The 60,948-nt window shown below is 49.4% G+C and overlaps 2 protein-coding genes across 2 annotated transcripts; both read left to right on the top strand.

The window, feature by feature from the left end:
• The first annotated feature begins 24,232 nt into the window (after positions 1-24,232).
• Positions 24,233-40,133, top strand: BCL6 (BCL6 transcription repressor). The gene is made up of 10 exons (XM_065748013.1): positions 24,233-24,301; positions 31,992-32,030; positions 32,944-33,111; positions 33,690-33,911; positions 34,056-35,039; positions 35,608-35,789; positions 36,599-36,766; positions 37,866-37,996; positions 38,179-38,316; positions 38,771-40,133. Exons 3-10 carry the CDS (start codon positions 32,951-32,953, stop codon positions 38,912-38,914), a joined length of 2,130 nt encoding a protein of 709 aa, XP_065604085.1. The 5' UTR covers positions 24,233-24,301; positions 31,992-32,030; positions 32,944-32,950; the 3' UTR covers positions 38,915-40,133.
• Positions 40,134-45,608: 5,475 nt separating this feature from the next.
• Positions 45,609-47,145, top strand: SST (somatostatin). The gene is made up of 2 exons (XM_065748123.1): positions 45,609-45,807; positions 46,624-47,145. Exons 1-2 carry the CDS (start codon positions 45,670-45,672, stop codon positions 46,834-46,836), a joined length of 351 nt encoding a protein of 116 aa, XP_065604195.1. The 5' UTR covers positions 45,609-45,669; the 3' UTR covers positions 46,837-47,145.
• Positions 47,146-60,948: the final 13,803 nt, after the last annotated feature.

Genomic DNA, 60,948 nt, shown 5'->3' on the forward strand with positions numbered 1-60,948 from the left:
TTAGTCTAGCAAAACTAAGGAGGAGAGGGCATAGCTTTGTTGTCTGTAAATACACCAGAGGCATGAACACCAGGGTGGGAGAAACAGTATCTGAGCTTAAAGATCCTGTTGGCATGAGAACAAGTGGGGGATCAGTTGGTGTATGAGAACAGTTGGGATACAAATTATGAGGAAGCTTCTAACCATGGAGTTTGACAACAGCTGCCTGCAAGGCACAGGGCAGCAAGGGGCTGGTTTGAGGATGAAACTTGTCTTGTTTCTGGAGATGTCTATTAAATGTTGCATGAGGAGGGGACCAGGAAGTTCTTTATAGCTAGAACAGTGGCAGAGGAAATAGCAGGGACATTGGAAAGCAAAAACTGGAACTGAGCTCTGTTAAGGAGAGGGCAGAAGAGGAAGCATTTCCAGATTGGGAAAGTATTAACCCCACTGGAGGGGGGAAAAAAAGGCCAGAACTTTTGGAAGTATAGGTGAAGCATCTCTCACCTCAGCTATGTCTGACGAACCACCTGTCTTGTGAACTGACCTATCTTTGTCAATCAGCACTCACCCAGAAGGCAGTGTGGTATTGTGGGCAGAAAAAATAAATTAATCACAGCATCCAAAGAACTTCAATCTTCCCATCATGTATGTTTGAAACATCTTAAAGTGTCCCAAAAGCTGTTCCTCCTCAAGAAGTCCCAAGGTTTTCCATCACCTCTAAGTTATAAGAAAAACTCATGCAATGGAGAGATATTTGAGGGGAAATGGCAATGTTTAGAAACTGGCCCACTTAGGAAGGAAAACAATTTTCAAGTGCTGTCCAGACCAGTCCCCACCTGGTGGGTGTGAGGCATATCGATGTATTTTCCATACTTGCATCCTTTAGAAGACAGATGTGCTGAGGATCAGAGGCTGTGCAGCCAAACAGCCTTGCTCATTTTGCCAGGGAGAGAGCGATGTGTTCAGAGTGTTGATCTGTGAGTGGGAGGGAAGGCAAGAGCTGGGAAATCCATGCACGTATCTGTGTCTGTGCTTCCACATATGCATATATAAAAGCATGTATACACACCGAAAACAAAATAAAACAGTCCATTGCACACAGTCCTCCCTGGGGAGAGGGTGAGAGAGCAAACGAGCAGCAGATGCCAACCACATCACCTCATCTTCTGCTGGAAGAGCATCGGATAGCAACGTGGCATGAGCCCCACCATGGTCAGATCCCAAGGAACTGTGAACCCCACCAGGATCTGATCCCAAGGAGATGTGAACCCCACCAGGATCAGAAGCTGAGGTGGTACAAGAAGCCTAACCACAACAGTGAACTCTGAGCAATGGCCCCAAGAGAGCTGTAGCACAGACCCAAGAACAGACCTCTTTCTCAGTTAGACAGTTGTTTTGTCTGTTATACAGAAAAGCATAAAGGGACATGGAGCAAATGAGAGTGAGAGCCCCCTCTGCCCCAGTGCCCTTTCAGAAAGTGTTTTGTTCTCCTTTGGTGTCACCTTCAATAGGCATATGGATGGACTAGATGATCTTTCAGGTCTTTCCAACTTCAGTGATTCTATGACTCCACAATTCCTCGTCCATCCTGAGCAGTGGTGCTGAATGCTGATAAGGCCAAACTTGGACAAATTTGTCAGACATTTGAGGAAATTGGGCTTTAAATGACACTTCATGATTTGTTGTGAGTGCTGGGTTGAGAAGAGTTGAGGTATTTGTTGTCACTGCTGCTGTTTTTGCTGTTGCTTCTCACCTTCCTCCTTTTCCAACCAATTAGCTTCAATTTGTTTTGGCAGAGGACATGATCATTGGGGCTGGGTTCCAGATGGTTGGGCACTCAGTCGCTCACCATAAATAACGCTGGATGAGAATGCTCCTGGCACTATGTACTCAAAGCCGGGCTGCAAAGAGCTGGGGCTGCTGGACCAGAGAATACCAGGGAGGGGAGGGAGGGCTCTGCAGGGCACAGACCTACCCTGAGTGGAGAGGGCATCACCTCACCTCTCATTGGAAATCTCCCAACATGGGTTTGTTGCCATCACCAGACAATCAGTTGCAGAGCACCTCTAGCCTAGCTACTCCTTTGTCTCTGAATTAACATTCCTTTGCTATTGCCTTTGGAGCCTTGGAGGTGTGGAGAACAAGCCTCCTCCATTTCCCCTTGCATAGAATCACAGAATCATTAAGATTGGAAATGACCACTAAGATCCTCTAGTCCAAAGGTCAGCCCACCCCCACCATGCCCAAACCATGTCCCTCAGAGCCACATCTCCACGGTTCTTGGACACCTCCAAGAACTGTGACTCTCCCACCTCCCTGGGCAGCTGTGCCAGTGCCTCACCAACACCATTCTGCAGCATTCTTCTGTCAGCTTGAGGATCATCTCATCTTGCTGCTGGGATAGACAGCACAGAATCTGTTCTGCAAGGCTAGCAGCCTGTTAGACCTGGCCAAACATCGCGAGGAAGCAAGTCCTGCAAAGAAATGCAGGAAGTTTTCAAAGTTTTTCTGAGATATTTTCGGTGTACTCCTAACAAATAATGCTGATAACAAAATAATGCCTGACTCCCTCTTGTTGTGAAACCTTTATTGATTGACTTCTGTAACACTTAAAGATCTTCATGAGAGAGCTGAAAGTACAAAGTTTATTACCATTGCTGTCTCAGTATTTACAAAACAGCAATTGCAAACTGAATAGTTATCCAAAATTTTATATTAGCTTAGGTAAGCAGGCATTTGCTGGCAGTGTCTAATGCTTCAGGACAAATCTGATTATCAATACATTTATTAAGTAACAGATAGAAAGCAATATTCTGACAGAGGAGATCCATTGTGGGAATGCTGAACAAAGCTGAGGTGCACCATGATCCATGTCATGTTCTGGCCAAGTTCAAGGCACCTGTGCAAAAGTGTTGCACATGTGTGTGTGTTCATTGAGACGAATGGAGCTGGCCTTACCACCACATGCAGGTGTCAGGAGCCCAAGCAAAATGCTGTTGCAAATGCTGCGAGAGCTAATGCAATCAGTGGAATATGTCCCGTCTTGTCTTGAGCTCAGTCATCACTGTGTCACTCCAGTGCACAAAAGCAAGGTTTTTTTCCACTCACTGTGCTGTTTCCAGTTGGGGATTTTCTGGAGAGATGTTTTTTAGAAACAGACTTCAGGTTGATCACAAGCACTGAGGAGATGGGCTCTCTGGCAGGACACACTCGAACCCTGCACCTTGAAAAACTGCAGATCCATAGCCCGTGGGTATTCACATGCAAAAAGACAGCAAACTTTCAAAACTGGCAACACTTAAGGATGTGCAAATTGAAGGCAGTGATGTAACGTTGACCAGAACCCACAGCTCACACAGCTGCTCTCAAACAGGTGCAGGTGTAGCTCAGTTCACCTCTAAGCCCATTGCAAATGCAAGTGTACTGACACGCCTATTTTGCAAAATGACAGAATCATGGCAGTATCTAAAGAAGTTAGAGCTGGAAGTGATCTACGAGATCCATTTGCAATCTCTCATAAGCCAGGCAGAATTTTGCCTGGGCTGTACTTGTTCCTTCGCGTGGTCTTGTTTTTAATCACTCAAGCAAAGGGACTCAAGCAGCCAGGCAAAGTTATGTCATCGTGCTGCAGCAGAAACGCTGTAGAGCCTTATATCTCTGATCAGAACTGAGCCCCACAGTTGTACAGTGTGTACTTAGTCACGTTTGATGTGGTTGAACAAATCCTATGCAGAAATGCATTTAATTTCTATAAGTACTCATCTTCCAAGAATTTTTTAAGACCTTGCAATAAACACAGCCAAAGCCATCATTCAACAAATTGAAATCACAGCTATATGAATGGGGTTGCTATATTCGGATTAATTTTAACCCCAGTGACTTTTTCTTGTAATCCAGTGAAGTGAGTGGGTCACCAGAAGTCACGATCAGAGCGCTGAGTGGGCATTTCTTCTCTGGCATCTCCACCACTACCATCGTGACTTAAAACCCTTCCCCAGGGACCCCCACCTGGGCAGCATGTACTTGACAATGCGTGTCTGTGTATGTTTAGCCTCTGCTGAGTGCTGCTCCTGGATTTGATATGCCAGGTGAATTCAGTATTGTTTTCTAAGATCTACATATGGGTCTGTCCCTTTGCAGCAGTGGCTTCTTTCAGGTGCTCACCGCATGCAAACCATCAGCAGTCTACAACTCAGATAAAACGTGGTTGTAGAAGTCACTTTTTCATCATTCAGGGGCATGGTTTTCTTCTTTTGGAAGTGTACAAGAAGGTGCCCTCCCAGCAGCTCAAAGAGATTGCAGTTCAGATAAGTCACAATGCACATGCCACGCTCTGCTAGCTGTGCTCACACAAGGTAGAACAAGTCCCTTTTGCTGGAAACGTGGGGCTCTAAGAATAAGTGCACAGAGGATTTCCTAGTTCAGTTGCATCCAGCCAGCAGATAGTGATCCTGGAGGTTTCTGGGGTCAGCAGTGCTAAATAAAACAATCAGCAACAACACTGTGGTCTAGGAAAGAGCAAGCTGCTTCAAAGCCTGAGCTCCTCTACGAAGTTAAGAAAGTGTTTAAATCATCAGAAAATGCAAGCAGTGATCTGTGGTGAAATGCAGGGCCTGCTGAGATACTCAGGGCCTTGCTAACAATCTCCGTGGGTGGGTCAGGAAGTGCCAGCACAGGGGACAATCTCACCAGATATCCAGTGTCTCCAGTAAGCTGTGTATCCTGATGGTTGGGCTTGATGATCTCAGTGGTCTTTTCCAACCTCAGTGATTCTGTGATTCTATGATTCTAAGCTAAAAGCTTCTCTGACATGAACCCTTTTGGTCACCAGAATTAAACTACGCCATTGATGAAAACAGTGAAATTACATGGACTTCTCCAATTTTCTGAAAAGCCTGGAATTTTGCTTGGCCAAATATTTGAATTAGGAATTTGAGGACATTTGTAGATTGTAACCCAACAAGCTTATCCTTTTTTTTTTTCTCCTTTTCCAGGCAAAGCTGGCAGTTTTCTGCCCTTAGCACATGGTGCTGCCTAATGAGAATACAGAGCAGGCCAGCCTGGAGCCAGCTTTCTGCCTGGTCCAGGAACTGTCTTCTGGCACTGAGAAAAATGGCTGAGGATTGATGGGCTGGAAGTGTGCTGCCAGACACATCCTGCTGCTCCAGCTCCTCTCAGATCTGTCTGGATCCCCTTCTTCCCTGCCCAGCTGGCAGAGCACATGGGCTGCAACAAGGTAAGTTGGAGTTAGGGGCAACGCAAGCCTCAGTTGTGCTGTATGGGAGCTGATCTGGCTGCTGCAAGAGGGAAAGGTATCCTGAGAGGCTTTGGGGTTTGATTCCACGACTGCAATTCCAAATGAAGAGGATATTTTAAAGAGGTCCCAGGCCTTGGCCAGGTCTTACAACGCTAGAAAGCCATGCAACCTAGTCAAAGAATCGCAGAATCATTAAGGTTGGAAAAGACCACTAAGATCGTCTACTCCAACCATTGGTACATCCCCACCATGCCCACTAACCACGTCCCTCAGTGCCACATCTCCATGGTTCCTGAGCTTCCAGGGACAGTGTCTCCACCACCTCCCTGGGCAGCTGTGCCAGCACACCACCACACTTTCTGGGAAGAAACTTTTCCTAATATTTAACCTGAACCTCCTCTGGTGAAATTTAAGGCCATCATCTCTTGTCCAATCACTGTTACCTGGGAGCAGAGGCTGGCCAAAACCTCACCACAGCCTCCTGTCAGGGAGCTGTAAGGAGCAGTAAGGTCTCCCCTGAGCCTCCTCTTCTCCAGACTGGACCATCCCAGTTCCCTCAGCCATTCCTCATAAGACTTGTGCTCCAGACCCTTCACAGCTTTGCTGCCTTTCTCTGGACAATCTCCAAAGTCTTTCCAGGTCCTTGTGAGTGCCGTGAAGAGAAGTACTGTAGGTATTTCTTCTCCATTAGCATATCCCTGCTGCAAAAGCCTCAGTTTGGCACCGCATGTGTTGCTAAACCTCCGTGCCTCGCAATCCTAACCCTCTGCAGAGAGACACAGAGCCCAGTGCAGAACAGAGGGGTGCCATGCACAGCTCCCCCCCTACCAGCAGCTGCCATCCCACTGGGCATAGGCAGGGTGCACCACACCTCCTAGCAGCACCCACTCCAAAAAAAAATAATGAAATGTTAAACTTTGGGCTTAGGAGACGGGGCTGGGGGAGGGCTGGAGGTGGCCCCGTTGCTTCATGCTGTGCATTAGCAGCCGAGTTCGCAAACACAAGGTGCGCTGTCAGAATGGCCCGGGGCAAAGTTTGTACTTTGCTTGAATTCTAACTTTTGTTTACCAAGGTAATAAACCGGTCTTCTCTTCCAGGTGTAAATGCTATTATGAAAAGGCATATTTGTGTTTCATCTCACCTCAGATGTACAGTATGTGCTCACATCCTACACCGTGTGTACAGCCCACACTGCTCCGAGAGCAAGAAGAAACGAAAAGGGATAAAAATAAACATCCCTGCTCTGTCCTCAGCAACACAGTATTTGGGACCTCAATGGGATCTCTCACTTCAAACCCTGTGAGTAACTTTAAAGATGGGCTCAGACCTTTTCCACATACCTCTCAGTGTAGATCCAGAATGGGGAGCTGGGGGAGATGACCCAGTCTGGAGCTGAGTTTAGCTTCCACCAAAATAGTCAGCTTGGGTCGCTTACCCTGCAGCTGCCCACATCCCCATTGTGCCACGTGCATTCAGATATGTGTTTGGTGTAATCTCACTGAAACCAATGGCAGAGAGAGGAGAAGTAGGTGAAAAAAAATAGGAAAAAAACCCTGGCATTGTTGTTTCTTTCACTTCACCTCCTGTTCCTGGTGGCGTGCCCACTTGGCAAGATCTAGAGATAGCAGACGCGCTCTGGATAAAAATGACCTAAATGTTTCCTCATCCCTACAAACCTGTTTGGTGGCCTTCTGTCTGCAACCCACAAGTAATTTGGCCTGGCCGCTGAGGCCGGCACCTGAGCGCTCGTGAAAACCAACGCCACGAGATCTGCAGTGAATGAAATGGTCAGGGACCTGCTCCAAAGAGCAGCTTCCCTGGCACAGCATGGCATGGCATGGCAAGGAATGGCACGCTGCGCAAGAGTGCTGCTTGCAGAATCAGCATGCCCACTCCTGGCCTCACCTTGCTCCTCTCCCACTACAGTACTGACACTGCTCCCACCAAGCCGACAAAATTTCATGAGATGATGCCTTGAAAAGCTAAGTGTGAAGTGCCAAGCTTGGATGGAGTCCTCACAGAAGCTGACCAGCTGTGGGTCAGCAGTAATTTTCTCCCTTGCCTGTTGTAGCCCTTTATGAGCACATTTAAGAGGGCAATAACTGCACAGTAATTTTTTTTTTACACAAACTATTCTATTTAAAGCCCATGGCTGTAACTCCATCTGCACAGCAGAACAGCACTGAGAGAGATGACTGAAAGAGGGCTGAGGAAGACAGTGGTCCACGCAGCATGTGGTGATGGTGATGGTGCCCAGCATTGATGCTTTCTCAGAATGTTTTGCTCTTGAAATCAGAAACCCCGTGGATGGATCCAGGCTGCCAGCATCACACAGGTCTGAGCATGCCAGCGCCCAGCCCCATGTCTCCCTGCTCACCCCAGTGCTGGAGCTGGGGCAGATTAGGGGGATGTGGGTCCCCTGCTGGGCCTCTGCTGTCCCACAGAACCTCACCTGAAGTGATGTGATGGGTTTTTCTTTCCTGAGTGGCTCAAACCTTTGGATGTCCTCTGTTATTTCTGAGGGACATGGCACTGAGGGACACGGTTAGTGAGCATAGCAGGGATGTGATGATAGTTGGACCTTATGATCTTAGTGCTCTTTTCCAAATGGAATGATTCTATGATTCTCGGCTTGCATGAGTCCTTTACAAACTGGGAGCATAGCCCACAGGAAAGCAGTTCCCCTCAGCTGCCAAACCACACCTGGGTCCACCCCTGAGGACGGAGCAACGTGTCACCCCAGTTTGGGAACAGGTGTGTTCAGTGGCCAGATCAAGGCGCATTAAGAGGCCTAGAACTTGTTTGACATGGACTATTATTTCATGGCTTCTTGAGTCTATTCCACATGTCCTTTAAGTGCTCCAGCAAAGTAATGGCCCAGGCCAGGCTTTCCAATCGCGTTCCTCTAACGTGTCAGATTGGTTCTTCCAGAACAGGGAGGGGGTGGCATTTTGCCAGTATTATGTAAGAAGCAGAGTGATTGCATAAGTTCAGTTGGTCGCAAAGGTATAAAATAGGCTTTATTGGTTGTTATTACCGCTGGAAATATTTCCAGAGGCCTCTGGGCGTTTGTACAAGGAGCTTGTCCTTTTCTAGATCTGGACTTCCTGGGGATCCTCTTTCTTCTAGCTGGTTTTGCTGTCCTGTGCAAAGCGTTTGGTTTTGTGCAGGAAACAGTAGAAGGACATTGTATGTCATTTCAATGAAAAGCTTGAGTTGCCTTACTGATGTGCAAGCTGTGCCCAGGCAGAGGCAGATGCTAGTTTTAAACCAGTCCCCAGATGCAAGTTTCCAGGTGGGATCCAGGTGGAGTCCAGGTGGAGTCCAGGTGTAGTATGCTCTTGTGCCTTGCAGAGAAGAGGAAGAATGATACAGCATCTGCAAGTGATCAGAATGTGACCCACTGTAGCACACAAAGAGAAATGGCAAACTTAGCTTTGTTTCTCTGAATAACTCACGACGATGCACAACATTAAGCATATGGAAAATGCTTTGCAAGACCAAGGGCTGATCAGAAGCTAACACATTCCCAGGTTCAATAACAAGTACACTCTGTACATCGCAGGAATGGCAGGCTGCCCAGAGCTTTTGGGCAGATGCTGTTACTAAAGAAATTAAATGCATGAATAGATAATAACCAAAGAAATCCCTGCTGGAATAAAGAATGGACCACCTCCATCTGATAAAATCAAGTTCTTGCTCAATCGTTCCACACTCGAACATGAAGACCAACCTGAGTCAGTCCTGAAGGTCCTGGAGTCTCCAGACCAGTGGTTGGGTGTCTCTGGGTTCCTTTCCTGTATGTCACGCAGTGCCTTGTCCTTGGAACTGGCAAAACACAATGGAGATGGCTCCTCTGTCACAGGAGGGACATAGCAGGAGGTCAGCTAGCTCTGCAGAGCTGAAGGAGTTGCCTAGTTCCTTCTCAGCTGGTTCCCTCCAACCTGCTCAGGGCAGGAGCAAGGTGGGGAGGAACGTGTGGCTACCCCCCTGCCCTCACCATGCAGATCCATGCAAAGCAAGGGGAACCAATGTGACCCAGCAGGGAAGACCTGCAGAACAGCAAGGGGCCCAGCGGTGGAAAGATGAACAGGAGATTAGCAAGGACTGTCTGAGCTCTGACGTGGGAAGCAGTGAGGTGAGGATCAGGGTCAGAGGATGGGGAAAGGTCACATCAAACCACCTCAGTGTTTTGAGCAGCTTCCAGTTGTGAGGCAAGATGTTCTCAGCTGCTTCCCCCATCTTCTCCACAGGCTGTGGCCTGCATGTGGCTGGGATGTGGCTCCTGACCACTGAGACCACCACTGGGATGATTCTGAAATGTCTCATGGTGAGAGGGAGGTTCAGTGCAGCAGTCATCCAGGACAACTGCAACGTGTGAAGCTCCCGGATCTCGTGCAACCTCTGAGATCCATTTCTGGTCTATGTGACAAGCAGTTTATTTTCAACACCTAGCACACAGAAGGCAAGTGAGATGATGGGCTGTCATCTAGGGCACTTTATATTCATTTAGTGCCAACTATGTTACAATATCATTTTGATGTCACTATTTCCTCCTGCTGAAATAATAATAATAAAAAAAATTCCATTGCCAGACAACATTTCTCAGCAGGGAGATCTCTGGGTTTGTTTTTCATTACACCTGTTTTCTATGACTTCATTGACTTGAGCAGCAGAGGAAGAGAAAGAAACTGGAGGGAACAAAATTCATGCATTTCTGTATCTTTAAATCCTTTTAATTATAGAAGTCTGAAGCTTTTAAAAACGACCTGACTTTGGAGCACCAACATGAAGTCGATACAGGGAAGTATTCATGGGGGTTGGGATTAAAGCTGACATTTTTTAGTGATTAAATTTGAGAACCTGTTGAGTAGAGCCGGGTTTTCATTATTCCCTTGACATGAGTGGAAAGTTTCAGAATTCAACAGTTTCTAAGCAGCCAGCATGTCTCCATGGAGCCTGCACACCTCAGGGAGATGCTGAGCCCTCTTACAGAGACCTTTTCCATGCAGAATGTTGTCCCTGCTTGAGTATGGCAGTGTGGTTTCCACTCAAGGGCCCTCTCAGGACATCAGTCCTCAGAAGGAGCCTTGTTCCCTGAGGAAAGTGTTCTACAGAGGATTATCCTGCAAAGTAACCTGCAAATGAACTCTGCAAGGACCAAGCTCTCCTGGGCAACACCTGGGAGAGCACAGGCTGAAAAAGGCCTAGGCTCCCTGTAGGGCAGCCCAGGGGACAGGTCAGGGGCAAAGTACTGAGCTGCCAAGATTTGGCAGCAGGGTTTGGTGACATTTGGACTGGGCTTTGCTCAATCTAGCACTCTTGCTCAGGAGTTTCCTTGTTCAATTGAGATTCTACATCCCACCTGAGAAAGACAAGACTCAAACTCCTGCTTGGCTCTGAAGGTAAAAATAGGCAGTAAAGGTACCTGGGCAAAATGGGAGAATTCCAGCTCTCAAAAGGACAGGAACTCTGCAGGGCCATCACATCTCCCAGGGCAGGAGGAGCTGAGCTGGGATGCCAATGCCCATGGTATCAAGAGAACATCTCTAAACCTTCTTCCTCCTCATCAAAGGTTCATTCTCTCGTGGTTCATGTGTCAGGAAAAGCAAAGTCTTGAATTTCCATGGGTCTAACACACAGAATCGTTAAGGTTGGAAAAGACCACAGATATCACCTAGTCCAACCCCAACCCATCCCCACCATGCCCACTAACCATTTCCCTCTGTTCCATACCTCCACAGTTCTTGAACACCTCCAGGGATGGCGACTCCCCCTCCCCCCTGGGCAGCTGTGCCAGTTCACCACCACTCTTTCAGAGAGGTTTTTCCTTATATCCAGCCTGAAGTCACCGCTCTCCCACGCCTCCTGAGCAAGTAGAGCTCACCAAAAAACTGTGCTTTCTGCAGGAAAAGCAATTCTGAGTTTCATTTTTTTTCCCAGTTGTTTATTTCTTTTTTGGTAGAGGGGAGAGGAATTTAGCTGGGGGAGTACACCAGAAGTATATGTTATAGGGAAAAAATATCCATTGCTCTCTAATCAGGAGAATTTCCTTGATGCAGACAAATCTCTTTGGCCAGAGGACTGAATTGCTTCAGCTTCCAGATGCTGAGAACTACGCTTTATTTGATGGGAATCTGATGAAAACCTTAGGTGGTGGCAAAATTGGAAATTTTGCAGAGGCAGCTGCTGGATCCCTCCAAAAGGTGTTTTAAGCCCTTCTTTGGACCAGATCTATTAGCAGGTTGACTTTGCCTGAGATGAAATAAATGGTTTAGGAAAAGTGGATGGCAGATGGGGAGAAGGAGTGAGGAATGAACGTCCTTCAATGCCAGCACATAACCAGGAGTGGTGACCTGTGACTGCTGGATAAGAGGATTTACTTGGGGACTTTCAGTCTCTCAATTCCAGATCTAGTACCAGTAATGCAATTTATCCCCCCCAAAATATTGGTAGACTAATTCAGAGTGCTACAAAGGTGGTGCTATGCAAATGTCTGGTGGGAAATACAGCTGTCTGAAAGCATTGATAGCCTGTGGTTTCATTTATGTGGTGGCTGTTAATGTGTCTAATGGTTCTGAGAAGAGTGGCATGAAAAATGAATTTGGGGTTCTGTTGTTTTATGAATAGTTCTCAAAAGTCAGGAAGGAGGGAATTAGTTCAGATTGCAGCTAGAACTATTTATTTAAATTACAGTATACGTGAAAGGTGAGGAGAAAATGCTGCACTTTGATTTGGAGCAATTTACAAGTAAAATGGAGGGGAATTTCAAACTGAAATAAACATTGCAAATGTACTTTCTTGGAATGTTTTTCTCAGGACAAACCATTTAGCACAACCAGCACTAATGCTCTCAAATATTTGTCACCAAATTTGCATTTTTCACACAAGGGGAGTTTCAGGTGAAGTAATTTCACCCAGCCCTGAGCCTGGGAATATCTCAGCTGGACACTCACACCCAACAGCTCCCTGCTGAAGACCCATCCCAGCACCTGGATGAGGGTGTGTGGGTCATGGAATCAGAATGGCTGGGTTGGAAGTTGGAAGGGACCTCAGAGCCCACCCAGCTCCAACCCCCTGCCATGGACTGGCTGCCACCCACCTGATCAGGCTGCCCAGCGTCCTACCCAACACGAACACCTCTAGGGATGGAACATCCACAGCTTCTCTGAGCATCCTTCTTCCCGAGCCACCTTCTTTCTACCATCTCTAGTCTTACAGTCCCCAGTCTGCAGGCAGGGGAACCTATCCCCTAGCTCTGCCCCAACTCCATCATCCAGGTCATGGATCCAGGGACAAAAACATCACCCCCGACACAAAGTCAGCTCTTTGTGTGGCTGCAGAGGGATCAGCCCATAAGGACTTTGTTCTCTGATGAGGGATACAGAATCTTCACCCCTACACTCTCCAAAGGGTGCAGGGAGGTGGTGGCACAGCACAGCAAAGGTGGACCTCAGCCAGCCCGAAATCCCATAGAATACAGCAGTGGTTAATAACATCAGGAAGCCAAGGCGAGGAGCAACATTTTTCTCAGCAGTAAGTTAAGTGAGAGGAAATAGTTTTTCTTCTGAAATGGCTTGAAAGTCTCTTTTATAGCCATGTGCATTAACTCTTTAGTAGCAGCAAGCTTTGGAATTACCACTAATGGCTGCCATGAATCTTTTGGAGCAGCATGGGACAGAGCAGCTTTGGAAATAGTTCTTATTTTCTGAAATAACTCAAAAAAGCACCACAAAGAGAGCTTTAATTTCCCATCCTCCAGAAGCTGGGCAAAAAAAAAAAAAAATTAAATCCACCCCTCTCCCTTCCCATAACTTTAATCATTCCCTGTGACCTGCAAGTGAGACAATAAAGTAGTGTGCTAGGGCCTGAGAACCATTCATTAATGTTTACAAGACACCAAGATAATAGGGAAAGAGAGCATACAGGGAAGAGTGCATACTACCAAAGGATAGAAGCAAAGTGTTCAGTCTCTGTAATTACTTATGCTCTCAGGACTGAGCAGGTGTATGGGTTTTTACAGGTTTGGCCCAAAGACCAACCTGCTTGCTGCAGGATCACTGCTCTGGGCGGGAAAGGGGAGTGGGGCTGGGGAGGTCCAACAGGACAAATGCCGTTTGGGTTTTACAGTGTCAGTCACACTTGGAACGGAAAAATGTATTTCCATTTTCCCCCATCCCAGACATTCCTGGGAGCATAGGCCGTGGCTGCACTATTTTTAAAACGAACAAGTACTTCAGATGAAAAAGCAAAGTTCCCGATCCTGTGAATGCTGCAGTGGAAGGATCTGTCCCCCAGCAGCCAGGCTCCCTGCCAGCTGGCCCCACGGCCCGCCAAGCCCCGGCCCAGCAATGCACAAGCTCTCTCCTATCTGGCAGGTCGGGCTGGAACAATGGGATTGAGACATTGCGAGATAGCATCTGGGAGAGCAAGAGAAATCAAGGTGAGTTGGTTTGTCAATCCTGGCTACACGCTGTAAAGCAAACAGCCAGCATGTTGCCATCACAGCTCCAAGTGCACTGTGCCTTCATGGCACATCTGTGTGTCTGTTCGGCCTGCGCGTGTCAATCTGTCCGATGCACAGTGCAACAGCTCTTCTGACCTGCAGTGCCATCCCACCCCCTGGGCACCCCGAGGGCACGGTACCGCCTGGAACATCCCTGTCAATTCTGAAAGGTTTGGGAAGAAAAGCAGTTTATTTCCTCTCCTCATAAAGTACTGTGGAAACACTTGCACAGTATGTCTTAAATGGAAAAGAGTTTTGCTCCAGAAAAACACAAAACCGATCCTGCTTCCATTTGCTGTGTTTGCTCTCCCTTATCTGCACTGCGTGCTGGCACGCTGTGCCTGCAGGTTGCTGCCCCAGCTCTGTGTTCCTAGCCCACTTCTATAGCGGCTACTTTGTTCCCATTGAAACACCTCACTTCCTTTGTTAGATCAAGGTCTTCTCACCCCGTTACTACTTTGCACTGAGGCATTTGGAAATGGCAAGTTTCAGCTGTTCTGGGCCCCTGCGAGATACTGCATTTGTCCAGCACCTGGCTCTAGGGGAGCAGGACAGGCTGCAACCAGCAGCAAACTCGGGGCTGCAGGAGAGCCTAGCCAGACACAGCCTGCCTTACTCCCAGGAAAGAAGCATGTGGGGAGGTGGGATCAAAGGAGCCTTCCCCTCTGCTGCCAGTGTTTCCTACAGCAACACTTCGAATAAAGTAGCAATGCCGTGCAAGGATAATAAAGCCAGTCTCGCTATAAAAGCACCATGTGCTTGCAGTGAATATCACAAAGGACTCTGTGACAGCAATTAACCCATCCATCCTAACTAGATCATAAAAAACAGTTATCCACCTTCTGCTGCAGGGTCAGCAAAAAGAAGACTCACATTTCCTGAAGGTTCCTTTGACTTTCCATGCTCCTTGTTAGCCCCATGCACGTGGGATTAGAGAGAAGGAAATTCTCAGTGTTGTTATGTCACAGCGTCTGTAGGAGCCCAACCAAGGCCAAGGGAGTTGCCTTGCTAGATCCCACGTGCTGAGTACTTCGAGACAGTTTCTCTGCCTGTGGACATGCTCACTAAGATCCTGGTCCCATAAACTCTTAAGGTATTGCCATAAAGCCTCTGGAAAGGAATGTAAGTCTGAACACCTCTATAAAGACACCCACCTGCCGAGGATCAGCAAACCCTTGAGATACCAGGAATGCTGCTACTAACAAGGTTGGCCAATGCCTGTGTTGTCCAGGGGCTGCAGGCATCTTAGCTGAGCTCTTCCTGCTCAAGAGAAGGCTAATTAATCAGCTCTGCTATTCTGGCATCACCCAAAAGTGAAAATACTTTCTGGCAGAGCAGCAGGCACAAAATTAGCCGCTGCATTAAACTGCCAAATCTCCTTTACTCCTTTATTAGTTGCATTTGGTGATGATGAGGAGCGAGGCATTAACCGGTCCCCGATGGATAGAGAAACTATTACTCTGCTTTCTCTTTGCAGCAGGGAGGAGGAAATAGGTTTTATTACTGAGATTTCCTTGAAGACATTCACTTGACTTTGTGGCATCAGAGACGGAAGAGAAATGAAGAACACAGAACTCTTGGCACAGCGGGAGAGATTGTGCACAGATAATAAAAGAGCCAAGCACTGGGTCAGCTGGGATCTGAGACACACAGAGGTGACTGAATCCTTGTACTGGGTCAAAGCTCTGATGATCCGCTGGGCTCAGGGTTTCCATGGTTGGCACTCGGGGCCTAAACCTTGAAATCCGCTGGTAACAAAAGGTTATGATTCACCGGAGTGGCACAGAACAGAGATGACACATTATTAAATCTTCTTTTATTATTATTTTCAAAATTAGATCTTGGGCTTTTACTCCACTTAGTTTCAGATACTGGATAATACAGCATGAGCCTCATAAAGGGAGAAGCAGCCTGGGAGAGCCCTTATGAACTGCAGCATCCAAAGCTGTAGGAAAAATTTCTTCTCAGAAAGAGCAGCAGGATATTGGCACAGGCTGCCCAGGGTTGTGGTGGAGTCACTGTCACTGGAGGTGTTCAAGAACCGTGGAGATGTGGCACTGAGGGACGTGGACTAGAGAGGTCACAGAGATGAGCTGATGGTTGGACTAGATGATCTCATCGATCTTTCCAACCTTAATGATTCTATGGTTCTATGTTCTGGCACAGAGTTTGCCTAAGCATGGTGGGGGTCTGATGCACTTACATACGATGGAAGCTGGAAGAAGCACACTAACCATGTGTGCAAAGAGGTCCTCCAACGGGTAGTCAGAAACCAGAAGCCGTGCTGGTAAGCTGCCAAAAGGATGTGGTGGCCCATAGCTGTGTTGATCATGCCCTCCCAGCTCGAATTCTTAGTGTCCAGGCACCAGGAGGGCTTGGAAGGTGAATGGTATGAAACCACCTCACCCCATTGGTTCTGACACCAAGGACAGACCCAGAGCAAGGAGCTGTAGCATGGGCAGCTTCATCCATGCTTCATGCCCTTGGATGGGAGCACCTCCCCAGCTTCCCACATCACAGGGACACGTACTTGTCTCATAGGACATGTCCCCCAAGTGCCTGACTACGGCTGGTCATCCTCCAGCTTTGCTTTCCGTGCACACAATGTCGGTAATTGCAGCCCCAAGAGCAGAGCTGCATGATTTGGCTTCACTCACAAACACTCAGAGACGAAAAGTGCCTGAGAGAGCAGGGTATTGTTATTGCTAATAATTATAAAAATTAACCAAATATTTGTCTTGCAGCATCCAACTCTGCTGCTGTTTCTTGCATAAATCACACACACTCCCCAGCTGCCAAAACCAAACCCCAGCCTCACTCCCCGAGCCCTCTGGTATCAAAAAGGGGGCAAAAAGTGCCTCGGGTCTGAAAGCATTGTCTGCTCCAGCAATTAATTTAATTGGCTTAAAAATAACGCAGGTAGGCTGCAGATTGACAACAAGCCCAACGAGGCCCAGGGGCTGACCCTATACCTGGGGGTTTTCCTCCCAGAGCGATGCACCGTGCGCTGCAGCCGAGCCGGGCTCTCGTAAAATGTTTATCAATGCCTGGGCATCTTCCAAGCCCAGAAAGGGTGCGCGTGGAGAGAGGTCTCCCCTTGCCGTCAGCAGGGACTGGATTTCATCACTTGCTTTAATTCACATCTTTATAATTTTATTGCATTTTTTTCCCCCTGTTTTCTAATAAGCTCCTCTAACACCTAATAAAATCGGTCTTTTTCCCTTCTACTTACCTCCCCCTGCTGCCATCGTGATTACCTAGGCAAGAAAAACAGCGCACGGGGTTCTGCCGGCTGAGGGTTAGTGACTGATTTCAACCGACGTGAGCAGAATCAGCAATAAACCTCAATGTCACGGCACTCTGCTTCCTCCTTCCTCCGTGTTGCATGAAATATCTGAAGGGGACAAATGCTGAGGAGGGAGAGGAATCCTATCGGGTCGCATGGCCAAAAATGAAACTAAGAATGGAGCCATTTCCAGAGAGGGAGATGCAGTCAGCTGTGCGATGGTTGTCTGTAATAGAAGGCATCTCGCTGCTGCGATCACTACAGTTCTCCTATCTCAGCATCTCACAGCCTTTAATGGGTTATTCCTTCCAGCATCTTTTTGGTGCTGTGCTATTGTCCCACCCATATTTTGCCAATGGGGATCAGAGGAGGCCAAGCCTGTCTCCCCTCACCTCCTTCGGTACCCATTTGTCTCTGGTTGCACTGTACAAATCCATCTGTATTCTGGTCACTGGGCTATTTACCCCTGAATTTATTTGTAAAAGGTACATAAAAGTGATTCGTGACCACAGAGAGGCAAACAAAGCTCATAAAACCCAAATTGGTTATTTCCTGCTCTTCTTTCAAAACAAAACGCCATAATTTTAGCAGACAATTAAACTCCCCGATTTCCAAGAGAGGAAGGCACACAAATACTTTTGAGGATCTGAGCCCACAGGGTTATGTAAGGAATTAGCAGGAGGGCATTAACCCCGCTGCTGAGCATCCTCGTGGCGAGGGGGACGCACCAGAGGGAAACAGAAATCACAGAAAGGCTTAAAATTGAAGTCAGGAATATGCAAAAAAAAAAAAATGCCACGATGTCTCTCCAGGCTGAGGTATCTCCTGCTTTGCCACTGTGCAGCTCTGCCCAAAGCCAGGACAAACAAACCCAGCTTGCTGCGAGCTCCTCTGTGGGGTCAGGTGGGAGCTAGGGGCTCACGGTGCACGTGTGCCCCCCTCCCTTGGCACCACTGAGTGCTTTGCATGGGGCACAAAAGGACTGCTGCAAGCACGGGGCAAGGCAGCACGAGTGCAGGGTTTTCACATCTCGGCAAAGAGCTCACATTCCTCCCTCCAGCCCGGGGCTGCTTATTAAACATGTTGTCATAATAAAACAAAACGATTACAAAAATAATTATTTTTAAAAATAATAAAAAAAATATTAAAAAGTGAGCAGGATTCAGGGAAGCCATAGGGCTATCGTGGGCCCTGCTCAGCCTTTAGGCATTTGAGTGACCCTCAGGGACGCAGAGGTGCGAGGTTGGGCAGCAGCAAGTCCCCCATCCCAGCCAGGGTGACCTAGAAAGGAAACCTGGTTGCTTGCCCACATGTAACACCACCACGGTGCCATTTATCACCCCGTGAACATGGGATTGAGCACAGCCGTACCCGGGGAACCTCCCGCGGTGACTTGTTGAGACGGCAGTTCGTCCTAAGGGAGAGAGGAGGGCAAATCTCAGGGAAAAGTACGGCGTTTTGAGATGAGAAGTGGGTGAAGGGGAAGAATGAGAGAGGAGCTGTAAAACTCCGAGGGGCCGATGAGACTTCAGAAAGAATAGAAGAATGGGGTAAGAAAGGGGGAAATATCTATCAAAAAGAAATAGAGAGGGGGAGAAAAAGCAGTTGGTTTTGGCTTCCAGTTCCTCTTTCTGCTTTGTAGGAATTACAGTGTATTTGTCATTGACTAGAGTGAATAAAAATAATCCCGAAGTTAAATTATTTTTAGGACTTGAAGAGTCACGTTCCGATGGGCAATAATCTGCCTGTAACGCTCTAACAAAGTAATGGCAATCTCTTAGGGCTTGGAGATGGATCCTGCCCCATGTGCCACGTATCTATGCAAATAAATACCCAATTCAGTTCGTGTCCGTATCGTGCAATCTGCCTGCTTCCCACTCCTTTAATATTTAATTATTGAAAACAAGGAGAAATCCCATAGGAATGTTGGTCTCAGAAAATAGTTGGATTATTCTCGTCATCTGAGAGCAACAGAAAAGGAATGAGAAAATCTGATTCTCCTTAAGCCCTAAAATGAAACTCAAATAAAAAAAAAAAAAAAAAGAAAGAAGGATGAGGAGAAAAAAAATCAAATCCGTTCCCCCCCCCCCCCATATGAATATTCTGCTTCTTTTTATTGTAGCTATTCATAGTCACACCTAAATGCAGCCTATAAATCCAGCGATCTATTATTTAATGCTCTCACTACTGGTATGGGAAAAAAAAAAAGATATAATATTTTGTTGGCAATGCTTTTAATTGAACCCTTCTCAGAGCTGGCGTGCTGTTGCCAGCCGGGCTTTTAGGGATGGTGCAGGGGAATAAAAGAATTTCGGGAGGCAGGAGAGCAAATAAGGGCCACTTCCACGACGACTTCTGGAGACTCTCGCACCTGGTCCCCAAATCCTTGATGTCTGAATCAAAGTACTTCAGCACAGGAGAATGTGCAGATGATAAAAATTATGCTCGTGCTTTATTTGAAAAGAGAAATTGAAATTCCCACAGCACCTGATGGGCTGAGAGGTGTGAGGAGCTGCCGAGAGCCCTCTGCCCGGCCCGCACCCGGCAGCCTGCGTGCACAGTCACTGCAATTTCCCCTTTTGTCTCCCACAGGCACTCAGGCTCCCTGCAAAACTTCAGTGAGCCCTTATCCTGAGTCTTCTGCTTTTTGGTATCGGGAATACGAGAGTCTCAGACAAGAAATAAGTAACACTATTTAACCATAACAGCCTTTATTCTCTCTCTTTTTTTTTTTTTTTTTTTTATTAAATCAACCCTTTCTGTATTAGGTTTGAGCTAATCCTGAGCAAGTGAGGAGGTTTCTGTGGGGTTAGTGAAGGGTTTGAACCTCAACAGCTGATAGCTGATGGATCTGCAGCACTGGGACCAGTTGGCACCACAGCACTGAAGATTTCCAAAGGTTCCATGACGGCAAAAGCTGGGGAGTATTGGGTGAATGAGTGTGTTGAGGGCATAGGGATGGGAACATCGGGGGTGCCACCACTGGGCACACAAAGGCCCCGCACAGCCCCATTGAGGTGATGTCAGACTGTGGTCTGCAGCTGGTTAAAAATGGATGGGGATCCCCTGGTTGGGCGCCTGGTGAGGTCGGGGCTGCTTCCATCCAACCGCGCTGAAATCACAGCAGGGCACTGCCGTGGGCACTGTGCTGTGCTGCACATCTCTGTGGGAGTGATGCTTGCTCGGCCTTGTCCCCAGTGCCAGCAAGATAGGGCAGGCAGTGAGTGCCATAAGTCATTTCTGACAGCAAGTTTGCACTGTCTCAGGGCACCGAGAGACAGACCAATAACTCAGGCAGTTGCACAGGGATATATCCTGGGTCTTTATCAGTGTACAGTGGGACCACCAAGATCAGAAAGTGCTTTTTGCAGGAAATCCATCCAAGTAATGTTTATTGCCCCAAACGGGGCACACGGCACATCAGCAGCAGCTCTCAGGCAGAGTGGTGCCATCACATGCAGCCGGGGGGCACCGCAGGACACCCCCGCTGCTGCCCATCCCTCCATCCCACTGCTTCTCCACGGTGCCATGCTCCCTGCTGCAGGCCCAGCACTGGCACCGAGCATTCTGCATGAGGTGTGATGGGGTCAGTGAAATGGGGCTGGGGGCTCAGGGGCGGTGGCAAGAGCATGGGACTCAGGGGGGGGGGATACAGCTCAGGTGTTCCTGGGGTGTGCTGGAACAGCCACATTCCAGCTTTTCCACTTCCAGCCCTTTGCTTGCAGCAGAACCAAGCCAGATCGCAAACACTCCAATTAAATCAAAACATGACAAAAACAGAAACAAAAAAAAAAAAAAAAAAAAAAGGAAGAAAAAAAAGAGCCACGAGGCACCCACGATACCCCACTCCTGCCTTTCACACGCTCCCACACTGGAGCTGATGCCTCTCCTGACACCAAGGGAAACATTTGGTTGTGTGCGAGGGCTGCAGCCAGCAGAGCCGAGCAGGGTTTGTGTTAATTGTGGCCCTATGGTGTCCTGAGTTCAGGCAGGGGGCTGCAGGGAGCTGGGGCTGTGCTGCAGGAGTCTCCTTAGCAATAGAAGTAAGTCTAATCTGTGGCAGTTTATGAGAAGTGGAACGGTGCTGTGCTTTGCTTGGAAGTGAAACTCAGCACAGTGCCCCAGCTGTCAGTGGGATGGGAACGCTGTCCCTGCACAGCACTGACCCCCCTGGACCCCATCAGAGGGGAAAGGAAGCGCTGAGCGGTGTCTGTGCTGATGCTGTCAGAGGAGTAAGCAGTTTGTTATGATGATACACGGAAAAAAAAAAAAAAGGGGGGGGGGGGGGAAGCAGCCCATGTGATTTTTATGCAAATTCGGCGAATGGACGGTTAAAAAAGCCTGAAATGTCAGGTAGATAAGATCGCGTGCACCTCGAGCAGTGTCATGGTATTCTTCGTGCGTGACATTCATACTGGAAACCAAAGCACGTTACAGAAATCAGACACCCACAAAAAGCTCTGAGATTGCACTGAGAACAGGTTCCTGCACAACACCGACCTCTGACTAAAAAAAAAAAATAATTTAAAAAAATGTAGGTTAGATTAGCAAACAAGATAGCTCCATGGAGGCTGGGAATGCACACACAGGGCCCTGCGCGTGCAGCCATCCCAGGCTGGGACTGGTGGTGGCTCTGAGGCTCAGCGTCCCTCTCCTGGACTTGCTTTAGCACTTTTGTATGGGGCTCGAGGCCTCAAGGAGTTAATTTCTGAAGAAAAAATCCTAAAGAGGCTCTGTTTATTTAGTGAAGGATGAGGCACTTCTTCCAGGAGCACAGCTCATCGGGGAAGAGGCCTCCAGGATGCTCCAAACTGATCACCATAGGGCAAAGGCCCCGCAGCCCATTGCCCACCTCCAGCTCAAGTCCCCATCGCAGTGCTGGGCCAGGAGATGTCCCACAGCCCATCCCCAGCAGCAGAGGCACCTGCAACACCACGGGTACCAAGCACAGCCCTGACAATGTCCCCATCTCTGCGTTATTGGGGCTCCAACCTCTGGTGCAGGATTACTGCACCGATTACTGCCCCTCAGTGCCACCTCCCATTCGGGCAGCTCCCTCCAAGTGCAAAGCGATCACTCCTTTAAGCACAGAGGACACAGCAGAGGGACGGGGTGGTGAGGCTTCACCAGCTCAGCACTGATGGGAAAAGGGAAGGGGGTCCTAAGGAGAAGCACCTCTCCCCGCACCCCAAAGCCACCACTGTTGCTTTCGGTGCCCTGGAGTGGCACTGGGACACAGCACGGGGATGGGGAACGAAAAGGCATTAAATTGGAGGAGAAATGACAAAAAAACAAAGGAAGCAAACCACGAAGGAAGCCAGGCCGAGCTCTGGACCCAGCAGGGCCACTACTGGCTGACCCCGGGCAGGGGATGCACCGGGACCGGGCACGCTGAGCCCATCCCGGGAGAGGCAAAGCAAAAACGACGAGCTGCAGGAGAACGACAAACAGCAAATGGCTTGTTTTATTCTGTTCCGTTTCTCACCCCCCTTTGCTTTTAATTTCCTTGCTGTAAAACAAAACAGAATATAAATTAAAAACAAAGAAAGAAAAATAAAAAATAAAAATAAAAAAAGGAAAAAAATAGAACGAAGGAAGGAAAACCCCGAGGGCAGCCGCAGGGCCGGGTCCGGGGCACCAGGGAAGCTCCGGCTCCGGGAAAGCCGTCCTCCGAGCGATGGGCAGCGCGGTGCCGTGTCCCCGCCGGGCAGAGGCACAGCTCTCCGCACCCCCCCCCCCTTCGCAGCCCTGAGCATTTCGGCTCCGGGACCCAAACGGAGCCCAGCGCTGACGGCTCTGATCGCTCGCGGAGAGGAGCCCGCTTGGGCTCACGGACACATTTCTGTTACCGGGTCCCCGGCAGGAAAACTGTCGGGGAAAAGCGGCCTCGCAGCGCAGCCCCGCCGCAGGCCCGGTGCGAATAAATAAACGCACACGGCTCACGGATGGGGCATCAATCAGCGCGCGGTATTTTCATAGAGGGACATACATTTCCATACCCGAGCAACGCCTGGCCGCCGGCCCCCTCCGTCCCCAGAAGGACCCAAAGAGCGGTGCAAACTGCACGGCCTCCCCCCCAACCCCACCGCATCCCCCCACCCCCCCCAGCACCGCTCCGTGTCCCCGTGCCGGCGGAGCCCCGCCGGCTGCACACTTACGGGGCCGCTTTTTGCAATAAATAACCGCAACGGATACAAAGAACGAACGCAGCGCTATAGAGAGAGTCCTGGAAAGAGAGGAAAAAAAGCAACAAAAAAAAGAAAAAAAAAACACTGTCACCGTCCTTTTTTTTTTTTTCTTTTTTTTCTCTTTTTTTTTTTCTCCTCTTTCTTTCTCCTCGAGGATTCCGCTATTGAGAGTGAAGCCAAAAAAATAAAATGAAGAATCAAGGAAGAAAAAAAAAAAGTAATATAGAGATGTATATGAAAAAAAGATAATTTTGAAAAGGGAAGGAAAAAAGGGATATAGGGAGCGCACGGGGAGTCTGTATGGAAAAAGCTCCGTTCCCCCAAAGCGAATCCCACGAGCCCGCGGACGGGTGTGCGAAAATCAGAGCAAAAAAATCAAAAAGAATAAAAAAGAAGTGGTGGAGGGAAAAATAATGAAAAAAGAATGAAAAATGGCAAGTCCAGTGCCATGCGGCGGGATGCTGGCTCAAGTCTTAGGGGGGAGGACGGCTCGTTCAAGGCGAAAGCGGCCCCCCGAAAAGCAAGAAAACGACCATCACATTAAAAAACATACACATCTGTTTATGCAAAGAAAAAAAAAACAGCAGCACCGCTTTTCGCAGCTCTCCCCCCGTGTCCCCGCTTTGGGGGCTCCGCTCCGCTCTGCGCCCCGGGACCCCCCGATCCCCTCCGCTCCGCGCACTGCTCCGCGCCCGCGCGCCGCCACCCCGCCGCGCCCCACGTCACACCGCCACCCGCCGCCACGTGACCCGCGGGCCGGGAGCGACCACTCGGGGCGCGGAAAAAGGGGGGGGCCGAGAGGGGCTCGCGGAGCAGCGAGGGTCTCTCCGCCCCCGCCGCCCCCACGGCCCCACGGTGTCCCCCGCGCTGTCCGAGATCGGGGCTTTCCGGAGGGGTGTCGGGGTCCGGGAGCGCGGCGGTGGCGGCAGAGGCGCGGCAGGGGAGGTCCTCGTCCCTCCCCGCGCCGGTGGCGGTGGTAGAGTCTGCAGCTCAAATTCCGAGAATTGGGCTCTGTTGATTCTTAGAACTGGGGTTCTTAGAAGTGGTGATGCAAGGAGTTTCTAGGAAAGCCCGGAGACCAGGTGATTGCTGCTTCTATTGCCGCGGCCGATTTTACCCTTTAATTCTCTCTCTCTCTCTCTCTCTCTCTCTCTCTTTTTTTTTTTTCTCTCTTTTTTTTTTCCCTCCTCTCTCTCCCTCCTCTTTCCCTCCGCGCCTGGCGCTGAGCCGCCCCTATATATTTCTTCCCATTCCCCCCCGTTCCCGCGGCAGGTGCCCCGACGGCGCTCGGATATATTAAAAAAAAAAAAAAAAGAAAAAAAAAGAAAAAAAAAAGAAAAAAAATCCCTAAACAATTTACATCCTTCTATCCTTCCCCCCCTTCCCTCTTTTTACCACCCGCTCCGTTCTGTCGGAGCGGCCCTAATGAACGAGCCGACCCCCCCGCCGCTTCGCTCTGCCCCCAACGCGAGAGACAAACCGCGAGCGCTGCCCCGTGCCCGCGGGGGCTGTGCCCGACCCGCGCTGTCCCGCACCGCCGCTCCGTCCCCGCACCGCACCGCACCTGCAGCCTTCGGGCGGGCGCAGCGCGGAGCCGCTCCCGCAGCTCGGGGCCGCTTTCCTCGCTCGGGCCGCGCTTTATGTTTTTATTCTCTTGGTTTTTATTTCCCTTTCTCCTCTCTGTCTCTCTCCCTCTGTCTCCCTCCCCCCCACCCCTCCGCTCTGTCGGTCTTCTACCGCACGAAGCCGCCCCGCCACCTCCTCTCGGGGCCTTTTCCGCGTGATTTCCATTCCCTTTTGCTTTTATGCTTTTATTACTACGGTGATTGCATTCTCCCCGCGTTCTGATTGTTGTTATTCCGTCGCCGATGCGGCTGCGTTTTTGCAACCTGTGGCGGGGCCGCGCCGCGATCTGTCAAGCCCCGGGCGAGGAGCGGGCGCTGATGGAGGAGAGTTGCGGCATTTCCCGGCCCGGGGAAGGGGGGAGCCCGCGGGGAGGCCCGGCCCGGCCGCCGGCCTCGGGGCGGAGGAACCGCGTTGGCTTCGACGGGGAACCGGGGCGGCTGCGAAATAAAGCGCGGTGCGACGTTTGGGAACGGGGTTTGGGGGTGGGGAAGTGCGTGAAGCGACTCTGAAAATAGCGCGCACCGCTCAAAATAAGAACGACGTTTGGGAACGGGCGCGGGGAGAAAAAGTGCGTGAAGCGACTCGGAGCGAAACGCGCAGGGCTCGGGATAACGATCGTCATGAGAAAACCGCGGGGAGGTCCGCGCGGGGCGCAGCCGCGTTGGAGCGGGGATCCCGGCAGCGCTGCGTTGGGGGGGGCTGCCCCCAGCGCGGCCCTTCCCCTATGTTTACTACCGCGGCGCGTTTGGCGCGGGGACAGCGCTCGTAAATCTGCCGCCGAGAGCCGCGCGGTTGGCCCTCGGCCACGCGCTATTCCTGGAGCGGCCGCGCAACCTCCGCGCTCGTGTCCGCTGCGCTCCCCTTCCCACCCCCCCAACACCCCCCCCAAAAAAAAAAAAAAAATACAAGGAGCGTGCGAAGGGAAAATGCCATATTATTGTTGTTATTATTATTATTAAGCGCATTTTTTTTTTTACCCCCGCCCGCCAAAATTACAAAAAAAAAAAAAAAAAAAGACAAAACAAAACCGAAAAAAAACCCAACTTTGTTGTGAAAACTTTCGTGGTCGGGCGGCAGCGACCTCTCTCGGCCGTGCCCCCCCCACCCTCCCCAGCCATCCTACCCATCCTCCCCCCCACCCCCTTCCCCTCCTGTAGTTTGCAAAGTCACAGTATGAAATGTTATGAAATCGCCTCTTGGGAAGGAGGGAAACAGAAAGCAGGGCGTTTGTTTGGAAAAAACCGGCAGCGGCCTCTCAGATGTGCCTAAAAAGCTGCCTTTGACCCCCTGTTGCATTTCCAGGGAAGAGGCAAATCTGGGCTTAAGACCGTGAGTCAAAACCAAGACAAACAGAGCCGGCCTCGCTTCGCTTTTTGCCACTGATTCCAGGAGTGCGGGGTCGGTGCAGAGCGGGGCTGGGAGCGGGCAGATGTGGGACCAGGGCAGCTCCGTGCTGAGCCACATCTGTCTGAGCCCCAGCTCTCGCCCCGTGAAAGTGTCAGTGATTGGGGTCAGCCTTCCTTCCATCCGGGGCTGCACGCAGAGCCCCGGCCGGAGGTTTTAAACGCTTACAAAAATTAGGATTTGCTGCATTGTTTTGACGGCTGGAGGGATGAGTGCTTTAAGAATGAATGCAGCCTTCCTCCAGCCGTCCTTGGGGGGGTTACGGCTCAAAAATCCCTTAGAGAATATTTTAGGGCAGCCTTCTGTCTATCTATAGAAACAGAGAGTGAGGCAGAACCTGAGCTCGTGTTATTTTCCCTCCAACGGTGGGGTTGCTGCTTTAAAACCGTGCGACACAGACAGCGCTTTTTTGCCCCGTGAAACAAACCATCAAGCCATTCAAATGTTCAGAAGGTGTCGAGCAGTTTTCCAGGGGAAATGGATTATTGTGTCCCACTAAGGGGAAAAAAAAAGCTCCGTCTGCAAGCAAAACAGATCAGAGAGCTGGGGATGCATTTCAATCCCAATTTCCAATCCCCCTCCGCTGTGACTGAGTCAATATTCGGAGAGGAAGTGGGGGTGAACCGGCTGGTTATTATTGCAAAGGAAGAAGTGGGAATGAGAAGTGATTCTTCCCGATCCCGCTTAAAAGAAATAGAGAAAAAAATAAATTAGAATCTGTCAGAAGTCCTCACGATACTTTGTAGACATCGCAAGGAGGACCTGAGTCTGTCTGATGAGACAGAAATAAACCCCGCAGAAACATTAAGATTCGAAAAAAAAAACCCAACAACCAAGGCTGGAAAAGCTCATAAACAATAAATAAATAAAATAACGTCGCTCAGGCGCGTTTTAAGAGAAGCAGAATTACATCGACAAAATTATATGTTTTCCAGGTTTGGTCGGGGTGTTGTGTTTTCCAGGGGGGAGAGCCGGGTCCCGCAGCGCGGCTGACTGCTGCCATCCAGCGGTGCGTGCGCCGGGGAGCGACAATTTTTTTTTCCTTTTTTTTTTTTTTTTTTTTTTCCTTTTTAATCTGAATTTCTGCCTAATTTACAACGGATTGTAAAGCCCGGGCTGCTTTTATTTATTTATTTATTTATTACTTCCAACAGCCTGATGTTGATTTGTAGGAAGGTCGGGTTTGGGGTTTTTTTTTTTGTTTTGTTTTTTTAAGTCAAAGCACTGTCTGCCCTCCGAGACCCATTGCAGAGCTGGCTGGTAAAACCCGGTGTGTGCTTTAGCAGCGGAGGTGGATATCTTCTTAATGTGTTTGAATACCCCATTAAAAAGAACCTGTTGTTACAAAGTCCAGAGGTGAGCAGAGTGAAGCCCTCACCTATGGGTGCATTTCTCGGTGCGGTCTGTCCACATATTCCTTGTAGTGGTTATTTCGTGCCCATTTTAGTGCTGCAAACTCCCTGTGAAGGGCTTTTACGGGTTCAACCAGAGCCTAAAATGTTGTTTTCAGGTTTCTGAGAAGTTTGTAAAATCTAAATTTGGTGGAAAGTTGCCTGCGTGCTCGTAACCTCTCATTCCGTTTTATAGCAGCATGGGAGTCTATAAACAGGAGCCCTGTGTGTTGAGTGCCTGTATTCTTTCCTAGATCTATTTTTAAACCATTCTTCTGTCTGGCAAAAAGTGACACTCGGTTTCCATGTTTACAGCAGGCATTGGCAAACCTCAGGAGTTCACAGTTTGCACTTGGGTTAGATGGATGTCCGAAAGTTAGCATCGCCTTCAGACTACAAATTTAGACTGCACATGGAGTCCTCCCCGCATTTATTCTTATTTCTCTTTAGACCTTGTGTTCCCATTGCAGCAGGGCATGTCAGCCAGAAGGCACACGTACCCCTGCAGCATTTAGTTCTCGAGGCTGCTTTAAAACCCTGGTGGTGCCTGTAGAGCTTCATTCCTGAAACAGGGAGCTGGGAGAGGAGTAGGAATTTGGGGTCTGTGTTCTCTCCCCCCATTTCTCCTTGCTGATGTGCTCCCTTTGTTCTACCCACTGGGATCCTATGAGGATCTGTGGGTTCTGTGAGGAAGATGGGATTGCTGCCGGCAGCGGGCAGAGCACAGGACAAGCACACTGCAGGATGCTGAGTCCCAGGGAAGATGACCCTTCCTTAAATCCATTTCGCTCTATAAATACTCTCTATAAATGCTCTCCCTTTGGTAGTGCACCCCGCGCTGTACTTGTCCCATCATACCCAGGTGGGATGCTGGGATCCTTGCTGCCAACAGAGCTGAGTTCTGGCAGCACAGAGATAGGGAGGGTCAGTTGGTGACGTACGGAGTGAGGACAGCAGGACATCTCCCCCAGCCCCACGGGGATGGGGACTCCTCCAGCTGAGCAGTGCCCAGCATCACTCTTTTGCTTCAGCTGGGACGTGGCTGCTGCCTTCCCCTAAAACATTCATGTTTCCGATTGCTTGGGGTCGTAGTGAGGGCTGCAGCAGGCTCAGCTCCTCGCTTCCCAAGGGCTCCGCTCAGCTCCCAGTTTCAGTGGGAATTGTCGGGGGCGGTTCTGCTGCTCTCCCCCCGCGCTGCGTTGTGTCGGTTCTTCTCTGCAAAGACCAAAACAATGTGGAGACTTAAGCCGGGCCGGCTTTCAAGGGCAATCCTTTTAAAACCCTCTTTTGAAGTACAAACTATAAAGTTCCCCGCAGCGCTCAAGAAAATATGCAGTTTTCCCGGTTCCAAACGCTGATAATAAACCCGTTCAGATAATGTATTGCATTTCCTAGAAACATTTGTTTGCTGGCAGGAAATTGGATCAGATTGAAAGTTAGCAGAGACCGCTCGATAGAGCGAGTGCAATCCGCACGCGGAAGGGTACGATGGAAAAAACGCCGGGGCTCGCGCTGGCGATGCTGCGTTTGATCTGTGCTGACAGTGCGCTAGGACTCTCCTCCGTCTCTCCTTTGCTTATTATCAACCAAGCCACGTTTTGGCCTAGACACCAACCAGAAGCTGCTAAATTAATAAAAACTGCGCTGTGACAGCTAAAGGACGCTTGGTGCCCCCTGATTGCACGGCATGGGGGAAGCTGAGCTGGGTGCTGGTGTACCCCCCAGCTTAAGAGCATCCCGTGGCTATACCCCCAGCCCCACGCGCCCCGTTTCCTTGGCTGCATTTCTGTGCTGGAGGAACCTAACATCCCTTTGTGAAGCTGGGGGCAGCTGGCAGTGTGCCCGGCTGGGGGTGGGGGGGCAGGATGGAGCTTCCCCTGGGCGGGCAGTTTCGGAGTACTGTGTGGGATGAGGTTATGGGGAAGAGAGACTTCAGGCATCCACTCCTCCGGGGTGATGCAAAGGAGTCGGCACGGCAGGCGCTGGAGGGGTAGGAGAGCAGGTGCAGGGGTGGTGGGTGCACTCCTCCCAATTTTCATTATGGGGAGGGAGGGTAGGGAGAGGGGAATCCTCCATGCAAAGAGAGGAGAGGAAGGAATCTCCCCTTTGCGAAGGTTGGGGGGAGGATGGATGGATGGAAAGGGATTCCCTAGACGCATAAGTGAATGGATGGGAGGAGTTACCCTATGCATGCCAGAAAGATGGAGGGATGGGGGTTGCGGTTTCTCCCCTCTGTGTGGTGCAGGGGGTAGCTGAGGGGGTCTCCCCTCTTCTTGGGGTGGAGCTGGGGGTTCCCTCCCCACACAGCTGAATTGCTTGGCGCCGGGAGGGCAGCACTGGCCCTGGGCTCCTTTCCAGGAATAGGCTTTTTCGGGGAGGTGCCAGCAGGGAAGGGCTGTTCCCTGAACCGCTGGGGCAGACCCACAGCCTTCCTGGAAGGCAACGGCACTGACAGTCCCATGTGGCCACCCCCGAAATGGGCCCCAACCTTCCTCTCCGGGCACAGCAAGCCCCGGTGTGCAGCCTCCAGCACTGCCACTGGCCCACACCTCCGAGGTACTGGGCAGGAAAACTTTGGGGTGGGGGACATTGGGGTGATGCTCTGAATGCATCTGAGCCTGGGGGAGCATCCTGAGGGGGCGGGGGGGGCAGGGGATAGAGAAGATTGTGCTTGCCCACGGTGTTTTCTGTGCTCCCCATCACTGCTGTCTGTTCCTCATCAGTGTCCCTTTTCCCTCAGAGTACCCTCCCTGGAGTGCAGAGGTTGGGAGGAGCAGGGTTAATGCTGCTCTGCTAGAGAGGGCACAGAAGGATCCTGCATCCTGCAGAACGCTTGGGATGCACCTGTCTGCACCCTGCACTGTGCTGGGGAGAGGGGATCTGGGAGGGTGTGTAGGATTTGGGTGTACCCCCCCCCCCCCCCAACTGGTAGTGCTGTGAGTAAGGGAATTTGGTGACAGCAGTAGCTTCTCACGTGATGCTCACATGCACAGAGTTCACCTTACAGTTTGTTGGTTTACAGACAGGTCAATCCCTGTGTCTGTGACACTGGAGTGAGCCACCGGGAGCCCAGCCAAGGGCAGGATGTGACCCAGCAGCCCCAAATGGTGGGAGCACAAATGTGTGCTGGGCTCCTTGCAGAGCCCAGGCTTTCGATTGCGAGTGGCTGGCAGTGAGCGAGTACAGAAAGGTCAGAGCCTGCAGGATTTGGGAAGTGAGTTACTTTTTGCACGCAGGCTCAGAGCAGCAGGTCTCAAAGATTTGCATTTGATGGCTGCAATGGGACTGTAACTCCACTCTGGGCTCTGCGTGACATCACGCCTTAAATCACACCCTTTCTTCCCACCCCAGCCTCTCTGGAGCAGGAGAGGAACTCTACATCCATCTCACCCGCAGGTGCAGGGCTGCACATACTCTCTGCAAGTTCTGGTGGGCCCTCCACATCACTCCAGTTTGCAGAGTCAATCACAAAAATAGTGGGATGAAGGTCTTGGCGTTTGTTGGTTCCCTTACTCATTGCGTATCTCCTTGTTCCTGCTGTGGACTTCCCCCTTTGTTGGTGCCAGTTTAATTGTGTTTGCTGGTTTTTAGTAAATGTGGAAGTAACAGTGTGAGTTAACTCCAGGCTTTCCTTGCTGTGCTGCCCCAGCCATGCTTCCCATGCAGTCAGCTGCTGGAGACAAAGCTTGAGGTTTGGGGAAGGCTTTTCCAGCAGCTGGAGGAAGGTGTTTGTTTGGGTCCCCATCCGTCCCCGCCACCAACTTCCTACGCGATCTTGGCCAAGTCATTGTGGCTCTTGACGTCCACATCCTCCCGGCTCTGTCTGGCTGTCCCAACCCATCACACTTCTGCTGCCCAAGAAGGGTGAGAGCAGCTCGGGAGGGCCAAATCCAGCCTCTTTCCAGGTTTCTGAGCAGAGCAGCAGCAGCTGTTGGTGTGTAAGTCATACCTGTTAATGAGGTGCTGGGAGCGTGGCATTGGTCTTGGACGTGGCGTTGGCAGGGAAGAGCTGTCTCTGAAAGAAGGAGTGAGAAAATTCTCACTTGACTTCCCTTCCCCACCTGCCTTCAAGTTCCTGAGTCATGGAAATGAAAATCTCCTTGGCATACGCCCATGGTTTGGGCTAGAGGGTGTGGAAGAAGCTATGATTGGATTCTCAAAGCCTGTGGTTGTGATAAGAATGTATTGTACCGGAAGAAACAAATGTTAACCTTACCGGAGAGTGCAGGGTTTGTTATCTGTAGCTTTTATCCCACTGATACTCTAGGGAAACAGCAAGCTTGTTCCCTGCCACAGCCAATTCATTATTATCTGCTAATGCGGTGTTTGTTTTGCTGTGCTTTATTTACAGGTTTGAAAGAAACTTTTGGACTGTGAATTGAGGCATTGGGTAAGTACATTTCAATTTTCCCTCTATCCTCCTTCCCTTTACCATGTTGAATTAAATGTTCCATTAGATGCAGCTGAGATTCGTTTTCAGGAAAGCAGCTGCACTGTAGAAAGTGTATTCACATGAGAAAGGAGGAGGAGATGGGGCTGGGAAAGGGTGGTCAGTGTGGAATTTGGTGCTAGAGGTGCACACAGCAGCCCGAACTGTGGACATGGGGTGATGCAGGCTGTCATGGGAGGCTGCTGGATGTCCCTGAGATGGGACAGTGGGTGCTGTGCTGGGAGAAGTCTGTTGTTCCTCGACTCACCCCATCCTTCCTTTCTGGGAGAGGCTGGGCTGCAGTGTGGGCAGCAGCCCAGCAGGTTGGATGAGCTCTGCTTCTCACTTCTATCATCAGTTCATTGGGAAACTGGGGATAGCTCTTCTCCAGGCTGGCCGCCTGAGTGCAGGGAAGAAGTCTGGTGGTGGATGAGGGCTGGTGCTCCACCTTGTGAGCAGATGTTGAAATCCTTCAGCATTAGGTGGGAGCTTCATGGCTCACTTTGTTTCCCATGGCCAAGCTTGGGTGAGAGAGCTGGCTCCTGAGGATGAAGCTGTGCTGGGAGCCTCAGGAGATGAACCAGAGGAGCAGTGGTGGTGGGAGGAGTGGGCTGGGGTGGGGCTGGCATGGGTGAGGCAGGAGCCAGTGAGACAATCCCAAGGAGGGTCCGGCTGCCTTTGCTTGCAGGGTGCAACTAAGTCACACCAGCTCTTGCTGCTGCCCCAGGGGCCTCACCAGGGGATCTGGTGGCATCTCTTCCATGGCAGCTGGTTGTCCATAGGCATCCTGGAGCAGCAGTGGGCTCTCCACTGAGATTTGGGTGCTCTCCAGGCTTTTTCTCCATTCCCATTTTTCTGCTTGTGTCCTGGGCAGACTCAAGATGGCCTCGCCAGCAGACAGCTGCATCCAGTTCACCCGCCACGCGAGCGATGTCCTCCTCAATCTCAACCGCCTTAGAAGCCGGGATATCCTGACTGATGTTGTCATCATTGTGAACCGGGAGCAGTTCAGAGCCCACAAAACAGTGCTGATGGCCTGCAGGTGAGTGGGAGCTCCTTCCACTTCTGGCCACTCTGCAGGGGTGAGTGAGCCTACTGTGTCCCCTTCTCTTTTTAGAGCTATGAACCTTCTGACTCCAGGGCCGTGGATTTTCAAGCCCAGTTGGGTCTGACATCCTTTTCCAGGTCAAGGATTGCTTCCTAGTGACCTCTAATTAAGACATGTGAAAAATGTTTTGCCAAAGTTTCTTTCTTTTTTCCTTTGGGTTAAAAGAGTGAGCGTGGATGCCCCAGGAGGCTTCTGAAAGAAATGAGTCATGTGAAGGGGGTAATAACAACAGAATAAGGGGAATTTCTAAAGCAAGGCACCGGGGAGCAGTTGAGCAGGTGAGCTCTAAAAGCAGGCTGTGCCGGTTGCTAAAAGTGCAGTGCAGAAGACGCTTACTAAGCTTGGAAACCAAGCTTGATAATAAGGGGGAAGCTCAGGGAATACTGTAATTGCCTCCTTTTCCTCCTCCCTTCCCATGCACAGAACTCTGTGAGCTAAGGGATTTTGAATAAGTTCTCCTTTCTTCTTCTGAACTGTCATAATGCTCATCTTCCCCCATCTCCTCTCTGCAGTGGCCTCTTCTACAGCATCTTCACTGACCAGCTCAAGTGCAACTTGAATGTCATCAACCTGGACCCCGAAATTAACCCCGAGGGTTTTTGCATCCTTTTGGACTTCATGTACACCTCCCGCCTGAACCTGAGGGAGAACAATATCATGGCTGTGATGGCCACGGCACTGTACCTGCAGATGGAGCATGTGGTTGATACTTGCCGAAGGTTTGTCAAATCTAGGTGAGCACCATAGGTGAACTTTGGAGAGCCTGGCACGGTGTGTTTGGGTGGGAGAGGGGAGGGCTGACAAAGTAGACACAGACTTATATACACGTAAGGACGCGCTGAAAAGGAATGATTCTCTTCCTTTTTGCGTGATTCCAGTGAAGCTGAGATGGTGTCTGCCTTGAAGACCCCAAGGGAAGAGTTTCTGGCTGGCCGGATGCTGAACCACTCAGAGGTGATGGCTTATCGGGGCAGAGATGTCTCAGAGAACAGCATGCCTCTCCAGAACGGGTCCCTCTGCAATGGGAGGGCTTTCGCACCTGGCTTGTTCAACAGTTTGTCTGGATCCTCCATTTCCTACCCTGGGTACAGCCCTCTCCCTCTCAATGGCTTTCTCGTGGATGATGAGTTGCGGGAGATGAGGATGCCTCTCTCCGAACTCTCAAGGGCGAGTGCCTTCCCCAAGGAGAGGATCCTGCCATGCGACAGCTCCAGGACAATCCCCACGGAGTACATGAGAACCATCACCGACATCTCGGCCAACATGTGCCACGCCACCATCTACTCTCCAAAAGAAGGTGCTGCTGAAGAAGCCAGGAGCGACATGCACTACAGCGTAGCCTCTGGCCCCAAACCTGTCGTCCCCTCCATCCGGAACAATCCCTACTTCTCTTGTGACAAAGTGGCCAAAGAGGAGGAGCGGACCTCTTCAGAGGATGAGATCAGCCAGCACTTTGAGCCCACCAATACCCCTCTGGACCGCAAGGGCCTGATCAGCCCCCAGAGCCCCCAGAAGTCAGACTGTCAGCCCAACTCACCCACTGAGTCCAGCAGCAGCAAGAACGCCCGCATCAATCAGAACTCCAACTCCCTCTTCACCAAGAGCCCCACGGATCCCAAAGCTTGCAACTGGAAGAAGTACAAATTCATTGTCCTCAACTCTCTTAACCAGAGCACCAAACAAGACAGTGCTGATCAGAATGAGATGGGAACCCTCTCTCCTCGCACCTACATGCCCATGTCTACTTGCCAGCAGTCCATGGAGCCAGAGCATCTGAATGTGCAATCCCCCACCAAGATGAGCGTGAGTGGAGAAGACTCAAATATCCCCCAAGCAAGCAGACTCAACAACATTGTTAACAGGTGAGAAAGTTGCCCATGGCAGACAGAACTCCCTGTGTTGTTGGTGAGAGTTGGGAGGTGTGTGACATAGCTGTAAGAGTTGTGCTGGGGTGTCCAGCTGTGAGCAGGTAGAAACCTCTGCGCTTGTTGAAGCAGTGCCAGAGTCATTGGCTGGGCTCCAGCCGTCCCCATGGTAGCAGCAGCAGCCTGGCTTCATGGTGGAATTGGGAACATGGGATCAGGAATTCCTGACCTGCTTCAGCAGCTCTGGATGGTTTCTGGAGCATGAATTCACCTGCCTGGAGCTTGTGGTTGGCTGTAGGCACTGCAAGGCTGAACTAGCATGGTGTGCTGTCCCCCTGGACCTGAATGTTCCTAGAGAGCTTTGAGGTCTGTTTATGATGGGCACCTGCAGGGTGATGCTCAGGGACCTGTTGTTGATCAGGGCTGTGCTGTGCATCTTAGCTCAGAAGTCTCCCCATAAAACATGGATGTTCCTTGTGTCTGGAAGGATGCAGACAACAAGGACTGGTAGCTCAAGCACAGCAAGAGCCTTCTCACAGCTGTGTGTGTTGCTCTCCTTCCATAGGTCCCGGGATGGGTCCCCACGCAGCAGTGAGGGGCAGTCCCCACTCTACATGCATTCATCGAAGTGCAGCTCCTGCGGCTGCCAGTCCCCACAACACACTGAGATGTGCCTTCATACCTCTGGCTCAGCCTTTGGAGAAGAGATGGGGGAAACCCAGTCTGAATACTCTGACTCCAGCTGTGGTGAGTCCTGCATCCCAGTCACCTTTTCAGCCAGCAGGCAAGGGGTCACATTCACCCCGTGCCCTTCATCCAAAGGGACTGCCAGACCTGACTCTAGTGCTGGTGGATCCCAAAGTGGATGTGAAATTGGTGTTAACTGGCTGGCCAAGCTGCATGCACTCATGTGAGATGCACACACGTGGGAATTGCTTCTGTCCTCCCCTTCCCCAGCACCATCCATACACCTTGTGTGGGGAGTTAGTCACCTGCTGCTAACCTGGCAGCTAAGGACAGGAAGTAAATTGAACTCCACCCTGCCACTATCACATGAGAACAAGCTTGGCAGATGTAATGATCCTAATGGGGATTGGGCGAGGTGGTGTGTCTCATGCATCCGTCACGATATCTTCATTATCAGGGAGCCAAATGTGCACATCTGGAGAAACACGGATAATGAGCCTTGCAATCTTGTTGCAAAACCCCACGTTCCCAGAGACAATATCTGTGTGCCCATCTGCCTGTAGCTCAGGTAGGGGGAATGCAGAATTGTCACTGTGGTGTGGGCAGAAATCTGTAGCAGTAACCCAGGTGAGATACCCAGAGCTCCACGCATCTAAGAATTGGGCAGCCTTGTAACAGGGAACCTGCCTGCTTCTTCAGGTGATGGTGGTCTTCCCGTGCTCATGGAAGACATATGTACCATAGAGGTTTGAGACTTCTGAAGGTGCTGGAGTTGCTCCGGAACCAAGCATCCTTCCGAGGATGCCTAATACCTCGGGTGCATAGGGTCGTGAATCACCCATCTCACCGCTCTCCTCTCTGCTCCTCAGAGAATGGAGCCTTCTTCTGCAATGAGTGCGACTGCCGGTTCTCTGAGGAGGCCTCACTCAAGAGACACTCTCTGCAAGTCCACAGTGACAAACCCTACAAGTGTGACCGCTGCCAGGCCTCCTTCCGCTACAAGGGGAACCTTGCCAGCCACAAAACCGTCCACACAGGTACGGTGTCTGCCATGGCTGGGCTGCAGCTCCTCAAGGGCTGAGTTTGTTTGCTATAAAGCACTGCGTGCTTCTGAATGTGTGGCTGGGGGCAGATGTGTGCCCTCTCGGTTACGTGCACACACACATGAAAAGGAAATACAAAAATCATGTCGGGCTTTTTTGTTGTTGTTGTTTTTCCTACATCCTAGAAATCCAGATTATATCTAGCATGGCAGAAACTCTGATGATGGGAAAATCTGTGAACGGATGGACCCTGTGAATCAGCACAATGGAAGCTGAAAAGGAAAGGGATACTAGGGGGTTAGTCATTTGCTGACAAACCTGGGGATTTTTATTTTGTGCTTTTATTAATGCCAACAACCCTGGCTGGAGAGGGAAGGTTCCATAGCCCTGGTGGAGCTCCACACAGCTGCAGGGACAAGCAGGGTGACACAAGCACCAGGCAAGGTCTGATGATGCAGGTTCAAAGCCCTCTGATCCCCCAGGTCCATCAGGCAGGAACTCATTTGTTCTTGAATGCTAAACAAAAGAAAAAGGCAGGAAGGGATAGGGGATGGCTTGTTCCACTCCCTTTTGAGCTCATCTTCAACCAGCCTGAAGAAAACAGTTAAAATCTTTTTGCAACTCCCCACTTGCCATGAAAAAGCAGCCAGGGCTGACAGCAGGAATTGTGTCTGAAGAATGAATGAAGCTGGGTCACCAAGCATGCTTTGTCTTCCTGCTCTCTTGGCTCCTGTCACCCCTTCAAGGAGGGATGGGATATGCTGGGGATTGCCAGTCTGTTCTGTGTTCTCAGTGCCGTGGGGATGCTCAGGGTGCCAGCAAGAAGTGATGCTGTTAATCCTCACTAGCAGAGCTGCCTGACTTTCACTTTTGCCCTGGAGGCTGCAGCTCCCAACCCAAAAAAGACAATAGCACATGAGCTCTGCTGCAGAGAGCAGTGAGGCTGCTTCTGCTTGTTGTTCTCTTCCTAAAATACCCGTGTGCTACTGACTTCTCTAAAAGGGTCAGGCACGTGGCAGGACTGTGCTTTGGGGCTGGCATGTGCATGGCACACTGATATTTATCCCCTTGTCCTTTCTGTTGGGCTTTGCAGGAGAAAAGCCGTACCGCTGCAACATCTGTGGGGCCCAGTTCAACCGGCCAGCCAACCTGAAAACCCACACACGTATTCACTCCGGAGAGAAACCCTACAAGTGCGAGACCTGCGGGGCCAGATTTGTCCAGGTGGGTGTGTGCTCTGAGACCCACAGCACTCAGGGGAGGGATGTGGTCAGGATCCTGATGAAGACATGGGGCGCATGGAGGGGACTATGGGGCCATGCAGAGGATAAACTGGGCTTTGGGATTGGTGGAGACCAGTTTGTTGGCCTCAGAGGGAAACCTAACCTGGGGCTGCTCTCCCACAGGTGGCCCATCTCCGTGCTCATGTGCTCATTCACACTGGGGAGAAGCCGTACCCCTGTGAGATCTGTGGCACGCGCTTCCGGCACCTGCAGACCCTCAAAAGCCACCTTCGAATCCATACAGGCGAGAAACCGTATCATGTGAGTGACCAGGCTCCTTTCTTTGGGGACTGGGATGCTAACAAACCAAATTGTTCACGTGGGGTTGCTGTAGCATTGGAAACACTCTGATGTGTAGCCAGCACTGGACGCATCAGAGCTGCTTTTCTTTTCGTCCTCCCTTCTGGAAGTAGATTACACTTCTCCAAATAGCAATGGCTTAAATTACGGCCTCGTGCTGTACGTGGGGTTGGGGAGAGGAGCTTTGTGGCAGCATGCCCTGCCTTGCTGGGGACAAGGCTTGGGGGCTCAGCAGCTTCCTGCTGCTTCTCCCACTGTACCCCCACTTTCTCCACTCCATATGTGCAATGGACACAGTACACAGGGGGAGGATGGGCATTTCCTTGGGCATGCTGCCTGGCCACCATTTCCAAGGGATGGATGTGTCCCTTGCTGTGATTTTGACACGTCGTGCTTTTGCTTTTTTACTCCGCAGTGTGAGAAGTGCAACCTGCATTTCCGCCACAAAAGCCAGCTGCGGCTGCACCTGCGGCAGAAGCACGGGGCCATCACAAACACCAAGGTGCAGTACCGCATCTCAGCCAACGAGGTACCTCCCGAGCTCCCCAAGGCTTGCTGAAGGCCAAGGATTTCCCAGGAGGAGGTCGGAGGGAAGCTGTCCAAAGGATACTTGCAACACTTTAATGGAGACAAAAATATATATATAACGAAAAAAAAATTCATCACATGATGGAGTGCCTCTAAACCCATAGTGCAGATAGGTGGAAAACATTAGAAACAAACTAAAAAACAAAAACAAAAACAAACAAAAAAAAACAAAACAAAAAAACAACAAAAAAAAAGAACAAACACGGGTTTTATTTTTCCCAGTTATGTGAAATAAAAAAAAAGAAAGATAAAATTATTCAGATCTTATTGTATATAAAACATAAAAAATGAAAAATAGTCATTTTAAATGTCTGTGCAGTGGAGTGTTGATAAACTCTGGAGTCTAACCTTCACAGCCTTTGCCGTTTGAAGATGAGGAATGTAATGTTGATTTATGGGAACAGATTTTTTCTTTTGTATGCAAAATGTGTGTTCTTTTAAAGAGAAAGTATGCTATTAAAGAGAGGGCTTTAACTTTTTTAACCAAAGGTGAAGGAATCTATGGCAGAGTTGTAAATATATATAGATATAAATATATAAATATATATATAAAATAAATATATATAGACCTTTAAAAAAGCTATATTAAAAATATATAAAATGCATTAAAGGCTCAGTTGGACTCTGCAGGCAGAAGCCACTCTGAGAATCTTTATTATGATAGAGCACTTAACGAGATATTTTAAAGTATTGCATCTGTACAAGTAAGAAAATATTTTGTCTAAATGCATCAGTGTATTTGTATTTTTTTGCAAGTGAAGGTTTACAATTTACAAAAAAGTGTGTATTAAATCAACAAAGCTGCAGAAGGAATTTAAAATAATAATAAAAATGTAACTTTTTTGTTCTAGTTCTCAGTCTGTATATATGTAAAATGTGGTTTCGCACGGTGCCTTTCTTTTCAATGGAAGTTTTCAATGTATGGACTATATTGAGCTCAGTTTCTTCTTCAAGGTACAGCCTGATGTTGCAGAAGGAGTTTTGATGGAACTCTGTTGGGGAATGTCGTTTTGTTGTTGTTGTTGTTTTTGTTTGTTTGTTTTGGATTATATATTTTTTTTCAGTCTTATTTTACATGCTTGTGTTATAAACAATCTCGGGAGACAGGGTTTGGGCTGTGTCTAAACTGCATTAATGCGTTCTGTAAAATATAGCTGTACAAATAAAAGAATAAAATGAAGAAAAGTGAAGCACCATGCAGTGAGAGGTCTGTTTTGTTTTTTGCCTGTCTTCCTCCTGGAGCACCCCAAACCCCAGGGTGGAAGGGGCTGGGGCTGGGCAGGCCTAGGGGTTCCTCTCAGAGCAGCTGGGGGATGAAGCCATGGGGGACCATGTCCTCAGGGAGGGGGCTGCAGCCAAACACCTCAAGCTGTGTGGTCACAAGTTGCAGAAAACCAAAGGGGCCTCATTCAGGGCACCTCGGTGTGACATGGGCAGCAGTGCTGCGGGGCAAGCCTGGGCAGGCCCCAGCTCGGAGCTGGGCAGGCCTCGGCTCCTGTTTCATTCGTTTGTGGCTAATTTGGGTGCAGGGCTGGAGGGTGAATCACTGTGAGGGGCCTCAAAGCACCAGCAGGAAGAGTTACAGGAGGCTGTGGGGTGAGGTCCTGCTGGCCCCAAATCCAGGCTCGCTGCTGTGCTTGCCTGACACGTTCACGTTCCTCCCTGCAGCAGGGAGCTGACTTGGAGGCCTCAACCACTCTGCTCCTCACTTGGCACTTCTGGAAGCTGCTGGCTGTGCTGACAGTCCCTGCCTTTCCTGGACAAGCAGGCCCCATCCCTACAACCTCCTTTTCCCAGTGTTTGCAAAACAAATACTATATTCCTAGATCATGGCTGCATTTCCTGCCCTTGACAGATTATCAGATTTTTAACAGTGATGTCATGCCTTATCCAGGCAGTCCAACTGAAGTGAGAGCAACCTCTGCCTTTTGTCCCCATATTAATACTACACATATTTCATGGTTGTTGAGCCTGTAAATGATGAACCGGTCAGGCCTGCCCTTTGAAAACCAGCTCCAGATAAGAGGGTTGAGCCATTACATCCCTCTAAAGAACAGACAACAGCAAGCTGGCAAACTTTCCATGAAGTCTCCCAGAGTAAGTCTGAACTGCACCATGTGTACCCATTTCACCCCCATCCCACGTACAGACATCCTAAAAGAGGGAGATGTGGCCTTTCAGATTTCATCTGCAATGAAAAACACATCCCTAAGCTCCCAGCTCCAAATGCAGTGTACAGGGGGACCAAAGGACACTATCTGCCCTTTATTTCTGCTGGCAGCTCAGTGGGCTGTGCCCGCCAGCGCCTTGCAGGATGCATTTGAGGCACTTGGCTGCGTTCTGGTGGATGCCCACGAGAGGGCAGGCGAGGATGGAGTTTAGGGAGTCCTCGGAATGAATGAGACAAAAATTACAACTAAAAAAACGAGGAAAGGAAAAAAAAAAAAGAATCCAGCCTGCACTGTGACATCTGTTGCTCTAGGGAAAAAACTTAAAATCTTACACCTGAGGAAGAAATGCTACCCGGAGGGACCTTGAAAGATTGGCACAGGTGACCCTCATGTAATTCAACAAGGGCAAGTGCAAAGTGCTGCACCTGGGCTGGGGCAATCCCAGCACAAATACAGGCTGAATGATGAGGAGATTGAGAGCAGTTGGGAAGGGCTTGCGGGGGAGGCAGGGGTCAAAACAGAATAAAATAAAATGAAATAAATAATAAAATAATAAAAATGGCGTAACATGATCTAGCAGTGTATACCTGCTGTACAGAAAGCAAGGTATATCCTTGTGTGACACTGAGATCAGAGGCCAGCAGGTCAAGGAGGTGGTTGTCTCTTTCTGCTCTGTTCCTGTGAGGCCCCACCTGCAGAGCTGTGTTGAGGGCTGGGGTTCCAGCATAAGAAAAACATGGAACTGCTTTAGTGGGTATAAAGGAGGCCACAGAGGTACTTAGAGAGCTCTGCACCTCTTCTATGAATTAAGGCTAGGGGAACTGGGCTTGTTCAGACTGAAGAGAAAGCTATGAGGAGACCTCATTGTGGCTTTTTCACTACCTAAAGGGGCCTACAGGAAAGGCAGGGAGAAACTCCTCATCAGGGGATGTACTAACAGGACTGGGAGTAATGGCTTTAAATTAAAAGATATGAGATTTAAGTTAGATGTTAGGAAGAAATCTTTCACTCGGAGATGGTGAAACCCTGGCATAGGCTGTACTCAGAAGCTATGGATGCCCCATCCCTGGAGGTGCTCAAGGCCAGGCTAGGCGGGGCCCTGGGCAGCCTGAGCTGGTGTGGCGCTATCAGCCCACAGCAGGAAGCTGGGACTGGGTAGAATTTAAGGTCCTTCCCATCCCAAATCATTATGTGAATGTTTGCAGGCAGAAGGAAGCTGGTGACCCGTAGTTTGTCCTCAGGGTCAGCCCAGCACTCAGTTGGATCTGCTGCAGGGAAAGATCAACTGCAGCCCACAGTGGCCAGGAGCAACCAGAAGAATTTCACAGCTCTGGCTCCCAGATCACAGCTTGGCACTACAGTGTGTCTGGCTGCTGCAATATAAGAAAAAAATGTTTTGTCCCTGCTGTCATGGCAGTAGTACATGGTAAAACTGTTCTGCTCTTGAAAGCGGAGCAGAAAGGCTGGAGAACATTTTGCAGGTAACAGATGGGGTGGTGAGAGCTGTTCCTGCAAGCATAATGACAGCAGAGGGCACGCTGTGCAGGCACAGTGCTGAGCGTGCAGGCTGTGTACATAGCTCAGGCACTGCTGGACTGCTCTGGATTTGTGGAGCAATCTGGAAGAGAGCTGGAGTAAGTAAGCAGTCATAGGAATTCAATGCAATTCAATCATCTGCAAAGCTACATGCCCCGCAGCGCTGCAGCAGAAAGAAAGGAATTGAGTCACCCTCACCACAGACTAATGGTGATGGATTTATCTGGCTGGGTGGTGAGTGGGGGGAACAAAAAAAATCTGAGCATGGAGGAGCTGGAGGAGTGGGAAGTGGCAAATCTGCACCTTGCTCCTCTATGTTTAAACCAGAGACCTGAAGATATCTGACTGCCTGCATTTCCCATCACCCAGGAGGAACAGGAGACGCTGCAGAAGGGCACAGAATAGATGTATTCCCTTTTTCCTAACCTTCTCTGTTGATTTCCTTCAGGTAGCACAAGGGGGTTTTCTGGACCAGAGCATGTTTTTAAATTTAAATTGTATTTTTTCTTTCCGATCCTTTTTTGAAATGGAATGCCAGAACTTTTCTGCTGGAGAACACCAGAATGATTCTCCAAAATTATACCTGAGAGCACCAAGAATCTGGATCCTTTCAACATTTTATCCAGGAACAAACCTCAGGTCTAATAGGAGCTCCATCTCAGTCTGTTTGAACAAGACAAGAAGACTATAGGGGAACTTTCCAACCTGTGCCCTGGCTCTGCTCGTACTTTTACAAGCTATGCAACCTCAGCTGAATCCCAGGAGTGAAGAAATGGCCAAGGTGGTGTCGGAGCCTTTCTGAGGCTGCTTTGGCTTAGAGATTAAGTCATCTCCTGATGGGATGTAGGACCAGAGACAGCAAAGGAGTGCATGTTTCTGCTTCACCCCAGTGCTGTAGAGTGGCAGAGTCAGAACCAACCTGTTCCTCCAGATCTTGTCCCTGTGTGGCTGGCAGTCACAGTAGACAGGGATACCATCAAAATCAGGGATCCCCAGTGGGACTAAGAGTTTGTGCTTGCCTAGGACTAGGCTGCAGGGAGCATGCCTCCAACCATAGCAGCATTGCTCCTAGCCTGAAGCCCCACTGAATGTTACTACTTTGCAGAAGGATGACTTGCACTGCAGAGTGGCTGAGAAGGGTTGTCAGGGCAGGGCTGGGGTGTATAGATATTAATGTGAAAAGTGGAAGGTAGGTGAGGACAGCGGCCAGCAAGGAATAACCTTTTGTGATACTGCTGCACCCAGAGGTGCTGCAGATGGTGAGCTGAGAAGTGTGGATTTTGAGCTGGGCATTGAGAATGGCCTCTGAAAGCCATGTATGGACTAAAATGTTATCTCACACCTTTTACACCAGTACAGTCATACTGGCCATGATAGTTCTGGGGGTCACTTGCTGCTACTGGTAGAGTTATGAGAAGTGGAGAAATTACTGCTGCTGAGAGAAGCTGCCCCTAGGAAATGTCTCTTGAAGGCAGCCAAGAGGGCCAGGATGGGTTTGATGCCCTGGCATCTGCTGTCTTGGACTCCTGCTGTGCCCAGGACTGGCTCTGCTCCTTTAACAGCAGTGAGAAGGAGCGAGATGCTCAGGTCCAGGTGCTAGTATGGTGATGTGATGGAGAGAAGTCTGGGAGTCATGGCTCTTGGAGCCAGCCTGCTCTTTTTTGAGTCCAAATCAATTCTATTGCATTATTTTGCACCAAAAACTGGGGAAGGTGCAGTGGTTGAAACTGTGTGTCTGCAGGTGTCTGCCCAGAGAAAGGATGCATTGTGCAGAGTGGGCAGTGTCTGCTCAGCCTGGTTGGGAAGCAGAGATCAGCACCAATTCCTCTAGTTGCTCTGTAAAGCAGAGCAGGAATTTTTCCATATGTGCTCTTTGTTCCCAGCTCAGCAACACCGTGGTCAGGGAGTGTGTTGTTGAGGGAGCATTAATTCAGTACTAGCAGAAATAATCCTTCTGGAGATTTCTGGAGAGCTTTGAACAGTAGCTCAGTCTTTGTTCCCACAAGCCTTTGACTTTCTGCCGCTGGGAATGGGAGGAGGGATCCACTGACACCACGCGTCTGAGAACACGGAGCCCTTCGCAGCCTTCTCTGCTCCTACATCTGGGACAGGGATGAAGTGATCCATCCTTCGGGGTGTAGGGATCCGTCCTTCCAGCAGCTTTGCCCGCTGTGGGCAGCAGCCAGCCCGTTGGGGATGGGTTAGGGAGTGAGGGGAAGAGACCGCTTATCCCAGCGGAACGGGAGCGTTCCCACTGAGGTTAGCGGCTTTGAACCCTGCACCGGGGAGGTTCCCTGCGGGCTCAGCCGGGACCTGCACGGCCAAGATACCGCCTGTACCCGTTTTCCCGAGCTGCGGGGATGTCGCAGTGCCGGGCTCTGTGCCCCGACGGCGACCGGAGCTGGTCGGAGTCCTGTTCGGAGAGCTCCGCGGGGACCGGGAAGGCAAAAAGAGCCCCTGGGGGCAGTTCGGCATCCCTTGATCCCTGCTGGAGCCGGGGGCAAATCCACCCTTAAAGGGCAGCTTCACCTCTGTACGGCCGTTTTCTTACCCGGCGGGGCGGGGGAGAGCCCCGTTACGAGAGGGGTTTTGGCACCGGGGCCGTGGGGAGGGCGGTGCACAGACAGGATTCCCCCACCGCCCCCTGAGGGGCTTTGAAGCTCGGGGAGGAGAAAACAGATGAGTAGAGTCGAGGACGGGACAAGGAGCGGTTTGGGGAGAAAAACCTTAGAGAGAGCAGTCGGGGGGGAGGAACGCAACTGAGCGGAACACCGCAGGTGTCTAGCCGGCCCTGGGCAGAGCGGAGCATCCCCGGCCGCGGTCCCCCCACCCCCCAACGGGCCGGGCAGAGACCCACCCCCGGCAGCGTGGGGCGAGGGGGGCGCCCCCGCCTTGACGTCAGGAGAAGGGTTTATAAAGGCGACGGGAGCCGAGGAGATCCCCAACGCCGGAGCCGAGCCGCAGCGGAGCCGTCAGCTCTTCCCCGTCGCCTCCTGCCCGAGCCCGACCCGCCGGCGAGATGCTGTCGTGCCGCCTGCAGTGCGCCCTGGCCCTGCTCTCCATCGCCCTGGCCCTCGGCACCGTCTCGGCCGCCCCCTCGGACCCGCGGCTCCGGCAGTTCCTGCAGAAGTCCCTGGCTGCCGCCGCCGGGAAGCAGGTGAGAGCCCCGCGACGGGGCGGACACCCCGCTGAAGCCCCCGGCACCCCCGCTGCAGAGCCCCTCTCCCCCTCCACGTACCCCGGCTTCTCCTCCTGCTTCCCCCTGCAGACCCTCCAGCTCCCCACCGGCACCCTGTAGCAGATTCCCGGGTTCCCCGTTGCAGACCCCTCTGGTTTCCCTCTGGACAGCCCGGTACTGTCCGCGTAGATTCCTCGCCAGAACTCCTCTGTGTCCTCGCTCCAGACCCCGGGTTGCCTTCTGCAGAGCCCGGTTCCCTGACAGCTCCCCGGTTCCCTACCGGGGCTGAGCTTTACGACTAGGGGCAGGAAGGCAAGACCGCCTTCCCAGCACATCCTACTGGGGGACAAGGAGCTGCTACTGCCCAGACAGTGGGCAGAGCCCATGGGGAAGCTTTCCAGGTCGCTGAACCAAGGTAGTGCTGCAGGAGAACGTCTTCTCCTATGCAAAGGAGCAGTAGGACTTGGAGGGATGAGAGAGAAAATCACTCCAGTGAGGGGTGCCCCCATTCAGCCTCCCCTACGAGCTTTTCCCTTGCTGCATGGCATCCCTGCTGAGTCTGTCTTCAGTACCATACCAGCAGTGAAAGGAAAGGACTGTGGGGTGGTGCTGGGATGAGCTCCTTCCTGGCACAGCCAGGACAGGGATGTCAGCACTCTGCTCTGTTCTGTAGCCACAGCTGCCGAGCTGAGCTCCTGCGGAGCTGTGTACCTCTCTGGGCACAAAGGAGGTGAGCACCCAACAGCAGAATAGTAACTGTGGTCTCTCTCCTCCTTTCTCTCTCCTCTCCCCAAGGAACTGGCCAAGTACTTTTTGGCAGAACTGCTCTCAGAGCCAAGCCAGACAGAAAATGAAGCGCTGGAGTCGGAGGACTTGTCCCGAGGGGCCGAGCAGGACGAAGTGAGACTGGAGCTGGAGCGCTCGGCTAACTCAAACCCCGCGCTGGCTCCCCGGGAACGCAAAGCAGGCTGCAAGAACTTCTTCTGGAAAACTTTCACATCCTGTTAGCTTTTGAAACCCACCTGTCCTCCCCATCCACCCCTGCCTTCTTCCTAGTCCCCTTGCCCTGAGCAGAACCTTCACCACGAGAGGCGAAGACTGTAAATACACGGTCCAGGGTTATGGTGAAAGTAAACACGCAAGGAATATTTGAGTTTGATTTTGAGTTGTTTTAATAAAACTTTCAGTTCCAATTGTACACGATTTGCTTGAGTTGTGATTTCTGACTAGTTCTTTAATGACATGCACTCTGCAGTTCTTTAAGGTGTACTATTTTTAATTCTTTGTTGCAATAAATTTTATGTTTTGAACAGTGATGCTGAGACTGGCTGGTCACTGAGAAAACTGGGTCCCCTTGCTCAGCCTTCTTGTCTTGGAAATACTGCCTGTCTCAGGGCAAAAACAGAGAGCAGCAGCACAGCCTCCACATGCACAAACACACACACTATTTCTTTAAGTGATTTTTTTTTAATTTTTTTTTGCTGTGGTCATTCTATGGTACCCAGAGACTCCACAGCATTTTCAGCACCAAATCCCTGTAATTGGGGTTGAGCCAAATCCACGGTGTTGCTGGTTTGGTCGATCTAGAGGATTTACACCCAACACCACAGTAAATCACAACTGCGTGTTAGCAGAGATGGGATCACAAAAGAGGATCACAGTACAGGCTCACCCCATGCATACCTTATTCCCTCCTCACTCACAAATGCTGAAACGTTTTCTTACCTTTGTTCTTCACACCATCCCCAATAAAATGCATCTGATATCTCCTTGGAAAGTTCTCCTTTGTTCCACTCTGTCCCTGTAATGTTGCAGTATTAAGCCCGTGCCACCAGCATCTCTCCATCTAGTAAACCTGTACAGTGATTTTCTAGCATTATGTCATTAAAGGCAATATTAAGTGTCAGCTGAGTAGGAGATGGCATCAAGAAAAAGGCACATCTCAAAGAAAGAGAAATTCTTTGTGTTTTTCCAGAGTATCTTCCTAGACGTGCAGGTTTCTGACATGCAGTCATCAGCCAGAGACATGGGGAGAAAGTGTCACTTCGATGAGAAATTCATCACTAAGGAGTGAAGATAACAAATATTTTGCAGGTGTTGTATCTGAAAGAAAGGTGCAAAATGAAGGGATGTAGAGCAGCTCATGGGGACAAGCCTGACCCCGTGGAGGAGGATTTCCAAGTGGAGGAGATGTTGAGTCTCCCTGGTCTGTGCTGGAGGCAGCTTAGGTGAGCACTGCCTCTGTGCCAGGTCCACACCTCCTCTCCCTGCAGGCACCTATGTTATGGCTGAAATAGGGGCTTTGCAGATCCTGAGGGAGAGGTGTCACAGTGGTGACACTACCAGCACTTAGGGGAACTGAAGAGGGAGCCCCAGCTGCTGACACCCAGGGCACACCTTGTTGCCTCCCTGCTCTCTGTGATAGGTGCAGCTGGGCAGGGTGCAGCATCAACTCACCCCCGGGCAGGGACAAATGCTGGCAGCTGTGGGAAAGGCAACAGAAAGAGATTAGGGGAGCTCAGGTGATGCAGATCAATTCCCAGCCTTAAAAGCAGACAGAATGAGAACTGCACTTTCATTGAATGCACGGAGGAAGTCTGAGGGTAGGACATTAGTCCTAGGTCCTATCTGTTTCCTTTGTTGTTGTGTATCCTGAAGGGAGCAGGTTTCTGGGTTCTCAGCAAAACATCATCTCTGGACACTTGCTGATGTCTAGACCAAGGATCCACTTAGCCTTCAAAAAGCATCTAGTTCTTCTATGCTGAGATGGCCTCAGGTGAGCAGCTACAGGAATGGGAAGGAGGTGGAGGGACCAGGGCTTGAATATTCTTAAACAGATCCTATTTTGCCTGAGGTGTTTTTTTTTTCTTGATCGCTATGCTTGGGAAGTGCCTTTGAAAGGAGCTTAATCCTGATAGCTTCTTGAATGGAGCTCATCACCAGCAAGGATACAGGTGATCCCAGAATTAAAGTGATTTCACTCACTTCACCAGCCTGTTTCAGCACTACAGCACCAGAAGTCTTGGGCACTGTGTGCTGTGCAAATAGATGCCTAGAGATAGCATTGCTTTGCTGAGCTTAAAAAGAAAAGAAAGACTTACTGCTTCCCTTTGATAGGTGAGAATTATGGGTTGAAGAGATGAAGTGGCCATATGTAATCCATGGCCACACAGCCACCAAGTAGTGCCCTGGGCACCCAGTTCTTGCTGAGTGAGACTGAACGTGGGATGACAGCATGTGGCAGGGTCAGCTTCCGTGGGCTGGAGTTGCCAAAGTTGGGGCAGCTTTTGAGAGAGGCTTTTTAGCTTCCTCTCCACGGAGAAGCATACTCTGCACCTGGCCTCGGGGAGGCTGAGTGCCGTGATGCCCCACACTCATCTGACTCATCTCCCTCTTGCTCTCAGTGACATGGGCAGACCCTGAGCAGTCCCTGCTGCAGCAAGTATGTTTGTCCTGGAGATTCACCTGAGGTTCTGCAGGGGAATGTCCACGAAAAGCCTCATAAAAGGATGTGAAACTGGATGCCAGGTTTCCAATGACATCTGATGAAGAAACGCACTTGGATGGGGCCACCCTTCCTCACTGCTCCTGCTGTAAGTAGGTGCTATGCTGTGTGAGGGAATGCTCCCGCCCTCAGCTCTGACACAGCCAAGCCTGAAGAGATGCTCCCAGCCCTCCTGTGCTCATCCCTCAGTCCTTGTGAGGCTGTGTCCCCCGGCCATGGAGCAGTCAGTGAATCCCTCCCAGGCCCATGCTCAGTGCTGCAGTGCCCTGAGGTACAGCATTTGCTCCTTTACATGCTCAGGGTTTTGCCTTCAAGGGAAAAGCTGTTCTTCCCCTCAGGGTTGGGGCCTTAAGGAAGAAAAGGATCTTCCTGGAAACAGGCTGTTGTGTTTGCAAGGCTCTTTCCCCTCACAATTAGGTTGTTGTTTAGCACCTGTGTGAACTCCTTACTCACTCAGCTATCCAAAAGCTCTCAGCAGAATAGTGGGGGCAGAGGGGGGAGGGCAATACCCAGTTGCTCAGGGGCCCCCATGTTGCATCTTGGTAGCACTTGGACACAATGTGTAGCAGTCACCATTTCCAGGCTGCTCAGAGACTGCATCTTCCTTAGCCCCAACAACTCACCTCTTAAGGGCAGCGAGGACTGGAGGTCATGGGTCCCACCTGGAGAGGAGCAGGGGTTGCTGTGACTCTTTAAGGCAGCCGGGGCACGGCACCCTACCTCATGATTTCCATTGCTCATGGTTGGCTGCTCCACACACCCACGTACGGTGGTAGAAACAGGAGGGGAAGTGGAAAGGGGGCAGTGGGGTGGCTCCCTGTTGGGGATTGTTTTGGTGTTATAGAGCCTAATGCTGGGAATGACAATGCCAAATCTTTATGGTACGGGTGTCTGGCTGTATGGCTTGCTGGGGCTGCAAAGAGTGAAGAACTTTGGCCGCATAGGTCACTCTGAAAGTAGTGCCTCCTATTTATTTCCATGGAAATTACAGCAGATACAGAGAATGTGGTGACGCTGTTTGATAGAGCAAATTCTCAGCTACAGAATACTATTTTTCAACATAGTCACTACTATTAGCTGTGCATTTTTTCCAGCAACGAACAAGAGCCTGCATGCTGCACTGCATATAAAAATATGCACCAGTGGAAGTGACTCGCTGTCACCACTGCTGAAACTTTGTCAGACTGTCCCTCTGCTGCCATCTACTCCATGGCAATGAAATACAACAGAAGACTGTTGGGAGGGTTCAATCTCTACTTCCATACCACCAACATCTACCTCTATGACCCATCATGGGTCAACATAATGAAGTAGGAGGTGTTTCTTTTGGAGCACCCTTCATATGTAATATCTAATTCAGTAAATTTATGTAAGTAACAAAATGTATTTTAATGTTTAATACTTTTAACTAAAACATTTCAAAAGAAGGGAACAAGAAACATAACCAGTGTGGTGCATGACCTTCTTTTAGTGGATTGATGCATCAGCCTGGCTCCATGGCAGTGGATGCAATTTGTAGTGAGCTCTCAAGGTGCTCATCAGAGATTCTTGATGAAATTTTACTCTTCCTGTGCTTCATCCTTAACAATAATTGTTCACGAATGTGCGTACTGTCAAAAAAGGGGTGACATGAATAAGGCATGACTGTGAAGTGAAGGATTTTTTTTTTTTTCTGGTAAGAGAGGTCTCATAAAAGTCTGGTAAAAGACCTGCTCAGATTTTTGAGTTGAATATGTGATTGCAGCTCTGTACATTCAATGTGAAAATTTGCAGATAATATATCTATATTGCCTGAAAGTAGAGTTGCAAATATACCAAAAATTTGATGGGTTTTTTTTGGCTGTGAGGCTGTATAATTTTCTCCGTTGACAGGACTGTATTCAGCAAATGTATCAAAATGCATACAATTATTTACCATATTTTGAGTTACACCCTGGCTGTGTTCTGATTTCAGCACAGAAAGCATTAATAGGTAGGTCAGGAGCATATCATCTTGAGAATTATCATGCAGTATGTGTGGGACAGCCAGTGGATCTGGTCTGGCCAGCAGGAGCTTATGAAAGGCAGGCCATGCTTTGCCAACCTGATTTTATATGACCAGGTGACTCACCTAGTATATGAAAGAAAGGCTGTGGATGTGGTCTACCTAGACTTTAATAGAGCCTTTGATTGATTCCCACAGCATTCTCCTGGAGAAGCTGGCAGCCCATGGCTTGTGTAAGTGTACTGTTTGTGTCAGGGGAGGTTCAGGTTGGATATTAACTGAAAAATTTCTTAAAAAGAATGCTGAGGTATTGACACAGACTGTCCATGAAGGTGGTGGAGTCACGTCCCTGGAGGTATTCAAGAAATGTGGAGTTGTGGCACTGAGGAACATTGTTAGTGGGCATGGTGGGCATGGGTCAACAGTTGAACTCGGTGATATTTGTGGTCTCTTATAACCTTTGTGATTCTATGATTTTAAGGTGGTCAGGGAGACGAAGAAAAGCAAGATCCCCTGCCAAGCCCTGGTGAGACTGCTGGCACAGGGATGCAGGGAGATCAAGGCCCAGATGTTGAAAATGAAACTTGACACCATTGCCATTGTTATCTGTGAGACATCATTGACACAGTGTTATCTGTGAGCTGGCACTGCAGACACACAGACCCCAGGAGCTAGCCTGAGTTTCTTACTGAAGTCTTTGTTTCTGTTTTTCAGAAGAGAGAAGAGTGGGAGAGCAGCTCTGGAAGAGCACAGGTCCCAGCCATGAACTGCTGGAAGCATAAGTGTCCCTGGGCAGGGCACAACTCAGGCCTGGGCTCGAGTGAGCGTGCAGAGGATGATCACTTCCCCAAACAGTTTGGGGGATTGCTGTCCTTCCCTAGACAAGGCGGAGCTATGTTTTAGGATTTGGAGAGGTGCCCAGGTTCTCACCAAGGAGCTGTTTGAAGTTGTCAGGGCTATCAAACAGCATCTCTGCCTTTCTGAGACGAGCACCAGCTATTACAAGCTGACCAGCAGCAAAAGCTGTCATGGGAAATAAGTTAGGAAAAGCCATTTGCACAAATTTCTGTTTAGGTAAAATTAGTAAGACATAGACTTTTCTACCCAACTCTGTTTGTGAAACAGAAGTTCAAGAGTAGAGTTGCTGTGGACAACCACAGAATGCCAGTGCCTTATCCCAGCTCACCCCTTCTATGTTGCCCAAGGAGCACCCTCCTATTTTCATTGTATGCCCCCTTGATTTATCTCTGACTTTCCTTTCATTTACATGTTCCTGCAGGTAGCAGTCCCCAGTCTTTTGTCTCACAGAGCTTTAAGGATACACACTGAATTACAAAGTTTACTTACAGGTTGATGTTTCAGCCAATAGCATTTTTGATTAAAATAAATTTCAAAAGAAATACGTGATTTGAGTATTGGCCAACAAGAAAAATACACCCCAGAGATCTCAGTCTCATTATCCTCTCCAAATGGACAAAATAGCTTGTTTTTTTGCAGGCTTTAATTGCCTCTGATGCTGCTGCAGGGTCACAGCCATCCCCTTGCCTGCCTTCCTTGCACAGAGCCATACCTGCCCTGGGGCTGCTCCAGGGCACGTGAAATCAGTGCCTGCTATGACCACATCCATTTTCTGTCTGGGTAGCTGGAGGAGCAGCAATATGGGTGAAGTATCTCTGGGTTTTTATTCTTTGATTCTCTCCTGCTCTGTCCTTGGGTTGCCCTCTCTTTGTGCTGAAGGACTTTTAACTGCTTGGAGGCTGGAGTGGAGCAATGTAGCTCAAATGCAGTATAAATGTGTGACCATGATGTGGCCATCCCATTGCACAATCGTATCCATGTTGAGCAGTGAGGCCATGTACCTGGATGTGCTGTTCCACGAGATTTCCTGCAATGGTGGGCTCCTATTTGGCTTCATGAGCAGGTACTTTTCATTTTCCTTTCTACTGGCTACAGGAAATGCTCTGTAAGGATGCATGAGCATCACTCCAGCACAGTTATCAGGGAGTAATTTCTAGCTACTGGCCTGTCACTCTGCCCATACTGAAACGTTCCCAGTAATGGTGTTGTCCTTGCAGAAGTTGCAGAGATTGTAGGAAATGGGGGAGAGTCAGGTGTTCTAACTCCTGCAGCATTTGTGAAGCAGGCAGACTGCTCACTGAAGTCCTGTAGGAGCAAGTGACCTCAAATATTTGCCATGCATTGTTACATGTGCTCGTCAGTATCCAGCAGGAATGCCCTGACCAACACGATGATGATCTATAAGGTATTCTTGCTTGTACCTAGCAGATAACAGCAGGCAGTGGGGTTTTATGGTCTAACGTGTTTTGGATTTTACCCAATCACATTTGTGCTGGTCATGCAAAGTAAGAGAGCAAGATCTGGAAATATGATTTGCTTTTGGGACAAGAACTATTTCCAGCACGTGTAGCCTGGCTTGTCGGAAAACCCTGCCTTTATTTTATGGAGTCTGTGGAACACAGAGGGGCATGCTTTCACCAGAGAAGCAATGCTTAAGGAATTGGTCTTACCACATAGGATGAAATCTTTAAGTCCTGAGTTGCTCCTGTCAGCACTATGGTTTTACTGCAGTTTGCTAAATGACAATTCCATCTTCCTCCATCCCACCTCCCCAACAACCAGCCCTCTGTCTGATCATCCTCCTCTACAGCCCCAGGGAAGAGCAAATAGCAAAAAAGTGCTGGGGTCGGTAGGTGAAGAAGAGCTGTGAATTGCTCAGGATGGGAGAGCTGACGGGTACCTTATGCTTTTTCCTGGTTCAGGTCAAACTCCCTCTTCCATTTGCTGGAATCGTGACCAAACTGCGTGCTCAGGAGACAGTGGGGTCAGGGAGATCAAAGAATTATAAATAAATGCAGTATAAACAAATCAATCAGAGAGATAAAACATTAGACAGAGCCACACTAATTAAAAATATAATAATCCACATAACGGACATTTGTTTTAAATGGTGCAATTACAGCTTTTAATCATCTTGGTTTAAATTAACGGCAGCAGTGAAGTGGCTGTGCAAACGTGCTCCCTGTAATGAACTGATATTAGAAAGCTAGCTCGGTGATCTCTCCCTCTCTCAGGCTAATTCTCCCTCTGCTCATTGTAAAATAACCTTTTGATGTTGTTTTCTTGTGGAGTCTTGAAGATGAAGACACAGTATCAGAGCTAAATTAAATCCTCTTCACATATTTCTCTTCTTTCAAGCTGTAAAAATTGCTGGTATCAGTCATTCAGGCTCTAGTGCTGACGCAACCACACTCAAGGAGAACATCTGGGGGCCCAAGAGTCATTATAAGGAGAATAAAATCCTATACTACAATCAGTCAGCAATTAGAAGACAGGATGCATGAGGGCTGATCCTGCAAGATGGTCAACTTGTGATCCTCTGGGTCTCTTTTCTTCTTCTCTGAGTGGATGGAGAAGAGGCTAGAAAGTTCCCAAACCTGCTCCTACCCATGCAAATGGTCTTGGAAGTAGCTCCTGTGGGTTCAGGTCTATGCAGAAGTCACAGGTTTAGCACCTGTTCACAGCCAGGTCTGTGCACCAGAGGGCTGATCCTGAATTTGGCCCTGATGTTTAAACAGCTGTGGTGTGACTGAAGGCCGTGTGTCATTTACGAGGTGGTGCCCCCATGGGGATAGGAGCTCAGTGCTGCAACCACCAAATTAGAAGGAATCTCTGTGTCCTGCTCAGTTCTGACCTATGGAAGCAATGCCTTTCACCTCCCCTGGGCAGTCTGTATGTTTTCCCCGCATACACACGTACCCACAGCTGCCCTATAAAAGCATTTTTCTTATAGAAGAGCTTGGTGCTTTCCAGCCAAGACACCAACCTATGCTCAATTCAATGGCAGAAGTGAGGAGATCAATGAAGGCAAAGCCATCCAGACACAACCGTCCTGAGGTGGGTTTAAAGCAGCTGCCCAGGAGAGATGAATCCCCACCACTTGCAGAAAGAGCTCAAGGAGCTCCCAGCAGTCTGTCCCACACGTCACACTGGTGACAGTGCAGTGCCAGTCCCGCTCATCGCATTAGGATGCGTCATCTCTCAGCTGGATGTCCTTATGGGCTGCAAGGGAGAAAAAAAATAAAATAAAAAACACGTGGGAAAATAGTCATTTTGGAATTGTGGAAAGATTTCTGTGTGGGAAACAAGAAGCACGCAGGGAGTGCATCCCTGTGTGTGTGTGTGTGTGTGTGCCTACGTGCATTTCTGCCTGTGAAAGTCACTGCTCCTCCCGGAGCTGCTCACCCTCCCACTGCTGGGTTTTGGCCATTGTCACCAGGCACAATCACCAACCTGCGTGCATTGTTCCGAGCACACAATTAAAACCAGGAGCCCTTTGCAAAGAGGATTTCATCTTGCTAATTAGCACCAAACCCTCTTCATTTTCCTGTTTACCCAAAGAGTGTGCAAACATAGAGCAAGAGAGTCGCACAGTCCTGAGTGCTGCAACGGGCAATGCAATTACCTGTCCTCCACATTAGTATTAATAAATATTAGCTTTACTTGTGTTTTTACTGTCCACCTAAGATGGAAACAATGAGCTTTGCTGCTTAATCAAATTAGAACTATAAAATAATTTCCCTTTTAGAAGGTTTGTTTCTGTTTCTCTGGCAATTAACACTGATGATTTGAGTCCCATCTTTAAAGCATACTGGAGCAGGAAAAATGGCAGAAATGCCACAGTGCATTAATGGAGCCATAATACACATCAGGTAATAAAGCATGGAGAGCCTGTTTACTTGGGGTACTCTAATTATTTGAGAGCTTTCTTTAATAAAAATAAAACAACAAACACAACATGTGAAAATTTTTATCTAATTTGAATTAATTTTTAAAAACAAACAGAGGGAAAAAAAAACAACACCCTTTTGAAGTGTTGCTTTGAAATTCCCTGCAGACAGAGCAGGCCCCAGGCAGACACAGCAGAAGTGAAAATTCCCCCTTCTGTTTTCTCTCTTGCTTTTATTGCATTGGGGTGTGCGGGGCTTGGGGGCCAGGCGGGGGTTGGAGCATCATACAGCCACCCTGACTCCCCTCAAGGCACCATGGCCATCTGATAATAAACCCTTCACTGAGCTGCAGGGGATGGTCACTGCCTGGTCTGAGAGCTGACAGCTGCTTCACATCTTTCAGCAGAGCCACGCAAGCATTCCTCAGCTGTGGCTCTGGCCACAGAGAAATCCACATTGCATGGAAAGGACCAAATGGATGAGAGCAGTGAGAGGTCCTCGCTGGAGGACCTTCTGAGGTCCTTGCTGTCTCCTTCCAACACTGCCCAGTGAGGGTTTCTCACTGCTTCCCTGCAGCAACTTGAGTTCTGTGCAGAACTCACCCCCAGATCGCATGGCCTGATTTTTCCAAAGCAGTCTATGGATTGCTTCACCAGTCAAGTGTATCTGCAGTGCTATACAAGCCAAGATAAATTTGCCCCAAAAGTAATAACTTTTCAATTACCTTCATTATTCCTTGCTCAACACAAGAACAGCACAGCACCTCTTGAGGGAGCAGCCAAGTATTTCTCTCCAGGGTGCATATTTATTATTTTAAGAATCATTTAATTTTCCATCTGAACATAAGGGGCGAATGTAGGTCCTGAATCACTCCAGGGCCTTGTTCAATACCACGCCGTGTTATCCATCATGGCAATTACACACAGTAATCCATCTCTCAGAAACTTCGATACACAGATCAGAGGGCATCTGAGGTACCTGGCATGGCTCACTGTTTTGGGAACCTGAGGAGGCATCACACCTGGGCAGCCTAGCTTTTGAAGGTTTCCATAGCAGGTACCTGCCCTATTAATGACTGCCCAGAGACAAGAAGGCCAAGAGGATTCCCTCAGTGCTGCTACCACATGTGTCCATGCTCAGCAGATATGGGAGCAAAGCAGACCTCAGAATGCCCTGCATTTCTGCATTGTGAAAATCCACATGAAAGCTTCTGAGATAAAGATTCAGGGCAGAAACTTCATGAGATAAGCTGGTAGTCACCAAGCCAGTGTGCTTGGAGCCAGATCTACTCATGAGACCAAGATGGAAATGATGAGCAGTCTGAATGATGCTTCATTGAGGAGCTCTCCATAACAGCTCGTGGGAGCCAACCTGAAAATTTGGCTAATTGGAAAATCATCTCAAATGGCTGTGGAAGTAAAGAGCCACTCCTGAATTATCACTGCTCAGAGAACCATTACTAACAGGGAAGCAGAGGAACGATATCTCGTGTATTTGTGTTCCCTGCTATTTTTAACTCTTTGCTCTATTCAGCTGGTTAAAAATATATTTCTTTACAATTCCCCAAATTATCACAAGCCTGGAAATGCCTACCTGCTGCCTCATTTAGCAAGCAGCCCCTACATTGCCAAGAAAGCATATGGGTCACTCAGCTCTGGAGAGAAGCATGACAATGCTCAAATGAAATCACCATTTCCATATTCCTCGTGCCTCCCACTTTTTAAATTGCCCAAGAGATTCAGCTTTGCTCTTGATCATTTAAGTTGGAAAGGATCATCAAGTCCAACCCCAACTCATCACCATTAAGCCCACTAAACTATGTCCCTCAGTGGCAGTCAGCAGGTAATGTCTGACATGACACAGGTGACCATATCAAGCACTGCCCCAGCTCTGCTGAGGTTTGCTTGACTTGCATTGTCCTTTACCTCACTGCACTCCCATGGCACAAAATACTGAGAGCTTCGGGAGACCACACCAGGACTGTGGTCCTGTTGAGAGCAAGGTCCCCGGGAGTGGCCATAAGAGCCCCTTTGGTGCTGCACTTAAACCTTTGCAGGAGGCTAAACCAAAAAGCCAAAACACAAAGCATGTGGCATGGGTACCTCTTTTGTTTCTGCCTTGTTTCCCTCTTGAAAAGCAAAGCACTTAACTCTAATCGTGCAGGCTGGCTGTCAGCAAAGGGTAAGACAGCAGTCAGCGTTGCAGAGAAGTGATTTTTGAAGCAGAGTGGGGTGGATTTTGTGCAGGAAGACCAGACACACAAAGAAACAAGCAGGAGAACCACAATGCTTCAGTAGCATCAATGGACCAAGAAGCTGTGCAAAGAACCACCAGCCTAGCGAGTTGTGAGCAGAGCCTGAAGCAGCAGCAGGATCGACCTCCTTCCAGTACTGTGCTTGGAGAATGACCTTTGTTCGACTGGAGGATGCCCTTTGTTTCCATTTGCTGGTGATTGGAGATCAGTTGCTATTAAACATCTGACACTGTACAGGGGACCCAGAAATAACAAGAAAATAACACGGCTAATTAGCCCCGTCGGTGAGTTTAACCAGCTCCCTCTGGAATACCTCCGTGGAACAGGTTTAGGTTTCTTCCCTTCCCCCCAGAGCTGATCTTACATTTAATTACACTGGAAAGCTGGCGGTGCCCAGCTCGAATTGAGTATTTTACTGCTTATATGGTCTTTGCAGATAAGAGATGCTGCTCCAATTGCACAAGTGAAGTGGCTGTGAGAGGTTTTACATCTCCTCTGGGAAGCTGCAGCTCCAGCCACCTCCAGCAGCATAACACAGAGGCAGAAATCTTTGAGGGGAAAGCAATAATTCCCATGTCCTGTATAGGAGAAACAACGCTGCCATTGTCTCCATCCTTTCATCTTGCTGGAGAGGCTAAAAGTGATAAATTGTCAGGTGAATGGTCCATGTGGGACAGATTAGATAGGATCAGTTCCAGCTTAGGCCAGGAAGATCTGCCAGGCATAACTTGCCCAAAGGAGGATGATAGGGTTGTGCCATGCATCCATTCCAGACAAGGACATTCAAGGCAGTTTCATCCACAGTAGGGTCAACAGCTGAAGTGAAAGTGTAGCACACAATATCTTCCATTCTGTCGGTAGATCAATCCATTTTCATGGCACACCAAAGTGGGCCCCTGGGAGAGAAGTGAAGATCCTGTGGGTAGGAGAAGATAGTGGGCTTGAAACTCAGCTTTCAATCCACTTTTTTTTTTTTTTCTGCCAGCCTTTGATCAGATCTTTAAAATGGGGGCAACGTTATGCTTGTTTCCTGAGAACACCATTGCTATTTAGATCATAAATTCTTTCAGATCAAGGCCTCGACATCTCTTCTTGTTTGTGACCCTGCTGTGTGACACACTGCATCCACCCACAGCCAGACACTGTGTCTGCTCCAAGACATGCCAAGCAGAGAGCTCTGGGGGCCCTGGAGCTGTTCATGCGACAGTTGAACTTGGTTTCCATGTTAGACAGGCAAGAACTGTGCTTGAGTCATGTAATCATACAAAATTCTCATAATCTCTGTAGTTATTTTCTCCTGACAGATTGAATCCCTCCCCTATGTCTCTTCTCACACTAATATGTATCTTTACAGACAAAAATCTTGAACTAATTGTGCACAGAGCCAGGTTAATATGATCAAAGGAGCTAATAGGCTTTTCTATGTATTTACATGGTATAAGGCTCTCACATTCAAAGACTGGATCAAGAGATTTGTGATAAATTGCATGAGGATTACTTGTCTGCCTGTTGTGTGTTGGAAAACTTATCTGTTCTGTTGCAATGACTGCAGAGCATTTCCCTAGGCCAGCAAATAGAAGATGCTGCTTTCTCCACCCCCATGCACATGCAGGAAAGCCCCAGCAGCTGGCATTGTGCTAACCGTTCCCATCATACAGTGGAGGGAGATACATAGCAAGAATGCTTGGGGAAGATCAATTTCACTTTGCCTAGCAAAAGCCATGCCGTGTTCATCATTAACTGTTTAAAATGAGTCAAAATATGACAGGGAAAATTACACTGACAAAATCTGGCAGATCTATTCAAGTTCTGTAGAAAGGGAACAATTTGAACAGAGGACAGTGAGAGAGGCTCATGAGAGATAAGTAAGGGATTTTTTCAGTAGGAGTAGGTTCAAACTGAGCAGCAGAGGGCTGCCAACCCAGGTTCCCTGTGGTCTTCATGACAGTCCATGGGTAAAAGAGTAGAGTGAAAACCCCATGTTTTGTTTCATGAAGATCCCACCAATTCTTCTCTATTTTCCAGTTCTAAGCATGCAAACACAAGATTTTACACTTCTCCAGTGCCATTAACTTATGAAAATTGTTATAATGGAAATGTTAATTTTAGTGAATTTATGGTCTGTTTTTCTTTGAGCTTTGAAGCTGTATCAGGTGCATTTATATGCATATAAAATAAACTCTGGGTTTGTTTTTGAGTGAAAACAGAGGAAAAATAAAAATAATCCAATGATTAAAAGTACAGGACAATTTCCTAGGCAATATCATTCAGAAATCAGTATGTTTTGAAAGACTTTCATTTAAATGAAAATGGCCTTTTCATTCAAAGCTGAAAAGCTTTTCTGGCCCGCTCAGTTTGGGACATGCCTGGTTATCATCTCCCTTTCCTGATACATCCTCACAGAATACAGCAGAGCCCACATCTGAGAGGCTGCGAGATGGGGCTGTGCCATGCAGAGGCATTGGTATAGCCAATGGGGATGGTGGAACTGGGGATGACAGTGAGATAGATCTGTCAGGGTGGCTTTGTGAGCTCTTTTTTCATGTCTCCTGGTTCTCAGCTTTTGATCCATTGAAATGAGGGAGAAGACAGAATTATGGAATCGTTAAGGCTGATAAAGACCACTAAT

This window comes from Cyrtonyx montezumae, unplaced genomic scaffold (assembly GCF_038088225.1).
Source record: "Cyrtonyx montezumae isolate F1298 unplaced genomic scaffold, pur_monq_1.0 scaffold_5, whole genome shotgun sequence".
Taxonomy (NCBI): Eukaryota; Metazoa; Chordata; class Aves; order Galliformes; family Odontophoridae; genus Cyrtonyx; species Cyrtonyx montezumae.

What these genes read in the sequence shown, in the direction of transcription:
- SST (XM_065748123.1), top strand. Translation starts at nt 45,670, where the DNA reads ATGCTGTCGTGCCGCCTGCAGTGCGCCCTGGCCCTGCTCTCCATCGCC. An exon ending in CTGCCGCCGCCGGGAAGCAG is followed by an intron (nt 45,808 to 46,623) that starts GTGAGAGCCCCG and finishes CCTCTCCCCAAG; the next exon opens with GAACTGGCCAAGTACTTTTT.
- BCL6 (XM_065748013.1), top strand. Translation starts at nt 32,951, where the DNA reads ATGGCCTCGCCAGCAGACAGCTGCATCCAGTTCACCCGCCACGCGAGC. An exon ending in CTCAACAACATTGTTAACAG is followed by an intron (nt 35,040 to 35,607) that starts GTGAGAAAGTTG and finishes CTCCTTCCATAG; the next exon opens with GTCCCGGGATGGGTCCCCAC. An exon ending in GCGGGGCCAGATTTGTCCAG is followed by an intron (nt 37,997 to 38,178) that starts GTGGGTGTGTGC and finishes GCTCTCCCACAG; the next exon opens with GTGGCCCATCTCCGTGCTCA.